Consider the following 72,089-nt stretch of genomic DNA (forward strand, 5'->3'; position numbering starts at 1 on the left):
CAATTGTATATCTTGATGAGTTATACAAACTTGGTATTCATGACTTTTCTAGTTGAGACCATCTAGGGTTTCGAAAACTGGTTTGGAGAGTTTATGAAGCTATACAAGAGACTTGTCAATTTAGAACTAAACTTTCCTAACACTTTCTCAAATGCAAAAATAACCTATATAACAATTGTATATCTTGATGAGTTATACAAACTTGGTATTCATGACTTTTCTAGTTGAGACCATCTAGGGTTTCGAAAACTGGTTTGGAGCAGTCAAAATTTAAAAATCCAAAATTTGAATCGTTCAAACTTTGTCAAATAAAAAGTTGACCAAAACAGCAAATGTAGATCTTGATGAGATTAACAAACTTGGTATTCATGACTTTTCTATTTGAAACCATTTAGAGTTTCAAAAACTGGTGTCAAAGTGTCATTTTTTAAAAAATTAAAATTTGACTTGGTCAAACTTTGTCAAACGAGACACTAAATGACCTCAGATGAAAAACTTTTGAATACAAAGGTGTTAGAACTCATCAATATCTACAATTGTTATATAGGTCATTTTTCCATTTGAGAAAGGGTTAGTAAACACTAGTCACAAAATCATGAATCTCACATAGAGTTTATGAAACTATACAAGAGACTTGTCAATTTAGAACTAAACTTTCCTAACACTTTCTCAAATGCAAAAATATCCTATCTAACAATTGTATATCTTGATGAGTTATACAAACTTGGTATTCATGACTTTTCTAGTTGAGACCATCTAGGGTTTCGAAAACTGGTTTGGAGCAGTCAAAATTTAAAAATCCAAAATTTGAATCGTTCAAACTTTGTCAAATGAAAAGTTGACCAAAACAACAAATGTAGATCTTGATGAGCTTAACAAACTTGGTACTCATGACTTTTCTATTTGAAACCATTTAGAGTTTCAAAAACTGGTGTCAAAGTGTCATTTTTTTAAAAATTAAAATTTGACTTGGTCAAACTTTGTCAAACGAGACACTAAATGACCTCAGATGAAAAACTTTTGAATACAAAGGTGTTAGAACTCATCAATATCTACAATTGTTATATAGGTCATTTTCCATTTGAGAAAGGGTTAGTAAACACTAGTCACAAAATCATGAATCTCACATAGAGTTTATGAAGCTATACAAGAGACTTGTCAATTTAGAACTAAACTTTCCTAACACTTTCTCAAATGCAAAAATAACCTATATAACAATTGTATATCTTGATGAGTTATACAAACTTGGTATTCATGACTTTTCTAGTTGAGACCATCTTGTGTTTCGAAAACTGGTTTGGAGAGTTTATGAAGCTATACAAGAGACTTGTCAATTTAGAACTAAACTTTCCTAACACTTTCTCAAATGCAAAAATAACCTATATAACAATTGTATATCTTGATGAGTTATACAAACTTGGTATTCATGACTTTTCTAGTTGAGACCATCTAGGGTTTCGAAAACTGGTTTGGAGAGTTTATGAAGCTATACAAGAGACTTGTCAATTTAGAACTAAACTTTCCTAACACTTTCTCAAATGCAAAAATAACCTATATAACAATTGTATATCTTGATGAGTTATACAAACTTGGTATTCATGACTTTTCTAGTTGAGACCATCTAGGGTTTCGAAAACTGGTTTGTAGCAGTCAAAATTTAAAAATCCAAAATTTGAATCGTTCAAACTTTGTCAAATAAAAAGTTGACCAAAACAGCAAATGTAGATCTTGATGAGATTAACAAACTTGGTATTCATGACTTTTCTATTTGAAACCATTTAGAGTTTCAAAAACTGGTGTCAAAGTGTCATTTTTTAAAAAATTAAAATTTGACTTGGTCAAACTTTGTGAAACGAGACACTAAATGACCTCAGATGAAAAACTTTTGAATACAAAGGTGTTAGAACTCATCAATATCTACAATTGTTATATAGGTCATTTTTCCATTTGAGAAAGGGTTAGTAAACACTAGTCACAAAATCATGAATCTCACATAGAGTTTATGAAACTATACAAGAGACTTGTCAATTTAGAACTAAACTTTCCTAACACTTTCTCAAATGCAAAAATATCCTATCTAACAATTGTATATCTTGATGAGTTATACAAACTTGGTATTCATGACTTTTCTAGTTGAGACCATCTAGGGTTTCGAAAACTGGTTTGGAGCAGTCAAAATTTAAAAATCCAAAATTTGAATCGTTCAAACTTTGTCAAATGAAAAGTTGACCAAAACAACAAATGTAGATCTTGATGAGCTTAACAAACTTGGTACTCATGACTTTTCTATTTGAAACCATTTAGAGTTTCAAAAACTGGTGTCAAAGTGTCATTTTTTTAAAAATTAAAATTTGACTTGGTCAAACTTTGTCAAACGAGACACTAAATGACCTCAGATGAAAAACTTTTGAATACAAAGGTGTTAGAACTCATCAATATCTACAATTGTTATATAGGTCATTTTCCATTTGAGAAAGGGTTAGTAAACACTAGTCACAAAATCATGAATCTCACATAGAGTTTATGAAGCTATACAAGAGACTTGTCAATTTAGAACTAAACTTTCCTAACACTTTCTCAAATGCAAAAATAACCTATATAACAATTGTATATCTTGATGAGTTATACAAACTTGGTATTCATGACTTTTCTAGTTGAGACCATCTAGGGTTTCGAAAACTGGTTTTTAACACTTTCTCAAATGCAAAAATAGACCTATATAACAATTGTATATCTTGATGAGTTATACAAACTTGGTATTCATGACTTTTCTAGTTGAGACCATCTAGGGTTTCGAAAACTGGTTTGGAGCAGTCAAAATTTAAAAATCCAAAATTTGAATCGTTCAAACTTTGTCAAATAAAAAGTTGACCAAAACAGCAAATGTAGATCTTGATGAGATTAACAAACTTGGTATTCATGACTTTTCTATTTGAAACCATTTAGAGTTTCAAAAACTGGTGTCAAAGTGTCATTTTTTAAAAAATTAAAATTTGACTTGGTCAAACTTTGTGAAACGAGACACTAAATGACCTCAGATGAGAAAACTTTTGAATACAAAGGTGTTAGAACTCATCAATATCTACAATTGTTATATAGGTCATTTTTCCATTTGAGAAAGGGTTAGTAAACACTAGTCACAAAATCATGAATCTCACATAGAGTTTATGAAACTATACAAGAGACTTGTCAATTTAGAACTAAACTTTCCTAACACTTTCTCAAATGCAAAAATAACCTATCTAACAATTGTATATCTTGATGAGTTATACAAACTTGGTATTCATGACTTTTCTAGTTGAGACCATCTAGGGTTTCGAAAACTGGTTTGGAGCAGTCAAAATTTAAAAATCCAAAATTTGAATCGTTCAAACTTTGTCAAATGAAAAGTTGACCAAAACAACAAATGTAGATCTTGATGAGCTTAACAAACTTGGTACTCATTACTTTTCTATTTGAAACCATTTAGAGTTTCAAAAACTGGTGTCAAAGTGTCATTTTTTTAAAAATTAAAATTTGACTTGGTCAAACTTTGTCAAACGAGACACTAAATGACCTCAGATGAAAAACTTTTGAATACAAAGGTGTTAGAACTCATCAATATCTACAATTGTTATATAGGTCATTTTCCATTTGAGAAAGGGTTAGTAAACACTAGTCACAAAATCATGAATCTCACATAGAGTTTATGAAGCTATACAAGAGACTTGTCAATTTAGAACTAAACTTTCCTAACACTTTCTCAAATGCAAAAATAACCTATATAACAATTGTATATCTTGATGAGTTATACAAACTTGGTATTCATGACTTTTCTAGTTGAGACCATCTAGGGTTTCGAAAACTGGTTTGGAGCAGTCAAAATTTAAAAATCCAAAATTTGAATCGTTCAAACTTTGTCAAATAAAAAGTTGACCAAAACAACAAATGTAGATCTTGATGAGATTAACAAACTTGGTATTCATGACTTTTCTATTTGAAACCATTTAGAGTTTCAAAAACTGGTGTCAAAGTGTCATTTTTTTAAAAATTAAAATTTGACTTGGTCAAACTTTGTCAAACGAGACACTAAATGACCTCAGATGAAAAACTTTTGAATACAAAGGTGTTAGAACTCATCAATATCTACAATTGTTATATAGGTCATTTTTCCATTTGAGAAAGGGTTAGTAAACACTAGTCACAAAATCATGAATCTCACATAGAGTTTATGAAACTATACAAGAGACTTGTCAATTTAGAACTAAACTTTCCTAACACTTTCTCAAATGCAAAAATAACCTATCTAACAATTGTATATCTTGATGAGTTATACAAACTTGGTATTCATGACTTTTCTAGTTGAGACCATCTAGGGTTTCGAAAACTGGTTTGGAGCAGTCAAAATTTAAAAATCCAAAATTTGAATCGTTCAAACTTTGTCAAATGAAAAGTTGACCAAAACAACAAATGTAGATCTTGATGAGCTTAACAAACTTGGTACTCATGACTTTTCTATTTGAAACCATTTAGAGTTTCAAAAACTGGTGTCAAAGTGTCATTTTTTTAAAAATTAAAATTTGACTTGGTCAAACTTTGTCAAACGAGACACTAAATGACCTCAGATGAAAAACTTTTGAATACAAAGGTGTTAGAACTCATCAATATCTACAATTGTTATATAGGTCATTTTCCATTTGAGAAAGGGTTAGTAAACACTAGTCACAAAATCATGAATCTCACATAGAGTTTATGAAGCTATACAAGAGACTTGTCAATTTAGAACTAAACTTTCCTAACACTTTCTCAAATGCAAAAATAACCTATATAACAATTGTATATCTTGATGAGTTATACAAACTTGGTATTCATGACTTTTCTAGTTGAGACCATCTAGGGTTTCGAAAACTGGTTTGGAGCAGTCAAAATTTAAAAATCCAAAATTTGAATCGTTCAAACTTTGTCAAATAAAAAGTTGACCAAAACAGCAAATGTAGATCTTGATGAGATTAACAAACTTGGTATTCATGACTTTTCTATTTGAAACCATTTAGAGTTTCAAAAACTGGTGTCAAAGTGTCATTTTTTAAAAAATTAAAATTTGACTTGGTCAAACTTTGTCGAAACGAGACACTAAATGACCTCAGATGAAAAACTTTTGAATACAAAGGTGTTAGAACTCATCAATATCTACAATTGTTATATAGGTCATTTTTCCATTTGAGAAAGGGTTAGTAAACACTAGTCACAAAATCATGAATCTCACATAGAGTTTATGAAACTATACAAGAGACTTGTCAATTTAGAACTAAACTTTCCTAACACTTTCTCAAATGCAAAAATATCCTATCTAACAATTGTATATCTTGATGAGTTATACAAACTTGGTATTCATGACTTTTCTAGTTGAGACCATCTAGGGTTTCGAAAACTGGTTTGGAGCAGTCAAAATTTAAAAATCCAAAATTTGAATCGTTCAAACTTTGTCAAATGAAAAGTTGACCAAAACAACAAATGTAGATCTTGATGAGCTTAACAAACTTGGTACTCATGACTTTTCTATTTGAAACCATTTAGAGTTTCAAAAACTGGTGTCAAAGTGTCATTTTTTTAAAAATTAAAATTTGACTTGGTCAAACTTTGTCAAACGAGACACTAAATGACCTCAGATGAAAAACTTTTGAATACAAAGGTGTTAGAACTCATCAATATCTACAATTGTTATATAGGTCATTTTTCCATTTGAGAAAGGGTTAGTAAACACTAGTCACAAAATCATGAATCTCACATAGAGTTTATGAAGCTATACAAGAGACTTGTCAATTTAGAACTAAACTTTCCTAACACTTTCTCAAATGCAAAAATAACCTATATAACAATTGTATATCTTGATGAGTTATACAAACTTGGTATTCATGACTTTTCTAGTTGAGACCATCTAGGGTTTCGAAAACTGGTTTGGAGCAGTCAAAATTTAAAAATCCAAAATTTGAATCGTTCAAACTTTGTCAAATAAAAAGTTGACCAAAACAGCAAATGTAGATCTTGATGAGATTAACAAACTTGGTATTCATGACTTTTCTATTTGAAACCATTTAGAGTTTCAAAAACTGGTGTCAAAGTGTCATTTTTTAAAAAATTAAAATTTGACTTGGTCAAACTTTGTGAAACGAGACACTAAATGACCTCAGATGAAAAACTTTTGAATACAAAGGTGTTAGAACTCATCAATATCTACAATTGTTATATAGGTCATTTTTCCATTTGAGAAAGGGTTAGTAAACACTAGTCACAAATCATGAATCTCACATAGAGTTTATGAAGCTATACAAGAGACTTGTCAATTTAGAACTAAACTTTCCTAACACTTTCTCAAATGCAAAAATAACCTATCTAACAATTGTATATCTTGATGAGTTATACAAACTTGGTATTCATGACTTTTCTAGTTGAGACCATCTAGGGTTTCGAAAACTGGTTTGGAGCAGTCAAAATTTAAAAATCCAAAATTTGAATCGTTCAAACTTTGTCAAATGAAAAGTTGACCAAAACAACAAATGTAGATCTTGATGAGCTTAACAAACTTGGTACTCATGACTTTTCTATTTGAAACCATTTAGAGTTTCAAAAACTGGTGTCAAAGTGTCATTTTTTTAAAAAATTAAAATTTGACTTGGTCAAACTTTGTCAAACGAGACACTAAATGACCTCAGATGAAAAACTTTTGAATACAAAGGTGTTAGAACTCATCAATATCTACAATTGTTATATAGGTCATTTTCCATTTGAGAAAGGGTTAGTAAACACTAGTCACAAAATCATGAATCTCACATAGAGTTTATGAAGCTATACAAGAGACTTGTCAATTTAGAACTAAACTTTCCTAACACTTTCTCAAATGCAAAAATAACCTATATAACAATTGTATATCTTGATGAGTTATACAAACTTGGTATTCATGACTTTTCTAGTTGAGACCATCTAGGGTTTCGAAAACTGGTTTGGAGCAGTCAAAATTTAAAAATCCAAAATTTGAATCGTTCAAACTTTGTCAAATAAAAAGTTGACCAAAACAACAAATGTAGATCTTGATGAGATTAACAAACTTGGTATTCATGACTTTTCTATTTGAAACCATTTAGAGTTTCAAAAACTAGGTGTCAAAGTGTCATTTTTTTAAAAATTAAAATTTGACTTGGTCAAACTTTGTCAAACGAGACACTAAATGACCTCAGATGAAAAACTTTTGAATACAAAGGTGTTAGAACTCATCAATATCTACAATTGTTATATAGGTCATTTTTCCATTTGAGAAAGGGTTAGTAAACACTAGTCACAAAATCATGAATCTCACATAGAGTTTATGAAACTATACAAGAGACTTGTCAATTTAGAACTAAACTTTCCTAACACTTTCTCAAATGCGAAAAATAATCCTATCTAACAATTGTATATCTTGATGAGTTATACAAACTTGGTATTCATGACTTTTCTAGTTGAGACCATCTAGGGTTTCGAAAACTGGTTTGGAGCAGTCAAAATTTAAAAATCCAAAATTTGAATCGTTCAAACTTTGTCAAATAAAAAGTTGACCAAAACAACAAATGTAGATCTTGATGAGCTTAACAAACTTGGTATTCATGACTTTTCTATTTGAAACCATTTAGAGTTTCAAAAACTAGTGTCAAAGTGTCATTTTTTTAAAAATTAAAATTTGACTTGGTCAAACTTTGTCAAACGAGACACTAAATGACCTCAGATGAAAAACTTTTGAATACAAAGGTGTTAGAACTCATCAATATCTACAATTGTTATATAGGTCATTTTTCCATTTGAGAAAGGGTTAGTAAACACTAGTCACAAAATCATGAATCTCACATAGAGTTTATGAAACTATACAAGAGACTTGTCAATTTAGAACTAAACTTTCCTAACACTTTCTCAAATGCAAAAATAACCTATATAACAATTGTATATCTTGATGAGTTATACAAACTTGGTATTCATGACTTTTCTAGTTGAGACCATCTAGGGTTTCGAAAACTGGTTTGGAGCAGTCAAAATTTAAAAATCCAAAATTTGAATCGTTCAAACTTTGTCAAATAAAAAGTTGACCAAAACAACAAATGTAGATCTTGATGAGCTTAACAAACTTGGTATTCATGACTTTTCTATTTGAAACCATTTAGAGTTTCAAAAACTGGTGTCAAAGTGTCATTTTTTTAAAATTAAAATTTGACTTGGTCAAACTTTGTCAAACGAGACACTAAATGACCTCAGATGAAAAACTTTTGAATACAAAGGTGTTAGAACTCATCAATATCTACAATTGTTATATAGGTCATTTTTCCATTTGAGAAAGGGTTAGTAAACACTAGTCACAAAATCATGAATCTCACATAGAGTTTATGAAACTATACAAGAGACTTGTCAATTTAGAACTAAACTTTCCTAACACTTTCTCAAATGCAAAAATACCCTATCTAACAATTGTATATCTTGATGAGTTATACAAACTTGGTATTCATGACTTTTCTAGTTGAGACCATCTAGGGTTTCGAAAACTGGTTTGGAGCAGTCAAAATTTAAAAATCCAAAATTTGAATCGTTCAAACTTTGTCAAATGAAAAGTTGACCAAAACAACAAATGTAGATCTTGATGAGCTTAACAAACTTGGTATTCATGACTTTTCTATTTGAAACCATTTAGAGTTTCAAAAACTGGTGTCAAAGTGTCATTTTTTTAAAAATTAAAATTTGACTTGGTCAAACTTTGTCAAACGAGACACTAAATGACCTCAGATGAAAAACTTTTGAATACAAAGGTGTTAGAACTCATCAATATCTACAATTGTTATATAGGTCATTTTTCCATTTGAGAAAGGGTTAGTAAACACTAGTCACAAAATCATGAATCTCACATAGAGTTTATGAAGCTATACAAGAGACTTGTCAATTTAGAACTAAACTTTCCTAACACTTTCTCAAATGCAAAAATATCCTATCTAACAATTGTATATCTTGATGAGTTATACAAACTTGGTATTCATGACTTTTCTAGTTGAGACCATCTAGGGTTTCGAAAACTGGTTTGGAGCAGTCAAAATTTAAAAATCCAAAATTTGAATCGTTCAAACTTTGTCAAATGAAAAGTTGACCAAAACAACAAATGTAGATCTTGATGAGATTAACAAACTTGGTACTCATGACTTTTCTATTTGAAACCATTTAGAGTTTCAAAAACTGGTGTCAAAGTGTCATTTTTTTAAAAATTAAAATTTGACTTGGTCAAACTTTGTCAAACGAGACACTAAATGACCTCAGATGAAAAACTTTTGAATACAAAGGTGTTAGAACTCATCAATATCTACAATTGTTATATAGGTCATTTTTCCATTTGAGAAAGGGTTAGTAAACACTAGTCACAAAATCATGAATCTCACATAGAGTTTATGAAGCTATACAAGAGACTTGTCAATTTAGAACTAAACTTTCCTAACACTTTCTCAAATGCAAAAATAACCTATATAACAATTGTATATCTTGATGAGTTATACAAACTTGGTATTCATGACTTTTCTAGTTGAGACCATCTAGGGTTTCGAAAACTGGTTTGGAGCAGTCAAAATTTAAAAATCCAAAATTTGAATCGTTCAAACTTTGTCAAATAAAAAGTTGACCAAAACAACAAATGTAGATCTTGATGAGATTAACAAACTTGGTATTCATGACTTTTCTATTTGAAACCATTTAGAGTTTCAAAAACTAGTGTCAAAGTGTCATTTTTTTAAAATTTAAAATTTGACTTGGTCAAACTTTGTCAAACGAGACACTAAATGACCTCAGATGAAAAACTTTTGAATACAAAGGTGTTAGAACTCATCAATATCTACAATTGTTATATAGGTCATTTTTCCATTTGAGAAAGGGTTAGTAAACACTAGTCACAAAATCATGAATCTCACATAGAGTTTATGAAACTATACAAGAGACTTGTCAATTTAGAACTAAACTTTCCTAACACTTTCTCAAATGCAAAAATAACCTATCTAACAATTGTATATCTTGATGAGTTATACAAACTTGGTATTCATGACTTTTCTAGTTGAGACCATCTAGGGTAAAAAATTAAAATTTGACTTGGTCAAACTTTGTCAAACGAGACACTAAATGACCTCAGATGAAAAACTTTTGAATACAAAGGTGTTAGAACTCATCAATATCTACAATTGTTATATAGGTCATTTTTCCATTTGAGAAAGGGTTAGTAAACACTAGTCACAAAATCATGAATCTCACATAGAGTTTATGAAACTATACAAGAGACTTGTCAATTTAGAACTAAACTTTCCTAACACTTTCTCAAATGCAAAAATAACCTATCTAACAATTGTATATCTTGATGAGTTATACAAACTTGGTATTCATGACTTTTCTAGTTGAGACCATCTAGGGTTTCGAAAACTGGTTTGGAGCAGTCAAAATTTAAAAATCCAAAATTTGAATCGTTCAAACTTTGTCAAATGAAAAGTTGACCAAAACAACAAATGTAGATCTTGATGAGCTTAACAAACTTGGTACTCATTACTTTTCTATTTGAAACCATTTAGAGTTTCAAAAACTAGTGTCAAAGTGTCATTTTTTTTAAAAATTAAAATTTGACTTGGTCAAACTTTGTCAAACGAGACACTAAATGACCTCAGATGAAAAACTTTTGAATACAAAGGTGTTAGAACTCATCAATATCTACAATTGTTATATAGGTCATTTTCCATTTGAGAAAGGGTTAGTAAACACTAGTCACAAAATCATGAATCTCACATAGAGTTTATGAAACTATACAAGAGACTTGTCAATTTAGAACTAAACTTTCCTAACACTTTCTCAAATGCAAAAATACCTATATAACAATTGTATATCTTGATGAGTTATACAAACTTGGTATTCATGACTTTTCTAGTTGAGACCATCTAGGGTTTCGAAAACTGGTTTGGAGCAGTCAAAATTTAAAAATCCAAAATTTGAATCGTTCAAACTTTGTCAAATGAAAAGTTGACCAAAACAACAAATGTAGATCTTGATGAGCTTAACAAACTTGGTATTCATGACTTTTCTTTTTGAAACCATTTAGAGTTTCAAAAACTGGTGTCAAAGTGTCATTTTTTTAAATTTAAAATTTGACTTGGTCAAACTTTGTCAAACGAGACACTAAATGACCTCAGATGAAAAACTTTTGAATACAAAGGTGTTAGAACTCATCAAGATCTACAATTATTATATAGGTCATTTTTCGATTTGAGAAAGTGTTAGTAAACAGTAGAGTTTCAAAGTGTCATTTGTGAACAATTGTTATATTGTTGACATATTTTTTATTTGAAATTTGTTATTATCCTATAATTTTTGTATTTACAACTTTTTCATTTGTATTCATTTGGTACTCAATATATTTATATAACATATCTGCTTTGAAAATAGAAAAATAAAAAACAAATGAATATTGGGCCACGTAGGGCTTTAGAATAAGCATTACATTTAGCCCAAACCCAACCCTCCCACGTGCTTGGCCATTAGATCAAAACGGACGGCCAAGATACATCAGGTCCCAAATAAAAACACTCCAGAAACCCTACCCATCCCTCCCCATATCCACTCCCTGCATCACGGAACCCTACTCCTGCGCTTCCACTTCCTCCGACTGTCCCCAATTAGCAAACCCTACCACACCTCGATCCCACATCCCACTAGCGCCGCCACCTGCATCTCATGGCTGCCTGCGAGCTACGCCGCCACGGCCCTGGTCCTCAGCATAACCCCCTCTCCTGTGAGCAGCCAAGGGCGGCATGGAGGAGGGCGCCCGGCCTCGATTTGGCCATCGGCTGTGTGGAGGAGGACGTTTGGCCTCGATCCGGTTATGGGTGGCACGGAGGAGCATGTGCGTGAGGTCCTGGGGAAGCCTCCCCACCGAGTAGCCCGGCCCCAACACCTGCTCCTCTTTCTCATCCTCACTGTGCAGGAGCAATGAGATCCATGGCGCGTGCGTCCTAGGAGCAGGAAGCGACAGCTGGTTTGCAGCAGCACCCCAGCGACCATCGATGTCCGCGCTCGCCCACGTCCTGCCGCAATCGGGTGGGGCGGACCCCTGTAGTCTTTCTGCTGCTCCACCCCTTCTGAGACGACGGCGTACGGGCGTATCTTCCTCGGCCGCTCCCAGGCGATGGAGTTCGGGCGCAACTTCCTCGGCAGCTCCGCCGCTGCCTTGCGGCGGTGACGGCTGCGCTGCACGGCGGCTGGCGGCTCTCCTGCCAGTCTCTGTTCCTCTCAGCCCTAGATCCTAGCGCCGGGGCCTTCCACACTTCCAGGTGCGTGCAGCTGTACTACAACCCTTTTCATTAATGTGCCGTGTCAATACCAATTCTATACAGGTTAGTAAAGCTCATTTGAAAAAGATCCTATACTTGGCTCCTGTAAATTAGAGTGATTCTGTTTAATTTCTTCAACATTCAGTGACGTGCGGAAGCAGTTTCTGATAACCATTGTTCATAAGATTCATACACAGAGATTCCTAGGATGATGCCTTCCACCTGACAGAGATTCATACACAGAGATTCCTGGGTACTTCCCTAATAGGTCATTTCCACATCACGGGGATATGCATCCTTAACTGAACACCATAATCTCATTGTTTCCCCTGCTCTGGCCTGAACCAAACTATAAACACCAGATGTGTCCATCCATTCTTCTCAGTCAAGTACCCCCATTGCACAGCTTTGATTTCAAAAAGACCTCGCCACAATTAATTAGTCCCTCACACAATGCTTGCTATATTTCAGGTTAATCTAAGGCATGCATAGGCTACATGGTCTATCCAGATAATTGTTCCATAATCCACAGCGACAGCGTGACTCCTCTTACAAGGTTATTTTGTTGACTCATGATTCGTTCATAATATCTTCCGCACCATTTATTAAAACAAGCCTCCATGCCTTGCCTTCTACAAATTCCCCTTTGCATTTTTAAACACCTTTTGCATAGTACACAACAGCCAATTGCTCTAGGTGAAATGTGGAGATATGTGTGAGGGAACGTACTTCTCACGTACACTGATGTTGACCAAAAATAAAGGTCTCTACAGATCCCGCTTTTGTATCATGCCTGTTACATAAGAAAAAATTTCCATCTGTTGCCGCTGTTGTATTATGCCTGCTAACTAAACACTTTGCATTTCCATGCTTGCCCACTATGTATTACGCCGCTGCATCTTTTAGTGGTTTATAACAGATTCATTGTCACCCTATTACGTTTGTGAATTATCCTAACCACCCTACTAAATGGCTCACTGCTTATATGATAACACTTCACTATGACAAAGCCTATTTTTGCTGCAATAGGTACACTAACTACTAAATGTTGATATAATGTTACATGCTACATACTTCAAAATCTTCCTTATATTGTCCTTCGATTTGCAAATATATGTATCCATCGATTTTTCATCAACTAAACTACATACTTCAAAATCTTCCTGCACAGTTCCAGCTCTTCAGTGATGTCTTCTTCCTCAACCTACTCATCAGTTTGATGGAACATATCGCTCGACAGGTGCACAACTTCGTCAAACATTGAAAGTTCTTTCACCCATGCTGAAATGAGTATCCATGTCCAACTGAGACAGCCCTGTACTATGCTAACATTATCCTACGACGGGCTCAAATGATGACCCATATATGTAACTAATGTTACTGATCTTTTTGTTTCATGTGTATAATATGATGTGCTATAATTCCGCCTTGCTGGCCCATGCGAAGCACGGGGGTACCTGCTAGTTTCTTTCATATTTAGTGAAGTAATTTTTCTAACCAATATAGGGAAACCATTTAGGTGAACTTTGCAAGGAACAATAGAAAGAAAGAAATGATTCTAGAATGAATCAAGCAAGTGGTGTCACCGTGACTTTCTATCTTTGCATTATTTAGTTGGGTGTAACTTTGCAGCTTCAAAGATTTCCCTACTGAGTACTTCTATTATGTCAATCACAATTGCCTACTGCTGTCCATTGTCCCTGTACTTGCATTTATCTTCATGTTTTAATATAAATTGTGTGGTTTTAACGGTTACTTTATGGATATAGTTATTTCCTCAAATTTCATTACATCTGTTATTTTACATTTTCTTTCATTTGTCTTGCTGCTTTACTACAAATTTGTGTGGTAATAGATGTGTATATTGATTCAGGTCTATTCCCAAATTCTATTATAGCTGGAATTAGCTCGTAAGTCACCAAGTCTGCTAAATTTGTGTGGTAACAGATGTCTAGTATCATGTTGAATATTGTTGGTTTTTTCTGCTTGTAGTGACAGGCTCTGCTTGTTATGTAGAAATGCAAATAAATTGATTGATAATACCATTGAAGGATATGCTGCTTTGGCCATGATAATTTGCCTCTTGCTCGAATGATGCAAAGAATTGTTTCTTTACAATATAATAGTATTGTGTGTTTCTGCAACTTATTGCTTAGCCAAATAGGATAAAAAGTCGTATGACATACCTGCATGTTTTGATCTGTCCTGTGATTTATTTAGTGAAATTTGCTAACCAATATTCACTTAATTTTTTTTATCTAGATCATTCAAACATAATTGAATATGCCAACAATTGGAAAGTGTGATTCTTTTAGTTAGCATTTGCATAGTACATTTTTCATCTTCATTGTTTCTTTTCAGATAACAGATAGGGTCATGGGCATTGTTTGCTGGGCTGTTGGCTGGAACTTGGCGCTAGCTGTTGGCTACTGGCTGGAACTTGTTTGGTGCAAGAACTTGGCTCTAGGTGCTGGCTGGAACTTGACGCTAGCTGCTAGAATTTGTTTAGTTGGCTGGATCATTTTGTGTTCATGTTTTTGTTGTAATTTTGTATGGAAACATGTATTCTAGAACATGCGCCTTTGTATGGTCGTTATGATATTATGGAATTGGTTATATGGTTTATTATTGTTTCAATTGGGTCAGCCCATAATATGGGCCTGGGCTGGAAATGTTGGGCTCACAATATTTGACGTTACCCTATTATCATAATAACCTGTCCTCCCATGTACCATTTGTGACGGTTCGTACATTATGTGATGCGTTGACTAAACAATATGTGACAGTTATAGTCGTCATAAAAGGTAACAATAGGTGACGATAGAACGTTACCGTCACAAAAGGTCTTGACATTTTGTGACGGTGGCCCATAAAATCGTCACAAGGTACATTATGTGACGGTCGTTATATGACGACTGGCGTGACGCTGCTTTTTCATCATAAAGTACTTTTTATGACAATTTCTGTACTTTACATGACAGTTCCGGTTTGTCATACAAGCTCCGATTTTTTGTAGTGTTAGTGTAGCTAGTTGTGAGAGCTTGCTTGCTTGCTTAGTGTGGCTCTTTAGTTAGCCTTTGAGAGCACACTAACATAGGGTAGTGTTATAGCTATTGAGTGAATAGATACTATCTAAACTAGAATTGTGGTAGGTGGCTTGCATTTTGAGTAGGCTAGTGCAACACTTGCTTCGCCTCATAATTGTCTAACCTTTTTGTTAAGTGTTGTTATAGAAATTTTTATTAGGTTATTCACCCCCCTCTAGCCATTAGGACCTTTCACTTGGAGAGCAGGAATGATCATCAATTTGCTACAGCAATCAAGACCTATGACCGCTTTGAGATGATAGACATCATGAGTTTTAGGTATGATTGGAATAGGGAGATTCTTGCTCAGTTTCATGCTACTTACTATTGGAACAAGGAAGTGGATGAGCTTCATTGGATGACTGATGGGCGACATTATCGAATTGATTTTGTCACCTTCTGTCGTATTCTTGGTTTTGGACACATCCACAGGGGATATGAGAGGATACATAATGAGCGTCGTTTTGAGCCAATGGAAGTAAGCTTCATGTCGGAGGATCAAAATCTTGCAGTTCCTGATTGGTCAAGAACAAAGCTCAAGAGCTTTTATTACATCATGAACAATCTCTTTAGGATCACTCTCAACCCTAAAGACAATGCAACAAATTGGAATGGCTATATCACTAATGTGTTGTCTAGGTTTCCCAGCAGTGAAAAGTTTAATGTTCCAAGATTCATTTGGTTTGAGCTAGCATATGCCATGGATGATGGGAGGAGATCTTTGCCCTATGCTCCTTACCTCATGTTTATGATTGAGAGAGTGACTGGCATGTGGTTTCCTAAGGATTGTGAGCACACTGTTTACAAGATCAAAAAGACCCATGGTGGTTTAGGGGGACTTGGCTCAGCTACTCAGCATACTAGTTCTGGAGAACTTGGAGATAGTGGGGCAGTAGGCTTTCACTCTTCTGGAGCTGAACACAGAGATATTCCTGAGCCGTCCAGGGCTAGGGAACAAAAGAAGAAGTCTAAGTGGGAAAAGATGAGTGCATGGATGAAGGCAATCTTTGCTCATTGTACATATGCTTCTCAGACTGCTTATGAGGATAGAATGGAGAATAGAGAAGCAGTGAGGCATGCTAGGGAGATGGCAGGGCTGCCACCACTTCCACCAGTGCAGCCACCACCTCAGTTTCCTAACTTGCCTCGCCTTTCTTCTTCTAATGAGGAGCAGGATCAGTCACATGAGCACCATGATGAACAGCCAGATGATCAGCAGCATGAGCACTCATATGAGCCATTCAGTCAGTACTACGGGTACCCATAGGAACAGCATTTTGAGGAGCCCCTAAGTCAGCAGGACCTTGGTGCAGAGATCCACCCTACAGAGACCGATCCATAGGTTCAGGCAGCTTTGTTTCGCATATATTCCAGGAGACCACGTCCTTCGACGGATCAGCCAGGGACTTCTACTTCAGCTGGGGCAGCACCTCCGCGATGTTCAGCACGCTTCACTTCACACACCCATGTCGCCGGACGTGCCCGCGTCGACTCCGACAGTGATGAGTGATCTCTCTACTTTTTCTTCTCTTTTTGGTACTTGATGTTAAAGGTGGAGAAAATTAGAGGGGTCAACAGTTTTTTGACGCCATATGTTCTTCGCTGCTGCGCTTGATGTTTAGATCTGATGAGAGTAGTTGTTAGGTTGTGAGTTTGAGAGTCGCTCAAAACTCTATTTTATGAAATTATGCTACTTTGTGACTTTATTTGCTTAGGATATGGACATGTATTCATGGTTACAGTTTTAGCTTGTCATATTCTGTGTTTAAATTGTTTTATATCCATATGATCTGCTGTAGAAATCTGATTGCTACCTGATTGACATAGTCAGGACGGCAGTGCCGCCCTCTGCTGTATCAGTCGGAATCGTGTGTGCTTGAACTGATAAAACCTGTCATATGCATCAAGTTTATTCCTGTGACACTTTGTTCAGCACCCCACAGTAGGCATGGATGTAGGGGGAGGTTCCCATCACACCTAAAATGTGAATCATGGTCTTTCATGCAAATTTGAGAATTTAAATCTTTATTCACATATTTAGGGGGAGGCTCCTACACCCATGGTTCGAAAATCTCAGTTTAGATTTCATATCATTTGTAAGCTCCAAGTAGATTGTCATCAATTACCAAAAAGGGGAAGATTGTAAGTGCAATCAAGCCCTATTGTGGGTTTTGGTATTGATGACTACCAAATTAGAGGACTAATAAGATTTATCGAGATGGCAAGCAGGGAATCAAAGAATGAGGATGATGTACAGTTTGCAGGTGTCCTAATTACAAAGGTGGCTAAACCTAGCTCAAAGGAGGTTTAAATTCTTTTATGTTTTGAATTTGAGTTTATGAAAAGCCGTACTATTAAAATGGATTTTAGGACAGTTGGTCAACTGTTGAATCAGATGCTCAAATTCACAGATCTACATCCTCCCACCTAGTTAAAATAGCTAGCCAAATTTGATATCATATTATCTGTTTTGGCTAGAGCCGCCCTGTTAAGAGCGGCAGTGCCGCCCTTAACTGACCGTTGGACTCGGGGGGTATTTATACCCTTCAGGCCCAGTCCACAACGGTCATCTTCTCCACTGAATCATTCAGCTCGAAACCAGACAGAACCAAAGCTCACATCTCTCCTCCATTGTTGCTCCTCCATCCCTCAAGCTAATCCTTGATTTCAACCATCAAAACTTGAGAGAAAAGGCAGCAAAACTCGATTGGAGAGAAGATTCACTGATTCCCAAAGTCTAAGAGCATTTGATTCACGTTTGACCGGCGGTTCTAGGGTTTGTTACTCTTGGAGCTTGCTCCTAGCCGTCTAGGCGTCGTTCTTATGCTTGCCAACTTGTGTGGCAGCCTTGGGAGTTTTGTAACCTCATTCAAAAGCTAAGAAATCACCCCTCACTTCAAGAGTTCACTCTCTTGATTTGAGATCGAGGGTAAGGCAAGCCTTGGTGGCAAGCTCAAGCCTTTTGTGGCTTCCTCAACAACGTGAACTTAGATAAACCTTAGTGGTGAGCTGAACCATGGGATAAATCTTGTGTCTCGCGTGTTTCATCTTTACTATACTGCTATTTACCTTGTTGATAGCCGTTGTTAGGGTTTAATTGCTCGATTCACTATTATGTGATGTTTCTGTGGTATCCAGTCTTCGAACTGGATCTTGGCTTAATATTGCAGGATTAAGCAACTAGTGGGGTCAGGTTTATATCTGTTAAACCTCAACTGTGTTAGATTATTTTTCATAGTGCGGCAGTACCGCCCTATAAGGCCGGCAGTGCCGCCCTCTGTTCTAACAGAGTTTTGAGTTGAATTTTTACAGGCCTATTCAGCCCCACTCTAGGCCTTCTTTATCTTTCTATAGATCCTACAGGAGGACGCGAGATAGATGGAAGGGCGCGCGACAGTGGGGAGCGGTGTACAGCGGCGGCGGCAGCAGTGAGGGCGGTGGCAGGCGGCGGCGAGCGTGGCGCGACGACTGTGCGTGGTGCGGCGGGCGGCGGCGTGTGTGGCCCGGTGAGCGGCAGCGTGTGTGGCACGGCGGGCGGCGATAGTCGCGGCGGCGTGCGTGGCGCGACAGTGAGGGCGGCGAGGGCGGTGGCAGTCGCGGCAGTGGCGCGGCGGCGAGGGCGGTGGCGGGCGCGCCAGCAGGCCGCGGGCGTGCGAGTGAGAGAGATAGAGAAAGGGAAGAGAGAGCCGCGTCGTGGGCCTTTACTGGGGCCTGCCGCGCCGTGCGCGATGGCGCGTCTCTGCCACGCCGTGATCTACGGCAGGCCCGCCGCGCCATGATCTGTGGCGCGGTAGAGCTGGGCCACGTCACCGGTCGCTGCTACTGTGGCAGCCTGGCCGCGTCGCTATGCATGGTGTGATAGATTGGTTTGGCCACGCTATGTCCGTAGGCGCGTCCAAAAGTGTTAGTTTTGGAGAGAGAAAAAACGGTGTCAGTTTTCAAAATATTAAAAATAAAAAAAATCTGGTGTCGACACGCGAAAGACATCATCGGGCGGAACCGCACCTACCAGCCAAAGCATGAGGACGTGACGAGCTGCTGGTAATTTACTTGCTTTCTTATAAGCAAAGATTTAATCTCGTTTTTAAAAAAAAGCTGCGGGTAATTTCGACAATGGAGTTGCTTCAAAACTCTTTACGATTTTCGTCCTATTCGATTAGCTTATAAACAGTATTTTTTTAGCTAATGAATGATATTTTTCTCTCATAACAAATCAGTTAACGGTACTTTCAGTTATAACTCATCAGCCAAACGAATAGGACATTTGTTGCACTCATCATTTTTTTTTTGCAAATGCAAAATGGGATGAAAGGCAGCAGATAGGCAGCTTCTACCCTTCTACTGCAAGCAAGGTATATCCGTATATGTCACCTGGAGTAGTATGTCACTTTTATACTGTTTTATATAAAAATATTGCTATATATATATATATGCATATCTACTAGTAGCTGGGAAGGAGGACTAATTTCAATCACAAACGAAGGTTATTATCATTGATTTCAATCTCTCGCTATAGCTGTTGTTACAGCTCGCTATATAGCCTGTTCGCTTGCTGGTAAATGATCGTAAATTTTTAGGCGGGAACAGTGTTTTTCTCTCACACCAAACCAGCCAGCAGTAAATAATCCACGATACGATACGGCCTTCCGAACAGGCTGATAGCCTTTTGAGGCGGATGTTACTATTTGTATTCATGTATAATTTAGCTAATATATCCCGCTATAGTTTGATACAGCTTCACAATTAACTGTTTTAGAGATATGCCGCTAAACACCTTAGCCCGCTATTCAAAACACTGGTTATTATCGTTGTTATACTTTTGTGAATATAACACGTGCAATGCTCAGGGCCCTGTTTGTTTCTCTTATAATCCATTTTTTCGACTTATTTTTTTTAGCCGGAACAGTATTTCTCTCACTACAAATTAGCCGAAATAGTGTTTTGGTTTCTTTTTTCAGCGAAGCGAACGGAGCCTAAGTTTTACGGTAAACTAGACTTGGATTTATTTAAAAATAAATAAAATATACCGGAGGTCCATTAACTTTCGTGGAAGTATCATTTAGGTCCATCAACTTTGAAACTATATTTTTAGGGCAGCGTATGCCATGGAAACCAAGGAGCTGTGCAAACTATGCAAACTCTAATATAGACCACTGGACTCTAATCCGATGGTTAGAGGTAAAGGTGGGTTATTTTAGCACTTAACCCCCCCCACTCATCCCATATAATCCAAGATTTTGCAAATCACCCCAGCCTGTACGGTTCCCTTCCGTCTCCTCGCGATCCCCGTACGGCGCGATACAGCGCCGCGACGATGCCCGCGTCGAGGCCTGGCCGCGCCGTTTCGTTTACGGCGATTGTTTACGGCGCCGCCGTCCCTCGCGTTAGTATACAGCGCGGTTGACTCGAGGAGCTCGACCCAGCAGCCACCGGCGCCAGCGCCGGAGGCCTCTGCGGACGGCAGCGGCCCGGCCTCAGCGAAGCGCACGGTGACGGCGACCCCCAGTACCTGCTTGTCTTTGGCTGTATATATTGATCGATCGATCAGCTGGCCGGATCGTCCACGACAGTACGTACATGTACGTACGTGAACACCAGATCTTTGGCTTAATTTGCTGCCTGCCTTTCTGACAGTATGTACGATCTAATCTAATAAGGTGTGCTGCACTAGTATTCGTTTACATGTAATCTAATAAGGTGTGCTGCACCAGGTGTGCCCGCTGCCGCCATGGAGACCGACCAGGGCGACGCAGGAGAAGGAGCAGGGCTTCCTGGCCCCCGTGCGCAACCTGTGGCGTTGGAGACCGCCGCAGCCGCTGCCACCAAGTCTCAGGTCGCCGTTGATCCCGTCATCGCCGTTGATCCCGTTGTCGCCGATGATCATGCCGTCATCACGATCGACGCGGTCGACGCCGGAGTTGGAGGCCACCTTGAACAGCCAAGCACACCTAAGCCGAAACCTTCTCCGAGTTTAGTAGTAAGTTGCATAGAACATATGGTTTTTTTGTTTGCAAAGAACTAGTTTGCCTGGTCTGTTGCTCATACAATTTTACACTTGTATAGGACACAAATTGCAAAGAACATTTGAAGCCTGTAGTTGGAATGATCTTTGATACTCTCACAGATGTGGAAACATTTTACAAATCGTATGCACACGAAGTTGGTTTCTCTGTTCGTGTTGGTCAGCACAAGAAGGAAAATGATGAAATATTATTCAAGCGGTATTGTTGTTCAAGGGAAGGGTACAGACAGGAGAGCGTAAAAAATGTTAGTGGTGAATCCGGAAAAAAAAAAGAAAGTCACCAAATGTGATGGAATCCAGATGTGGTTGTCAGGCACATATTGTTGTCAAGCTTGACAGTGACAAGAAGTATCGAATATATTCAATGGTTGAGGCGCACAGCCATTGTTTTGTGTCGCCAGATAAGAGACATTTGCTACGATCCAACCGAAATGTCAGTGAGAGAGCAAAGAGTACTTTGTTCAATTGTCATAAGGCTAGCATTGGCACATCACAAGCATATCGACTTCTCCATGTCAGAGAGGGTGGGTTTGAGAATGTTGGGTGCACAAAGAGGGATTTGCAAAACTATTTCAGTGACCTCAGAACAAAAATCAAGGATGCAGATGCACAAATGTTTGTGGCACAACTTGAGCGAAAGAAGGAAGTAAATCCTGCCTTCTTTTATGAGTTTATGGTGGATGAACAAAGACGACTTGTTCGTGTATTTTGGGCAGATGCTATATGCAGGAAAAACTATAGTGTTTTTGGTGATGTGATTTCGGTAGATGCAACATATACTACCAACCAGTATAACATGAAATTTGTGCCATTTACTGGAGTCAATCATCACTTGCAAAGTGTTTTCCTTGGGGCAGCATTCTTAGCAGATGAAAAGATCGATTCATATGTATGGTTGTTTATGACCTTTCTTAAGGCCATGGGTGGAGTAGCACCTCATCTAATCACAACAGATGAAGATGCGAGCATGATGGCTGCTATTGCTCAGATTCTACCAGATACAGCTCATAGATTTTGCATGTGGCATATCATGGAAAAGGTACCTGAGAAGGTCGGGCCGTCTATAAGAAATGATGAACAATTTTGGGAAAGACTAAACAAGTGTGTTTGGGGGACTGAGAATTTAGATGATTTTGTGTCACAATGGAATTCTATCATAACAGATTATGAACTCATGGAAAATGATTGGTTTTCCAATAGGTTTGCCATTCGCGAATCATGGATTCCGGTATACTTTTTGGACATACCTCTAGCAGGAATGCTTAGGACTACATCACGGTCGGAGAGTGCAAATTCTTTTTTTAACCGTTTCATTCATAGAAAGTTGACCTTTGTTGAGTTCTGGCTAAGGTTTGACACAGCTTTGGAGTGCCAGCGCCAAGAGGAGTTGAAAGCCGACAATGCAAGTCTTCACAGCACTCCTAAATTGATGACACCATGGGCCATGGAGAAGCAATGTAGAGGGATATATACACATGAAGTTTTTAGTAAATTTCAGGAACAACTCGTAGCTGCAAGAGACCATTGCATTATTCAAGGTATTTCAGAGTGTGAAGATATAAGATGTTTCACCATCAGTAGCCTAACTGGAAAAGATCGAGTTGTTCATATGAACAAGTCAAACATGCTTGGTAGGTGCTCCTGTAAATTATATGAGTCATATGGCATCCCGTGTCGTCATATCATACAAGTGCTTCGAGTCGAGAAACAAAATGAGATACCTTCAATTTATATTATGAAGAGATGGGAGACAAGATGTAAAAGGTGTGTACTGTACTTTTTTTTTCTATGCCTGTTTTGTTTCCTTCTGTATAGGCCAACAATCCTTCTGTTTCGTTTTACAGGGAACTATTCTTTGATGAGGAAGGTAACCTACTAGATGAAAAGCCTAAGGATCCCATGGAGGTGGCAATGCGGAAAAAGATTTCAGAATCACGCAACAAGTTTGAAGATCTTATCCAAATGGCCAAGAACTCAGAACAAGGGATAGACTTTTTATATTCTAGTTTATCCAACCTAGTAGAACCTCTCCAACAAATCACGCCTGCTATGAGAGTTGATAAACATGAGGAATATGAAACTTTCCTGGGTAATAAAATTCCAAATGAAGTCGATATACATCCACCAAATGATATCAAGTCAAAAGGGAGATGCAAAAGAATTAAGAAGGGCAAGGAGAAGAAGGCTGGAAGTGGAGGTCAGGGTAAAAATAAACGGAAATGTCGAAAATGTAATCAAGTTGCGGATCATGATGCACGCAATTGCCCAAACAATGTTGTTGGCTGATATTTTTTTACACTTGGAATGTTGTTGGCTGTCCGACAACACAGAGTTTGTTACCTTTAGTTTGTTTTTTTTTAATTCGGAAGAACCTATGTTTGATTGATCAGTACCATTGTCGAAGTAAATGTGCAATTCTGAGAATTATTTGCAGTTAATTATTGTCCATGTGCTATTGCTAGTTCATTTTGCAAGCTCGTGTGTGCAATTGTTGATCGCCGTGGACGTGCATGCTACTGTGTGCATGCTCCTGTTGTTTGGTTGCGGCACCAGGTGACTTGTGTTTGGCTTGCGTATATGCATGTCAGGTTGTCAGGATGGGGAGGAAAAATGCAGTCATGTCAAGTCTGAATTGTTATCTTACAGGCGCTGGGACTTCTGTATCGCGTCGTACGGGGATCGTGAGGAGACGGAAGGGAACCGTACAGGCGCTGAGGCTGGGGTGATTTGCAAAATCTTGGATTAATTAGATGGGATGAGTGGGGGTTTAAGTGCTAAAATAACCCACCTTTACCTCTAACCATCGGATTAGAGTCCAGTGGTCTAGATTAGAGTTTGCATAGTTTGCACAGCTCCTTAGTTTCCATAGCATACGCTGCCTATTTTTAGATCTATAAACCTTTAAAATAGTTTACGATAGATCCATACTCATTTATTTAATCTTAAATCCAAAATACATTTACAAAAAACCACGTATATTTTTTTATCTTCAACGCGCTCACCCCTCCTGCTCAACGCAGTTGAGCACTCTAAGAAACACAACCCGCGAATTCGCCGCCGCCAGCCCCAGTCCTACATGCTCTGCCTCTGCTATAAAATGCTTCCCATCGCCACGATTATCCTCGCGTAAACTCCTGACCAACACCTCCCGCCCGATGTGTCTCCCGCACCACGTCAGTGGGGCCGGCCTCCACGTCAAACAGCACTGACTACTGTTGCGGTATCTTCTGAAGGAGAGCTGCGCGCGCATGGCAGCGCCAGAGACAACATATACCGGTTGGGTAGTGGTGATGGCAGAGACGACATCTACTGGTTCGCGGCCTCCACAAGGGCAGTCTTGTCCTGGTGGATGAAGAAGGCGTAGAAGCCGCCGGCGATGGTGGCGAACGCCATCGCCCACACGAGGAGCGCCACCGGCGCCGGCATGATGGCCGCCACCTTCTGGGAGAACATGACGGTGAGCAGCGTGGTCAGCGCCCAGACGCAAGCCTTGAGCCACCCGCGGCGAGGCGAGTCCCGCGGCGTCATCTCGAACAGGCGGAGGCAGAGAAAGAGCAGCACCAGGTCCACGTACGACCCCGCCACGAACGCTATCGTCCCGAGGTCGCGGTCGGAGCGGTAGATGGCCATGCCCGAGTTGAAGGTCAGGAACCCGAACCCGAGCGCTGTCAGCCATGAGAATCCGCCGCCGTCTCCTCCGTTGTTCATACTCCTATTATTTCGGTTTCTCGATTCTTCGTCGTCCAAAAGCGGAAGCTTCTTTGGGGACGACATAATAACGTGGCACCGCCAGAATGTAATATCTGCACACGTTCAAGCCTTCTTCAGTAACACAGGGGACATGAACTGGAGCTGGAGCTGGTCTTGTAGAATCCTCAAGTCCTTGAAGATGCCATGAATACTATACGTAGAAATTTAAGAATTGAGTTACAGAGATTAAAAAAAATAACAAACTAGATTTCGAAGAAGAATTTCTATCTACATATGAAAAAAGATTATATATATATATATATATAGAGAGAGAGAGCGCTCTACTACTACCCTGTAGCTGGCCCTACAAAATAATTTATTCTGTAGCCATTTTGAGTTACAATAATTACTATGTTAATTTACGAGATTATAGTAACTCCTTACTAAGTGGTTTACTATAACGTTATGGTAAATATCCCTATGTATTATAATAACCCAACTATCGTAAATATGTATTGACATTATCGTAAATTAGTATATAAAATTATCATAAATGGAGGTGGCTACAGAATAACTATATATATATATATATAAGGCAATAATAAACCATTTCAACGAAAAGAAATCATTGACGAGATGTAGAGTCATGGATGCAGCAAGGCTCTCCTATATGCATGCATCTCCTCTAATGGGTTTAGATGCATGAAATTATTATGCTTTGTATATAAACAATTATATTCCAAGGCATGCAGAAACAAGGCCTTCACGGCAAGGTGGGCCGAACTCTGTGTCTCTCTCTGTTGTTGTTTCGGCCTGACCGTTTTAAGGCCGGCCTCTTAGGCTATCCCAGAATGGAAGGCTATAGTATAGTTAGTGCATGTTTAGTTCACGAATTTTAAGAATTTAGTTACTACAACACTTTTGTTTTTATTTAACAATTAATATTTAATTACAGACTAATTAAACTCAAAACGTTTGTCTCGTAATTTCTAACTAAACTGTGTAATTAGTTTTTTTATCTATATTTAATGCTCCATGCACGTATCGCAAATAAAGACACATGATGTTATAGTAAAAATAGCATACTGAGCATGAGTTTATATAGACAAAAGAAGAGGGTCCTCCACTGCTCCAGTAATACTCATACTAGTAAGTTTAGTAGATTTCACATCCTAAAGTATTTAGATACTAATTAAAAAAACTAAACATGAATCTAATTAGGTTTAAGAAATTCATCTAATAAATTAATCTCAATCTATACAATTAGTTTTGTAATTAGTCTACATTTAATAGATGTGATATGGACTAAATTTTAGTAGTAAATAAACATATGAATTGTTACGAGAGAAAAATACTATTATAGCCTAGATTTGTAACACTTGCTAGCTGTCTGATCTGCTCCCTCATTCCAACGCTCTGGCCTATCCTCGCCACACACAAAAAGGAAAAGAAAACAAAGAAATTAAACGTCACCATGGATTCAAGCACAAACTCCCACAGTCCATCCCGGCCGGCCGAGGCCGAGGAAAGCCGTAGAAATTGGAAGATATGAAACGAAAACTAAAATGGGCTATTGCTTCCTGCGCCTCCTGAGTAGGAGTAGCAGCTAGCGCTGCTACCTACCTCGACTCCTCGAGCCAACACACAATCACACAAACACGACCGTGACGGCCGGCTGTTTAGGAGGCGGGCGCAGATGGAGCGCAGCACCGAACGAATTCGATCAGAGAGGAGTTGGGCAGGGGACCGGCCTCCACCCAGTTCAGCTCTAGCTCACAAGTTACAGGACCGCAGCAGCAAGGGGACGCGGCGGAGCAGGCGGTTCTATATGTCACAGGCTCACACAGCTAGTAGCTATACTTAGCTAGCTAGCGTCCATGCATGGTGGGCACCGGCAGCGGGGGAGGGTGTGGCCACGTATGGTTGGGTAAAGGTAGCTGGGCTCATGCATGGAGGAAGATACGGGAGTTATTGAGTATATGTGACGGCAAAACGCATGGTGAAAGCAAGAGTGCCTTTGGCCGTTTGGCGTCCTCACCTTGAGCTGGTTGATGGCGTCCCTTCGCTAAGTGGAACGCCGTCGAGCGCGTTTGCTTGCCGGTGAGGGAGAAGAATGTGAAACTGGGCTGTGGCTGCGAATGCTCCAATGGACTGGACTGCGCGCGTCGTATCTTATATAGACGCAAAATCGACGACGAAGGAGAACGAGCGCGTAGCTCGGTGGCTAGCTTCTCCGGTGTGAGAGCGGCCCGCCCGACGTATTCTTCGAGACCAGGGCAGTCTCATAAATTTTATGGGCTGAACGGGACGATTAAAGTATATAATTTGTAGTGTATATTTAATTTTTTTTTGAAAATATAACAGTGCATCAAAGAAGATAAAAAATGACAAAATAACTATAATGGTTATCTCAAATAAAACTACGGTGCTTCAGTGCTTTTAAAAAAAGCATTTTTGGGTATTTCTTGATGCAAAATCTTCAATAACACATTCAAGATCAATTGTATCTAAAATATCCTTCTCAATGCTGCACATAGCTAAGCCATTTAATCTTTCTTGTAGCGTAGTTGACCTCAAACAATTTTTTAGTAGCTTCAATTTAGAGAAGCTTCTTTCAGCTGATGCTACTGTCACTGGAATAGTTAACAGAATCCAATATGTAATAGAGGCATTTGGATAGTAATCTGCAACTTTAACAAAGTGAAGAATATCAGATGCTGATATCAACTGATCTGGTAAAGTTACTTGCAACACTTTCAACTCAGAGAACAAATCATCTAACTCAATATCAGACTTGTTGTCATGAGAAAAAGTATTCACAAAAGTTGTGCAACGGTCTCGTAGATCACTATGATCAAGGACTTTAGATTTTCTGAATTGAATAAAAAACCAAATATTTTCTTAAATTTCTTTAGCTGATAGCATCTGCTATATAGTATATACATGGATACCCTCATGGGCCTCCAGCCTCATGGGCCTATGGGCATCGCAGAGGCTGCCCCCCGTAGGATGGGCCTGTTCAAGACCTGAGTGTACTATATGTTTATTTGTATATGAATGGATGGTGCTACAACTGTACTTAGATGAGAGACACTTTTATAGAGATACTATGCTGGATGAGAGAGACACTATGCTTTAAAATGATTTGCAGTTTAGTCTCCATAGGCACGTTCTAATAATTACTTTAGGTCAGTGACGCAGCCTGAGGTAAAATCAAGAGGACCATACTGAGATGGATAACTATAGTAAAAATGTTGAGTGGATGTGTGTGTATACGAACAGATGCTACAGCTATATCTAGATAAAAGACATTAAAAAAAATCAATGACGAAGAAGAAGCCGAACGCGTTTCCCGTGTCATTTTTATGGAGGCACTATGCTTTAGAATGATTAGCAGTTTAGTCTGAAGAAGCGAACGCGTTTGCCGTGTCATTTTTATGGAGGAAAAAGTCTACTTAACCCCCCACCTATTATACTCGGTCTACTTCATCCCAACTATGAAACCGTCTGTTTTACCCCCTGAACTATCTAAAACCGTCTGTTTTACCCCTGGGCGGTTTTTCAGCGGCGGGTTTGCTACAGTAACGTCGGGTTGCTACAGTACCGATGGTTTTGAAATTTTTTTATTTATTTATTTTTGGTTAATTTTTGAAAAATCATAGTAAATCATAAAATGAAAATTCTAATTTTATTGGACTCCACATGAGTAGATCTACACAGTGAATATATAATACGGTATGCTTTAGTACAAATTTTTTTTTGTAGCTTTAGATTAATTGAAAAATCCAATTTTGTTTGTAATTAATTAGAATTTATCTATAACTAAGTTATACATAGTCCAATGAGTACGAAATTTTTACTATAGTTTAAGCATACAATAATTAGCGTACCATAAAAATTTCACCATAATTGGACCATAGAAGCTGCAGCTATGAATTATTCCAATTAATTACAGACAAAATTAGATTTTTTAATTAATCTAAGGCTACAGTAAAAATTTTGTACTAAAGTATACCGTATTATATATTCACTATGTAGATCTACTCATGTGGAGTCCAATAAAATTAGATTTTTCATTTTATGATTTACTATGATTTTTTAAAAATTCACCGAAAATAAAAAAGGAAATCCAAACCCACTGTACTGTAGCAAACCCACCGTTACTGTAGCAACCCTCTTTTACTGTAGCAAAACCGCCGCTGAAAACCGGCCCAGGGGGTAAAACAGACGGTTTTAGATATTTTAAGGGGTAAAACAGACGGTTTCATAGTTGGGGGGTGAAGTAGACCAAGTATGATAGGTGGGGGGTTAAGTAGACTTTTTCCTTTTTTTTTATGGAGGCACTATGCTTTAGAATGATTAGCAGTTTAGTCTCCATATAGACACATTCTAATAATTACTTTGGGTCAGTGACGTAGCGTGAGGTAAAATCAAGAGGGCCATACTGAGATGGACAACTATGGTAAAAAATGGAGCATGCAATCCAAGCCAGTGTTCGGATGGACTAAGTGTTTGGATGGACTAAATTTTTTTTTGGATGTTTATGCTGAAAAATACTGTTTATACTAGAATGTTGTGAGAGAAAAATACTATTCCAACTAAAAAAACCAACCAGCCAGCCGAACACTGCCTCAAGGGTGCTAAGAGCTATACTTGGGCTTTTCAAGAGAAGATCGATGGGATAGAAGAGCTGGAGATTTAATAGATGGACACAGATATTAAAATTTCCTTTCAGGTCAAGGGGGCAGGAGCCCAGTATCGCCTCTACGAGGCTCCTGTCTCTACTTTGGGTTATTGAGTCGACCTAAAACTTACTCAGATTTATATAATAAGATAATAACATTTATAATATCAACTAATCCTCATTAGATTCTTCATTAATTATATTTTCAAAGTATATCTATTTGATGTTATAAATCTTTATATGTCTTTATAATTTTGGTCAAACTTCAGATGTGTTCTCCAAGACTTTTGGAATGACTTTAATTTGGAACCGAGGGAGTATGTCACAGGTTCTATTTGTATATTTGTAAGTGGTTGTCAAAGGGAGAGCGTATGGCTCGGCTCATCTAGTGCTTGGCTCAATTCATGGCTTGTTCCTAGCGATGGTTCAATGTTTGATTCCAAGAGTGACAGTAACCTGATCTCTATGCCCTTTGCGAACACATGGTTGATATGTGCCCATGTATGAGTGAAGAGAGATTGTCAAGGAGGTGATCAAAGCTTTGGTTAAGTGTGCGTGAGACTAACCAAGCCAGAGTGAATGTGTGCATGTCTCTTGGCTTATGACGATGTGCCGGTGTTGAGTGTGAGACGGTCAATGACAATGGAGAAGGTCAAACGAGGAGTCCATGCACGATAGGCTAGGAGTGGTGAAGGGCGGACGCGAAGGCTTGGACCAAGGGACCGAGGACTAGATGATGGCCCGTGGATGGCTAGCACTTGTAAACATCGACAAGCAAGTGTACGTGCGAGAATGTTGATGGAGACCGTGTTGATAAAAGTCAAGACGACGAGTAGACCAAGTCGAGGCGGACGCACAAGCACTTGGTGATCGGTTGATCGAGAACAAGTGAGACGCACGTCGATATCATGGAGAAGGCGTAGCGGCTATGTGATTTCAAGTGGATTTAGTGGTTTCAGCCTCAAAACCACGGGTGACGTGTTTGCTGGGTTTAGCCTTAAAACCCAGAGAAGATCTCAGGGCGGCATGTGGCATTATTGAAGATGTTGCATCGAGGTGAAGCGATTTCATGAATGGCCCGTGGCCATCTAATGCTTGGAAACAGGACCATTTTGCCCATGGTGGCTAAGGGGTTCATGTGTAAACCTAAGGGCACTCTAGAAATTGTGTAATAGACCTATAAATAAGGACAATATTTGCCAAGACAACCGTCTCTTCCACCCCCATTTCTTTAGGTGGCATTTTGGAAATGGGAAATGGGGGCTAAGATATGGAAGTGAGGGGTGGGATAGATTTGATGCCATGTTTGGATAATGGGAAATGAAGATAGGGATAAATTCATGCACTTTATGACCAATTTGCTTGCAACTAGTACAAAATCGATTATTGTTCTTCACAAAACTAGTCTTGTGAGGAACAAAGGCCGCTTTGTCTTTCTTAGGGGTATAGCCCAATCCCTCTTTGTAGAGAGAAGCTCTTTGGCTACCCAAGCACATAAGTAAGCGGTCCTCACCACCATAGGCCTTAGTCAAGGTGTGAGTGAGCTCATTGACCTCCTTCTTGAGGGTCTCATTCTCAACCATTAGTGAGGCATCACAAGTGAAACCATCACTATAAGATGAGGTGGAAGTAGAAGTGCTATGAGAAGGGTTAGTGGGAGCAACAATGATAGGCTTATACAAAGATTCATCAATTATATCACAATTTAAGCCTACATTACATATCTTAACATGTTTTTTCTTACTTTGCTCATCAAGCAAAGAGGAATGAGTTTTTTCAAGCTTCTTGTGAGCCTTGCCAAGCTTCTCATGGGCTTCCTCTAGCCTCTCATGAGATGCATTGAGCTCATCAAGGGCTTGCTTAAGGGTTTTTAGTTCCTTACGCAAGCTTTTGCATTTCATTCTCTTAATGTCAAAGTGTTCTTTAGCATCTTCTAGCATGCCAAATAGTTCATCCTTAGTTGGTTCATCATAACTATCACTTTTATTTTTATTTTTATTATCATGTTCCTCATCACTTCCATCATCACAAATTTGTACCTTAGTGGCCTTAGCCATGAAGCATGATGAAGTGTCGAAGAGAGAAGGCTTCTCATTTATAGTAATGCTTGCAAGTGCCTTCTTCTTAGTTGTCTTATCACCATCACTATCATCATCATCACTTGAGGAAGCATCACTATCCCAAGTGACCACAAATGAACCACCCTTCTTCTTCTTGAAGGTCATCTTGTCCTTCTCTTTCTTTTCCTTCTTGTCATTCTTCTTGTTCTTCTTGTCATCATCTTTATCACTATTGTATGGGCATTGAGCAAAAAGATGATCTTTGCTTCTATAATTGAAGCACCTTCTTGACTCTTCCTTGTTCTTAGATGAAGATTTCTTCCTTCTAGCATGGTAGCCTTTCTTATCCATGAACTTGCCAAATCTCTTGACAAAGAGAGCCATCTTCTCATCATCATCATCATCCCATGAACCATCATCTTCACTTGATGTATCTTGCTTTGCCTTGCCCTTGGATGATGTGGCCTTGAATGCCACACTCTTCTTCTTGTCATCCTTCTTCTCATCTTTCTTCTCCTTCTTTTCTTTCTTCTCATCATCATCTCTACATGTGTCATCGGTCATTATATCTTCCAATACTTGGTTTAGTGTCATGGTGTCCAAACCACTCCTTACTAGAATAATGACCAATGTGCCAAATCTTGAAGGCAAGCATCTCAAGAACTTATGGGAGAAGTCCTTGTCCTTCACCTCTTCTCCAAGTGCTTTGAGGTCATTGACAAGCACTTGAAGCCTATGGAACATCTCTGACACACCCTCATCCTCCTTCATCTTGAAGCTTGCAAACTTCTCCTTGAGAATGTATGCCTTTGCACCCTTCATGGCTTGAGTGCCCTCAAATGATCCTCCAACTTCTTCCATCCCTCATGAGCTCTCTCAATATTCTTGATTTTTTTGAATGTTCTCTTATCCAAAGCATCATGGATGACACTAAGAGCAATGTCATTATTTTGGAGAAGCATTTCTTCGGCGGTGATGGGAGCCTCTTCATCATCAATCTCAATCTTAGTCTCCACCACCTTCCAAACCTTCCTATTGATTGATCTGATATAAGTTGTCATCTTAGTCTTCCAATAGGGATAGTTTGAGCCATTAAATTGGAGTGGTTTCTTGGTGTTGTTGATTTGAGTCATTTTTATACTGAAGGTTGTTAAGCCTCAAATCATGGTGACCATGGCTCTGATACCACTTGAAAGGTCCTAATGGCTAGAGGGGGGGTGAATAGCTTATTAAAAACTTCTACAATAATACTTAGCAAACCGGTTAGACAATTATGAGATGAAGCAAGTGTTGCTCTAGCCTACTAAAATTGCAAGCCACCTACCACAATTCTAGTTTCTATAGTCTCTATCCACATAATGGCTATGTCACTACGCTAAGTTAGTATGCTCTCAAAGGCTAACTAAAGAGCTATACTAACCAAACTAACAAGCTCTCACAACTAGCTACACTAAAGAGCTTAACAACTAGTTTGCGGTAATATAGAGAGAGAGCAAGATGATTATACCGCCGAGTCAAAGAATGAACCAATCAATCATAATAATCAATATCAATGAAGACCAATCACCTCGGAATTAAATATTGACACAATGATTTTTTTACTGAGGTTCACTTGCTTGCCGGCAAGCTAGTCCTCGTTGTGGTGATTTACTCACTTGGAGGTTCACGCGCTAATTAGCATTACACGCCAAACCCTCAATAGGGTGCTGCACAACCAATATAAGATAAGGATCACATAAGCCACGAGCAATTTACTAGAGTACCTTTTGGCTCTCTGTCAAGGAAAGGTCAAGAACCCCTCACAATCACCATGATTGGAGCTAGAGAGAATCACCAACCTCTGCTCGATGATCCTCGCTGCTCTAAGCCATCTAGGTGGCGGCAACCACCAAGAGTAACAAGAGAATCCCACAGCGAAACACGAACATCAAGTGCCTCTAGATGCAAACACTCAAGCAATGCACTTGGATTCATTCTCAATCTCACAAAGATGTTGAATCAATGATGAAGATGAGTGAGAGGGCTTTGGCTAAGCTCACAAGGTTGCTATATCAATGCAAATGGCCAAGAGGTTGAGCTTGAACCGGCCATGGGGGTTAAATAGAGAGCCCCCACGAATAGAGTCATTGGCTCAATTATTTGGCAGAGTGCAGGATGACTGGACGCGCAGGTCGTGTGCACCGGACGCGTTCGATCACCTACGTTCGATTGCTGCCTGACCGCCACGTGTCCTATTTAAACAAAGTAGCCATTGCTGCCACGAGTACCACACTCAACTACGACCAGACGTGTCCGGTGTGGATGACCAGACGCAGGACGGGCAGCTTCTAGTCGAGTCCAGAGAGCTCCTAGAGCCGCTCTAGGCCGAGCGGACGCGTCCGGTCACACTGGAACAGACGCTCCTAGAGTTCGATCAATTTTAGCGCTGAAAACCCGAGACTCACTGGTTCACACTAGACGCGTCCGGTCGCTCTCTGCAATCTAGAACCGAGCCACATCACTTTGACCGAACGCTGAACAGTAACTCCTCAGCGTCCAGTCGCTCCACTGAGCCAGAGTCCGGTCATTAATACCGAACACGTCCGGTCGCCATACCGGACGTGTCCGGTCACTCTGTGACCAGCGCGATTAACTCCTTTTCAACTCTATCTTCTTTACCCTTGCTCAAATGTGCCAACCACCAAGTGTATCACCTTGTGCACATGTGTTAGCATATTTTCACAAATGTTTTCAAGGGTGTCAGCACTCCACTAGATGTAGATAGGTTGAGATTATCAATGTCAATCAATGGGGTGAGGATCATTTTTCTAAATTTAGTTCAATCTAGAATACTTGCCAAAGACATTTAACTCGGTTTGATCCAAGGGCAAGCTTCTTCACACCTCCAAATAAGGGTTATCATGTACCATGTTGAGGTAAACAAGCTCATTTTCTAGATCAAACACTAGGTTTACAAGCCCACAAACATGCCATATGCTACCGCTAGACCAAATCAAACATAGAAGCAATAGTGGTACCATACAATCATCAAATTCATTTGATTTTCATGAATGAGCCTATTAAATGTGAAAGGTGTCATGATGCACTAAACATGTCCTTAGTAAGGATGTATGCCATGCCAATCAACTTTTACCATGGATTGCTCGAAGGAGAGGCATGTCATTTAAGTGTGCAGGTGCATCAACACATATTTAAGAAATCTAATATATTCAACTTATTCCTTAGCTTGCAAAACCTTTTCTCATCTAATGGCTTGGTGAATATATCAGCAAATTGATCTTCGGTGCCTACACTCTCAATTCAAATGTCCCCTTTTTGTTGGTGATCTTTTATGAAATGATGGCAGACATCAATGTGCTTTGTTCTTGCATGTTGAACCGGATTGTTAGTCAACTTGATTGCACTCTCATTGTCACATAGTAATGGCACTTTCTTGAACTTGATTCTAAAGTCACTCAAAGTGGACTTCATCCAAAGTATTTGTGCACAACAACTACCGGCGGATATATATTTGGCTTCGGCGATTGATAATGCAACACTATTTTGCTTCTTTGGTGACCATAAAATAAGTGATCTTCCCAAAAATTGACATGTGCCCGAGGTGCTCTTCCTTTCAACCTTACATCCCGCATAATCCGAGTCGGAGCAACCAACTAGCTCAAATTTTGCACTTTTGGGATATCACAAACCAACATTTTGTGTATGCTTCAAGTACCTCAAAATTCTCTTTGTAGCCTTCAAATGACTCTCTCTTGGTGAGACTTGAAATCATGCACACATGCATACACTAAACATGACATTCGGCCTTGATGCGGTCACATAGAGTAGGCTTCCAATCATAGACCGATACAATTTTTGATCCATGATATTGCCACTTGCATCACTATCTAAGTTGCTATTTGTTTCCATTGGTGTACTAATGACTTTGCTATCACTCATGCCAAACTTATTGATCATGTCCTTGATATACTTGCCTTGACTCATAAATGTACCATTCTTCAATTGCTCGATTTGAAGATCAAGGAAGTAACTTAACTCTCCAATCATGGACATTTCAAACTCATTAGCCATCATCTTTCTAAACTCTTCACCAAAGTCTTGATTGGTTGATCCAAATATGATATCATCAACATAGATTTGCAACACAAATAAGTCTTTATCAACCTTCTTAATGAAAAGAGTGGTGTCAACCTTGCCCATCATGAACCCTTTAGAGAGTAGAAAGTCCCTTAATCTCTCATACCATGCTCTAGGCGCTTGCTTCAAGCCATACAATGCCTTCTTTAACTTGTACACATGGTTGGGCTTCTTGTCATCTTTAAAACCAGAACGTTGCTCAACATATACTTCTTTATTGATGTAACTATTGATAAATGCACTCTTGACATCCATTTGATAGAGTTTGATATTATGGGCACAAGCATAGGCTAGCAAGATTCTAATTGCTTCCAATCTAGCAACCGGGGCATATGTTTCTCCAAAGTCAAGACCTTCAACTTGTGTGTATCCTTGTGTTACCAATTTTGCTTTGTTCCTTACTACTATCCCATCTTGATCTTGCTTGTTTCTAAAGACCCATTTGGTTCCAATCACATTGTGTCCTTTTGGTCTCTCTACTAATTCCCATACTTGATTTTTTGTGAAGTTATTCAATTCTTCATGCATAGCATTCACCCAATCAATATCCTTCAATGCTTCATCTATCTTCTTTGGTTTAATGGATGACACAAATGAGAAATGCTCACAAAATGAAGCTAATCTTGATCTAGTTTGCACACGTCTTGAAATATCACCAATGACAGTGTCTAATGGATGATCCCTTGCAATATTGGTTGGTTGGAGGATTGGAACTTGATTGCTTGCACTTGCTTGATCATTGGGTAGAGATGATGTACTAGCCACTTGATTTTGTTCATTGTCATGAGAGCCACTTGTACTAACTTTATTTGTATCATCTTGCACATTTGAGTTAGAGAGCACTTGAACTTGATCATCTTCATTATCATTCACTTGCCTAGGCCTCAATTCACCAACATCCATATTCTTCATGGCATTTGAAAGTTGAATGCCTCTCATATCTTCCAAGTTCTCATTCTCTTCTTGTGAACCCTTGGTTTCATCAAATTCAACATCATGAACTTCCTCAAGAGTACCACTATCTAAATTCCAAATTCTATATGCTTTGCTAGTAGTTGAGTATCCAAGTAAGAATCATTCATCATATTTCTTATCAAATTTGCCTAATCTAGTTCCTTTCTTCAAGATATAGCATTTGCAACCAAAGACCCGAAAATATACAATGTTGGGCTTTCTACCATTCAAGAGCTCATAAGATATCTTCTCTTTCAATTGGTGACAATAGAGGCGGTTGCTACAATAGCAAGCCGTGTTGATAGCTTTGGCCCAAAAAGATTGACTCAATTATACTCACTAAGCATGGACCTTGTCATATCAATGAGTGTTCTATTCTTCCTCTCAACAAGGCCATTTGATTTGTGGAGTGTACTTGGTCGAGAATTGATGTTTAATTCCAAATTCATCACATAACTCATCAATTCTAGTGTTCTTGAACTTACTACCATTGTCACTTCTAACTCTCTTGATGGTTGTTTCAAACTCATTATGAATGCCCTTGACAAATGATTTGAATGTTGCAAAGACATCACTTTTGTCCACTAGAAAGAATACCCAAGTGTATCTAGTATAATCATCCACTATCACAAAGCCATATTTGTTACCATCGATGCTAGTGTATTGTGTTGGCCCTGATAAATCCATGTGCAATAACTCAAATGCTTTACTAGTGCTCATCATGCTTTTCTTAGGATGGGTGTTTCCAACTTGTTTGTCGTCTTGACAAGAGCTACAAAGATTATCCTTCTCAAACACAACATCTTTCAAGACTCTAACCAAGTCATGATTAACCAATCTATTCAATTGTTTCATTCCAACATGACCAAGCCTTCTATGTCATAATCAACCCATGCTAGACTTAGTGAACAAACATGTAGATAATTTAGCTTTAATAGCATTGAAATCAACCAAGTATAGGTTCTCATATCTAAAGCCTTTGAAGATCAAGTTAGAGCCATCTACACTTATGATCTCGACATCATCTACCCCAAATATGCATTTGAATCTAAGATCATACAATTGAGCCACGGATAACAAATTGAAGTTCAAGCTCTCTACTAGCAATACATTGAATATGTTCATGTTATTGGATATTGCAATCTTACCAAGCCCTATGACCTTGCCTTTGCCATTGTCACCAAATGTGATGCTATCATAACCATCATTTGCCATTGGTGTTGATTCAGTTGAACATTCTTATATCACCGATCATGTGTTGAGTGCACCCACTATCAAGAACCCAATGCCTTCCTCCAGCTTTATAATTGACCTACAAAAGAAGATCAATTTCTTTTAGGTATCGAAACTTTTTGGGTCCTTGAAGGTTAGTCACTAAGCTCTTTGGCACCCAAATGGCTTTCTTCTTTGAGCCCATCAATGGTGCACTAATGAACTTAGCCTTCACACCAGAATTAATCTTGATTGAGGATACATTGGCATTTTTGCTCTTGTTCTTGCACTCATGCTCTTTATGACCAACTTGCTTGCAACTAGTGCAAAACCGACCATTGTTCTTCACAAAACTAGTCTTATGAGGAGCAAAGGTCGCCTTGCCTTTCTTGGGGGTATAGCTCAATCTCTCTTTATAGAGAGAAGCTCTTTGGCTACCAAAGCACATAAGCAAGCGGTCCTCACCACCATAGGCCTTAGCCTAGGTGTGAGTGAGCTCATTGACCTCCCTCTTGAGGGTCTCATTCTCAACTATTAGTGAGGCATCATAAGTGAAACCATCACTATGAGATGAGGTGGAAGTAGAAGTGCTACGAGAAGGGTTAGTGGGAGGAACAATGATAGGCTTATACAAAGATTCATCAATTATATCACAAGTTAAGCCTACATTACATATCTCAACATGCTTCTTCTTACTTTGCTCATCAAGCAAAGAGGAATGAGCTTTTTCAAATTTCTTGTGAGCCTTGCCAAGCTTCTCATGGGCTTCCTCTAGCCTCTCATGAGATGCATTGAGCTCATCAAGGGATTGCTTAAGGGTTTTTAGTTCCTTACGTGAGCTTTTGCATTCCCTTCTCTTAATGTCAAAGTGTTCTTTAACATCTTCTAGCATGTCAAATAGTTCATCCTTAGTTAGTTCATCATCATCTCTATCACTTTCATTTTCATTTTCATTTTCATTATCAAGTTCCTCATCACTTCCATCATCACAAATTTGTACCTTCATGGCCTTAGCCATGAAGCATGATGGAGTGTCAAAGAGAGAAGGCTTCTCATTAATAGCAATGCTTGCAAGTGCCTTCTTCTTGGTTGTCTTGTCATCATCACTATCATCATCATCACTTGAGGAAGCATAACTATCCCAAGTGACCACATATGAACCACCCTTCTTCTTCTTGAAGGTCATCTTGTCCTTCTTCTCTTTCTTTTCCTTCTTGTCCTTCTTCTTGTTCTTCTTGTCATCATCTTTGTCACTATTGTATGGGCATTGAGCAACAAGATGATCTCTGCTTCCACAATTGAAGCACCTTCTTGACACTTCCTTGTTCTTGGATGAAGATTTCTTCCTTGTAGCACGATAACCTTTCTTCACCATGAACTTGCCAAATCTCTTAACAAAGAGAGCCATCTTCTCATCATCATCATCATCCCATGAACCATCATCTTCACTTAATGTATCTTGCTTTGCCTTGCCCTTGGATGATGTGGCCTTGAATGCCACACTCTTCTTCTTGTCATCCTTCTTCTCATCTTTCTTCCAATAGGGATAGTTTGAGCCATCAAATTAGCGTGGCTTCTTGGTGTTGTTGATTTGAGCTATTTTTACACTAAAGTTTGTTAAGCCTCAAATCATGGTAACCATGGCCTGATACGTTGCTCTAGCCTACTAAAATTATAAGCCACCTACCACAATTCTAGTTTCTATAGTCTCTATCCACACAATGGCTATGTCACTACACTAAGTTAGTGTGCTCTCAAAGGCTAACTAAAGAGCTACACTAACCAAACTAACAAGCTCTCACAACTAGCTATACTAAAGAGCTTGACAACTAGTTTACGGTAATGTAAAGAGAGAGAGCAAGATGATTATATAGCCGAGTCAAAAAATAAACCAATCAATCACAAGAATCAATATCAATGAAGACCAATCACCTCAGAATTAAATGTTGACATAATTATTTTTTTACCGAGGTTCACTTGCTTGCTGGCAAGCTAGTCCTTGTTGTGGCGATTCACTCACTTGGAGGTTCACGTGCTAATTGGCATTACACGCTAAACCCTCAATAGGGTGCTGCACAACCAACATAAGATGAGGACCACATAAGCCACGAGCAATTTACTAGAGTACCTTTTGGCTCTCCGCCAAGGAAAGGTCAAGAACCCCTCACAATCACCATGATCGGAGCTAGAGACAATCACCAACCTCCGCTCGATGATCCTCGCTGCTCCAAGCCATCTAGGTGGCGGCAACCACCAAGAGTAACAAGAGAATCCCATAGCGAAACATGAACACCAAGTGCCTCTATATGCAAACACTCAAGTAATGTACTTGGATTCACTCCTAATCTCATAAAGATGTTGAATCAATGATGGAGATGAGTGGGAGGGCTTTAGCTAAGCTCATAAGGTTGCTATATCAATGCAAATGGCCAAGAGGGTGAGCTTGAACCGCCACGGGGCTTAAATAGAGAGCCCCATGAATAGAGTCGTTGGCTCAATTATTGGGCTGACAGCAGGATGACCGGACGCGTAGGTCGTGTGCACCGAATGCATTCGGTCGCTGCTTGACCACCATGAGTCCCATTTAAATGAAGTAGTAGTTGCTGCCATGAGTACCACATTCAACTATGGCCGGATGTGTCCGGTGTGGACGACCGAACATAGGACGGGCAGCATCCGGTTGAGTCCAGAGAGCTCTCAGAGCCACAATGGGCTGATCAGACGCATCCAATCACACCAGACCAGACGCAGGAGACTCAGCGTCCGGTCGAGTCTAGAGAGCTCCTAGAGTCGCTCTAGGCCGACCGATGCTCCTTGTGGGGGGTACAACCCCAGATACCCATGGTAGACCACATGGGTTGCGCCCTTAGGGCGGCTTAGCCCATAAGACGAAGCCTTGTGGGGCACAACTCTGCTCGGCGCCTCCGACAAGACATCTGGAAGATATCCTGAAGATACTACGAGATCTGTTAGGATATGTATGATCCCAAGATTCCTATAATCAGTTATTACTTTCTGATTATCTCTCAGATCTAACCGACTTGTAACCCTACTCCCCGGACTATATAAGGCGGGCAGGGACCCCCTCCAAACTTATGCAATATCATATGATAGCTAATACAAACCAACAGACCACAGGAGTAGAGTATTATGTCATACTGACGGCCTGAACTTGTCTAACTCGTGTGTCTCTGTTGCCTTCTTGTTCTTGATCTCATGCTTCTCTACCGATCAATCTACCTTCGTGGGATACCCCTCAGAGAACTACCGACGATATTCTGTCGACACTCCCAGAGTCCAATCAATTTTAGCGCTAAAAACCCAAGACTCACTGGTTCACAGGTGACCGAACATGTTCGGTCGCACTCTGCAATCCAGTACCGAGCCACATCACTTGGATCGGATGCTAAACAGTAACTCCTCAGTGTCTGATCGCTCCACTGAGCCAGAGTCCAGTCATTAATACTGGACACATCCGGTCGCCATACTAGACGCGCTCGGTCACTCTGTGACCAGCGCGACTAACTCTTTTTCAACTCTATCTTCTTTGCCCTTGCTCAAATGTGCCAACCACCAAGTGTATCACCTTGTGCACATGTGTTAGCAAATTTTCACAAATGTTTTCAAGGGTGTTAGCACTCCAGTAGATCCTAAATGCATATGCAATGAGTTAGAGCATCAAGTGGTAGTTTGATAACTGTATTTCGATATGAGTTTCATCCCTCTTAATAGTACGGATATCAAGCCTAAATGTGATCACACTCGCTAAGTGTCTTGATCACCGAAACAAAATGGATCCTACCACTTATACCTTTGCCTTAAGCCTTTTGTTTTTTCTCTTTTTCTTTTCAAGTCCAAGCACTTAATCATCACCATGGCAGCACCATCATCATGTCATGATCTTCATTTGTTTCATCACTTGGAATGTGCTATCGATCTCATGATCACTTTGATAAACTAGGTTAGCACTTAGGGTTTCATCAATTCACCAAATTTAAACTAGAGCTTTCACCCGACCCCTGGGGCGTGGGCTCCGTCTCACCTGACCCCTTGGGCATAGGTCCCATCTGGCCCGACCCTAGGGGCGTGGGCTCCATCTTGCCTGATGAGAGCTCATGCCTCCTCCAACCACTATGGCTCAGAAGGTATGACCCCAAGGTCAAAACTTCTAACACCGAGCAAGAAGTAGGCACGTCTCAATGTGACCCATGGCCATGACAGGACACTCCTAGGGGTTCACATCACCAACATTGACGGAGCTGCCATGGGACGCCACGACTGGCTGATGACGCCAGGGCATGACACTAGTGGTGAATAGGAGCTCAGTGTGGAGCTATCCCCATCATTGTCTACAGCATCAGTGGGACCCATATAAAGGAGAAGAAGGACCCGACGGTCCTAGAGGCCTCCTCCTCCCTGGCTTTACTCCTTCTTTCTCTCTGTAACTGGCACCTTTCCCTTCACCTATAAAAGGTTAAGTAGGATGCCCCATAAGGGGTAGACGAATAGAGAGAGAGCGAACACACATCACAACAAGCACATAGCTGAACAAGCCTAGCAACACTCTACTCCATTCATTCTTTTTATCAGAGACTTGGGAACTTCTCCCTCTCTCGCTCGTTTGTAACCCCTACTACAAACTTTAAGTGCCAGTAACACGAGCAGCAGCAAACTAGATGTAGGGACATTCCACCTGAACCAGTATAAACCCTTGTGTCCTCTGAGCTCACCATCCGAGCTAGACTCACAATATAGAAATTTAGTAGTTGGTGACACAAAACACCGACAGTTGGTGCACTAGGTAGGGGCCTTTTGCGCGTCTCAATGTCCCCATCAGGCTTCGATGGCCAACCAGGTCCAAGGAGCATGTGTGCACTTTAGGAGCCTAGACTTCATCATCACGATGGAGGGAGAGCTGACGTGGGCTCCCACCACTGTCCAACCTCTCCATTCCGTCGGCCTTGACACGATCGATGAGGCATTTGAGGAGCAATAGCTACATGTGCCTGGGGCTCGAACCCTTAGGAATGACCAGCTCCGTGACTTCGACTATGGGAGGCTCAAGCACCAACTCGACACCTTCCTAGGGCCCGACCATCTCAGGAAGACATGTGTCGCCTCGTCTTCTCCTTCGCCAACATCGTGACCCAACTCACCGAAGGAGAGCCGCTCTCCCCAGGATACCTCTCCCAGGACTCCCCGATAGCATTTTCGTTTGGCCAGCGCAATGCCGCAGGGACCATAGGCCACCTCATGATGCAGCGCACACATCTACCCCTCACAAACAGCGAGTTCATGGGCATGGCGGACTACACCGTGGAATCATTCCATGACCTTCTCACGGGGGACTCAGAATCCTTCTCTGACTCCAACTCTGGTAGGGGAAGCCATCACCCCTCATGGGAATGCTTCATGGCCAAAACTCTTGAAGGGCGCATTGAGAGCGTCCATGAGGGAGGCGCGACGACGACAACGATGAAGGCGCATGGGCTTTTCTGCATATGCAGGAGGATCACCTGTGAGCATGACACCAGGAGCTCGAGGAGGCATGGCTCAGACTCGAGTAGGAATGCATGGGGCTCAAATAGAAGATCATGCGCCAAGGAGATGGCGAGCATCCGAGCCAGGGCCCACGAGGTGAACCAGAAGATCGTCGCAACATAGCGGCTATGGCAACCTTGCTCTGAGGGCTCCCTAAGCCTATGACACTTGAAGATCAAGAGGCCCATCGTGAGTTTCACACGCTACTTGAGTGTGCGGCGGCGCAGCAGGCTGAGAGCTCGCTGTCTCGATGACACAAGCTCGATGCCAACCAGTGTGCGCCCTCAGAGCATCCTGATAGGGACGTGTCAGTCCACTAGGCGTAGCACGGTAGTAGGCCACGCACCGTGGCCCCGGTGCATGAGTGTCTCAGCCTCCAACGTGATGCGTGTAACACCCTGGATGCCCGCAGGCGTGCCTATGGTGATAAGGAGGAGGCTAGCTATGGCTATCACCCACGTCATGGCGGACGCTATGATAGCGGCGAGGACCGAAGCCCGAGCCCCAACTTGTCGGGAGCTTAGGCCTTTGGCCGACACATCCTCAACATCGTCTTCCCACCATAGTACCGACCGCTGACCAACATCCTAAAATACTCTGAGGAAACAAACCTAGGGTTGTGGCTTCAGCACTATCAGCTTGCCTGACAGGCCAGTGGCGTAGATAGTGATAGTTTCATTATCCACAATCTCCCCCTGTTTCTCGCCGACTCGACGTGAACATGGCTAGAGCACCTCCCGCCCAATCGCATCCACAGTTGGGTGAACCTAAAGGACATCTTCGTGGGCAACTTCTAGGGCACCTACACACGCCCTGAGAACCCATGGAATCTCAAAAATTGTTGGCAGAAGTCTGAAGAAACTCTCCGCGAGTACATTCGGTGCTTCTCTTGGCAGTGCAACGAACTGCCTAATATCACCGACACTAATGTCATCAGAGCCTTCTTGTCCGAGACCATTTGTGAGTCCCTAGTCCACAAGTTGGGCCACAAGGGTTCGAGGACCACCAAGGAGCTATCTTCGACCACTCCAAGGGCAAGGGCAAGCGGGACAAGGACACTGGCGAGGGCACCGCCAGCCGCCCCAACAAAAAGAAGAGCAAGCGGTGACACGAGAGTTCACTGATGGCCGCCGTTGACCATAAGGGGGGTCTAAAGCCCACTGAGGGCACTCCGTCCACTTTGAAAAGCTGCTCAAAGTGCCATGCCTGAACCATGCCTTCCCCGTTAGGCATATGTACAATGATTGCGCTCTCATGAAGCAGTTCTTGTCTGGCGGCGCCAACAAAGGTGAGCCAAGAAGAGACCTCAAGCCAGTGGCGGACAACGCCGATGAGAAGGATGATGGCTTCCCGCCCCTCGACGGCTGCCTCATGATCTTTGGGGGGTCAGCGGCTTATGACTCCAAGCACTAGCAGAAGCTATTGTGCCATGAGGTCTACACGACCGAGCCTACCACACCTGCCTTCCTCCACTAGTCGAAGTCTTCCATCACCTTCGACCGGACTGACCACCTCGATAGCATCCCTCAGTCGGGGAGGTATACGCTCATCGTCGACTCGATCATCAACATGAAGCAGGTCACCAAGGTACTGATGGACGGAGGCAGTGGCCTCAACATCATGTATGCCAAAATGCTAGACGCCATTGGCATCAATCGGTCGCGTATTCGGTCGATCGGGGCGCATTTCCATAGCGTCATGCCTAGAAAGCAGGCCACACCACTAGGGCAGATTGATCTGCCTGTCACCTTTGGTACTCTGACCAACTACAAGATGGAGACCCTCACTTTTGAGGTGGTGGGGTTCTATGGAGCTTACCACGCCATCCTCGGATGGTCATGCTACGTGAAGTTCATGGACATCCCCAACTACACCTACCTAAAGCTAAAGATGCCAGGCCTGTGAGGAATCATCACCGTCAGCACTTCCTTCTAGCGTGCCTATGAGTACGTGGTGGAGTGTTGCGAGCACGCCATGGCAATCGTCGCCTCCGCCAAGCTCGCGGCCATCCAGGGGAAGACCACCGAGGAGGCACCAGGCTCCAAGCTATCGGCTAGGACCTTCGAGCCCATAGAAGGCGTCAAGGCGGTCCTCATGGACCCCGATAGCCCCGATGGCAAGATGCTCGGCATCAGCACCATGCTTTCCTCCAAATAGGAAAGCATGCTCATTGACTTCCTTCGCGCCAATAGAGATATCTTCGCATGGAAACCCTTGGACATGACAGGCATTCCGAGAGAAGTCACTGAGCACACCTTGAAGATCAGGCCGGGCTCCAAGCTAATGAAGCAACGCCTGCACCGCTTCGACAAGGAGAAGCGCAGGGCCATCGACGAGGAGATTATGAAGCTTTTGACGGCCAGATTCATCAAGGAAGTGTATCATCCAGAGTGGTTGGCCAATCCTATTCTTGTAAGAAAAAAGAGTAGGAAATAGAGAATGTGTGTTGACTATACGGGTCTCAAGAAAGCGTACCCAAAGGATCCGTTTCCTTTACCACGCATAGATCAAGTAGTTGACTCGACCTCAGGGTGTGAAACCCTTTGCTTCCTTCATGCATACTACGGGTACCATCAGATCGCGATGAAGGAGTCTGACTAGCTCGTGAATTCTTTCATCACCCCCTTTGGATCATACTGCTATGTCACGATGTCGTTTGGTCTAAAAAACATGGGGGGTACATATTAGCGTTGCATGCTCAGGTGTTTCAGTGACCTCATCGGGTAGACCATCGAGGCTTACATGGATGACATTGTAGTCAAATCCAAACACACCGACAAGCTTGTGACCGACCTTGGGCTGACCTTCATGAAGCGCCAAGTGAATGACATCAAACTCAACCCCAAAAAATATATCTTCAGGGTTCCGAGGGGTATGCTGCTTGGGTTCATCATTTCCGAGAACGGCATCGAAGCCAACCCAAGAAAAATCTCGGCCATCATGAGAATGGGCCTAATATAGAACATAAAGGGGGTACAGTAGATCACGAGGTGCCTCACCACACTCAGCCACTTCATCTCATGTCTCTATGAATGAGGCCTCCCCCTCTACTGACTTTTGAAGAAAGCCGACTGCTTCGAGTGGACAGCCGAGGCCCAGGAGGCACTTGAAAAGCTCAAGTAGCTCCTGACAAAAACTTTGATCCTAGTCCCTCCAACCGAGGCAGAACCGCTCTTGCTCTACATCGCAGCTACCACGTAGGTGGTCAGTGCCGCCCTGGTGGTTGAGCGAGAGGAAGAGGGGCACACCCTCAAAGTACAATGTCCTATGTACTTCATTAGTAAGGTCTTGTTCGACTCCAAGACATGCTACCCCTAGATCCAAAAGCTTCTCTACGCTATCCTCATCACTAAGAGGAAGTTGTGTCACTACTTTGAGTCTCACCCAGTAACGATCGTGACATCCTTCCCCCTAGGTGAAGTTGTTCAAAACCAAGACGCCACGAGGAGGATCACGAAATGGGAAATCGAGTTGATGGGTCAGGGCATTTCGTATGTCCCTCGGACGGCCATCAAGTCCTAGGTGTTAGCTAACTTTGTGGCAGAATGGACCAAGGTCCATATGCCCCCGGCGACCGTCAACTAGGAGTACTAGATGATGTACTTCGATAGATCGCTGATGAAGAAGGGCATCGGTGTGGGCCTAATTTTCGTCTCACCTCCCGGGGTGTGGTTGAAATACATGGTCCACCTTCACTTCCCCGCCTCAAACAATGTGGTAGAATATGAGGCCCTCGTCAATGGCCTACACATTACCATAGAGTTGGGCATCCAATGGCTTGACATCTAAGGTGACTCCTAGCTGGTCATCCACCAGGTCATGAAGGAGTCGAGCTGCCATGACCCAAAGATGGCTGCATATTGCCAAGAAGTCCGCAAGCTGGAGGATAAGTTCGACTGCCTTGAGCTCAACCATATCCCCCGATGGCTCAACGAGGCATCCAACGAGCTAGCAAAGATGGCATCTGGCCAGGAGCCAGTCCCAGTTGGCATCTTTGCCAGCGACCAATACAAGCCCTTGGTTCACTGCGAAGAGCCAGAGCAGGCCGACTATAGGCTATCGGTTTCACCCGACCCCTCCGCCAAGGTCTTGGCGGCTGGGCGACTGTCGGCTCCTTCTGACCATTTTGGTTTGGGCTCAGGGGCTAGGGCCGATGACATGCTCCCCACCCTAGGCTCAGGGGTTGACCCCCTGTTGGCTCCATCTAATCCTGAGGTCATGGAGGTCGATGATGACCCAATGGGGGAAAGCCACGAGGATCCAGCGGTAGGGTCCGACCCCTTGCCTGACTAGAGGATCCCTTACCTCGATTGCCTCATCTGTGAGGTGCTCTCGATAGATAAGACGGAGGTTTGACGGCTCGCGTGCCGCGCTAAGTCCTTCTTCATCATCGAGGGAGAGCTCTACCAAAAAAGCCACACCAAGGTCTTGCAGCGCTGCATCCCTACCGAGCAAGGGAGCCAGCTGCTGGAAGATATCCACGGTGGGACCTGTGGACATCACGTTGCGCCAAGATCTCTCATTAGAAATGTATTTCGACAAGGCTTCCACTAGCTGACCGCCGTGGCCGATGCCGAGAAAATTGTACGCGCCTACGAAGGGTGCCAGTACTATGCTCGGCAAACACATTTACCAGCCCAAGCGCTCCAGATGATCCCCATCACATGGCCATTCGTGGTCTGGGGGCTTGATCTGGTCGGGCCCCTCAAGAAGGCACTTAGGGGAAACACACATCTACTTGTCACCATCGACAAGTTCTCGAAGTGGATAGAAGCGTGGCCGATCATCGAGATCAGATCCGAGCAAGCCGTGCTCTTCTTCTGCGACATCATCCATCGATTTGGAGTGCCGAAATCAATCATCACCGACAATGGCACATAGTTTATCGGCAAAAAAAATTCCTCAGGTTCTACGATGAGTACCGCATTCATGTTGACTAGGCTGCTGTGGTGCACCCCCACATGAACGGGCAAGTCGAGAGCGCGAATGACATGGTTCTGCAGGGGATCAAGCCTAGAATTTTTGACAAACTCAACAAGTTTGGTGAGCGATGGGTCACAGTGAATAGCCTACTAAAAATTTCTACAACAACACTTAACAAACCAGTTAGACAATTATGAAGTGAAAGCAAGTGTTGTGCTAGCCTACTAAAATTGCAAGCCACCTACCACAATTCTAGTTTATATAGTTTCTATCCACACAATAGCTATGACACTACACTAAGTTAGTGTGCTCTCAAAAGCTAACTAAAGAGCTACACTAACCAAACTAACAAGCTCTCACAACTAGCTACACTAAAGAGCTTGACAACTAGTTTGCGGTAATGTAAAGAGAGTGAGCAATTTGTTTATACCACCGTGTCGAAGAAGGAGTCAAACAATCACAAGAATGAATACCAATGAAGACCAATCACCTCGGAATCAAATGATGAACACAATGATTTTTTACCGAGGTTCTCTTGCTTGCTGGCAAGCTACTCCTTGTTGTGGTGATTCACTAACTTGGAGGTTCACGCGCTAATTGGCATCACACGCCAAACCCTTAATAGTGTGCCATAGAACCAACACAAGATAAGGATCACACAAGCCACGAGCAATTCACTAGAGTACCTTTTGGCTCTCCGCTAGGAAAAGGTCAAGAACCCCTCACAATCACCACGATCGGAGCTGGAGACAATCACCAACCTCTGCTCGATGATCTTTGCTGCTCCAAGCTGTCTAGGTGGCGACAACCACCAAGAGTAACAAACGAATCCCGCAGCGAAACACGAACATCAAGTGCCTCTAGATGCACTTGGATTCTCTCCCAATCTCACAAAGATGATGAATCAATGATGGAGATGAGTGGGAGGGCTTTGGCTAAGCTCCATGGGACTTAAATAGAAGCCCCACGAAATAGAGCCGTTGTACCCCTTCACTAGGCACACGGGGTGACCAGACGCTCCGATCATATTGACCGGACGTTGGACCTCAGCGTCCGGTCACGTGATGCATGCCATGTGTCCCATCTCTTCAAAGGTTGATCGCTCGATCTCAACGGTCAAGTGACGACCGGACACTAGACCTCAGTGTCCGGTCGTTTCTAGAAAGCATCCAGAAACAATTTTTCATGACCAGACGCATCCGATCATGCTCGACTAGACTCACCCAGCGTTCGGTCACTTGGCGTTTCCCCTGTGCATGACCATGTCAGTGTGACCAGACATAGGCAGCTAGTGTCCGGTCATTTCAGCACCAGCATCCGGTCGACGACCGACGCTGCGCTTCTTTTGCTGCTACTGGCCGGATGCGCCGGTCCTTTAGAGACCAGCATTCGGTCACTTACAGTGACCATGTTCACCTGAGTTTAGGGCGCCGGTGGCACCATCGCACTGTCCGCACTCAACGGGCGGACACTCCATCGGTGAAGTTTCTAACCCTTGCTCAAATGTGCCAACCACCAAGTGTATCACCTTGTGCACATGTGTTAGCATATTTTCACAAACATTTTCAAGGGTGTTAGCACTCTACTGGATCCTAAATGCATATGCAATGAGTTAGAGCATCTAGTGGCACTTTGATAACCGCATTTCGTTACAAGTTTCACCCCTCTTAATAGACGGCTATTGAACCTAAATGTGATCACACTCTCTAAGTGTATTGATCACCAAAACAAAATAGCTCCTACCATTTATACCTTTGCCTTGAGCCTTTTGTTTTTCTCTTTCTTCTTTTCAAGTCCAAGCACTAGATCATCACCATGGAATCACCATCATCATGTCATGATCTTCATTTGCTTCACCACTTGGAATGTGCAACCTATCTCATGATCACTTGATAAACTAGGTTAGCACTTAGGGTTTCATCAATTCACCAAAACCAAACTAGAGCTTTCAATCTCCCCCTTTTTGGCAATTGATGACAACCCTTTCACAAAGATATGAATTGAAATTCAATTGAATTCATGTTGCTTGCCCAAGCATATTTACCATGTGAAAAAGGATATGGACAAGTTTCATGAACCCCAAATGGTAGCAATTGCTCCCCCTACATATATTAGTTAGTTGATCTTTGTTGCCCACACTCTTAATGCAAATGTCCCCTTTTTGTTGGTGGTCTCTTATGAAATAGTGGCGGACATCAATGTGTTTTGTTCTTGCATTATTGAACTGGATTGTTGGTCAACTTGATTGCACTCTCATTGTCACATAGCAATGGCACTTTCTTGAACTTGATTCCAAAGTCACTCAAAGTGGCCTTCATCCAAAGTACTTGTGCACAATAACTACCGGCGGATATGTATTCGGCTTCGGCGGTTGATAATACAACACTATTTTGCTTCTTTGATGACCATGAAACATGTGATCTTCCCAACAATTCACATATGCTCGAGGTGCTCTTTCTTTTAACTTTGCATCCCGCATAATCCGAGTCGGAGTATCCAACTAGTTCAAACTTTGCTCCTTTGGGATACCACAAACCAACATTTTATGTATGCTTCAAGTACCTCAATATTCTCTTTATAGCCTTTAAATGACTTTCTCTTGGTGAGGCTTAAAATCTTGCACACATGCATAAACTAAACATGATATCCGACCTTGATGCGGTCACATAGAGTAGGCTACCAATCATAGACCGATACAATTTTTGATCCACCATGTTTCTACTTGCATCACTATCCAAGTTGCCATTTGTTCCCATTGGTGTGCTAATGGCCTTGCTATCACACATGCCAAACTTCTTGATCATGTCCTTGATATACTTGCCTTGACTCACAAATGTACCATTCTTCAATTGCTTGATTTGAAGACCAAGGAAGTAACTTAACTCTCCAATCATGGACATCTCAAACTCATTAGCCATCATCTTTCCAAACTCATCAAAAAAGTCTTGATTTGTTGATCCAAATATGATGTCATCAACATAGATTTGCAACACAAATAAATCTTTTCCAATCTTCTTGATGAAAAGAGTGGTGTCAACCTTATCCATCATGAACCCTTTAGAGAGTAGGAAGTCCCTTAATCTCTCAAACCATGCTCTAGGTGCTTGCTTCAAGCCATACAATGCCTTCTTCAACTTGTACCCATGGTCGGGCTTCTTGTCATCTTCAAAACCGGGAGGTTGTTCAACATATACTTCTTCATTGATGTAACCATTGAGAAATGCACTCTTAACATCCATTTGGTAGAGCTTGATATTGTGGGCACAAGCATAGGCTAGCAAGTTTCTAATTGCTTCCAATCTATCAACCGGGGCGTATGTTTCTCCAAAGTCAAGACCTTTAACTTGTGTATAGCCTTATGCTACCAATCTTGCTTTGTTCCTTACTACTATCCCATCTTGATCTTGCTTGTTTCTAAAGACCCATTTGGTTCCAATCACATTATGTCCCTTTGGTCTCTCTACTAATTCCCATACTTGATTTCTTGTGAAGTTATTCAATTCTTCATGCATAGCATTCACCCAATCAACATCCTTCAATGCTTCATCTATCTTCTTTGGTTCAATGGATGACACAAATGAGAAATACTCACAAAATGAAGTCAATCTTGATCTTGTTTGCACACCTCTAGAGATATCACCAATTATAGTGTCCAATGGATGATCCCTTGCAATATTTGTTTGTTGGAACATTGGAACTTGATTGCTTGCACTTGCTTGATCATTGGGTTGAGATGATGTACTAGCCACTTGATCTTGTTCATTATCATGAGAGCCACTTGCACTAGCTTGATTTGTATCATCTTGCACATTTGAGTTAGAGAGCACTTGCACTTTATCATCTTCATCATCATTCACTTGCATAGGCCTCAATTCACTAACATCCATGTTCTTTATGGCATTTGAAAGTTGAATGCCTCTAACATCTTCCATGTTCTCATTCTCTACTTGTGAACCCTTGGTTTCATCAAATTCAACATCATGAACTTTCTCAAGAGTACCACTATCCAAATTCCAAACTCTATATTCTTTGCTTGTAGTGGAATAACCAAGTAGGAATCCTTCATCACATTTCTTGTCAAACTTGCCCAATCTAGTGCCTTTCTTTAAGATATAGCATTTGCAACCAAAGACCCAAAAATATGCAATGTTGGGCTTTCTACCATTCAAGAGCTCATATGGTGTCTTCTCTTTCAATGGATGACAATAAAGACTGTTGCTACAATAGCAAGCCGTGTTGATAGCTTCGGCCTAAAAAGATTGACTCACATTATACTCACTAAGCATAGACCTTGCCATATCAATGAGTGTTCTATTCTTCCTATCAACAAGGCCATTTGATTGTGGAATGTACTTGACCGAGAATTGATGTTTAATTCTAAATTCATCATACAACTCATCAATTCTAGTGTTCTTGAACTCACTACCATTGTCACTTCTAACTCTCTTGATGGTTGTTTCAAACTCATTGTGAATGCCCTTAACAAAAGATTTAAACATTGCAACCACATCACTCTTGTCCACTAGAAAGAATACCTATGTGTATCTAATGTAATCATCTACTATCACAAAGCCATATTTGTTACCACCAATGCTAGTGTATTGAGTTGGCCCAAACAAGTCCATGTGCAATAACTCAAATGCTTTACTAGTGCTCATCATGCTTTTCTTAGGATGGGTGTTTTCAACTTGTTTGCCGGCTTGACAAGAGCTACAAAGCTTATCCTTCTCAAACACAATATCTTTCAAGACTCTAACCAAGTCATGATTAACCAATCTATTCAATTGGTTCATTCCAACATGACCAAGCCTTCTATGTCATAATCAACCCATGCTAGACTTAGTGAACAGACATGTAGATAATTTAGCTTCACTAGCATTGAAATCAACCAAGTATAGGTTCTCATATCTAAAGCCTTTGAAGATCAAGTTAGAGCCGTCTACACTTATAATCTCTACATTATCTACCCCAAATATGCATTTGAATCCAAGATCACACAATTGAGCCACAGATAGCAAATTAAAATTCAAGCTCTCTACTAGCAACACATTGGATATGCTAAAGTCATTGGATATTGCAATCTTACTAAGCCCTTTGACCTTGCCTTTGCCATTATCACCAGATGTAATACTATCATAACCATCATTGTCATTGGTGTTGATTGAGTTGAACATTCTTGCATCACCGGTCATGTGTTGAGTGCACCCACTATCAAGAACCCAATACCTTCCTCTGGCTTTGTAATTGACCTATAAAAGAAGATCAATTCTTTTTAGGTACCCAAACTTGGTTGGGTCCTTGAAGGTTAGTTACTAAGCTCTTTGGTACCCAAATGACTTTCTTCTTTGAGCCCTTCCATGGTTTACCAATGAACTTAGCATTCATACTATCTATACCCTTAGTAAGCACATAGAAAGAATTAATCTTAATTGAGGATATATTAGCATTTTTGCTCTTGTTTTTGCATTCACGCTCTTTATGACCAACTTGCTTCTGGCACCTTCTTGACTCTTCCTTATTCTTGGATGAAGATTTGTTTCTTCTAGCACGGTACCCTTTCTTCATCATGAACTTGCCAAATTTCTTGACAAAGAGAGCCATCTTCTCATCATCATCATCATCCCATGAGCCATCATCTTCACTTCATGTTTCTTGCCTTGCCCTTGGATGATGTGGCTTTGAATGCCACACTCTTCTTCTTCTCATCTTTCTTCTCCATCTTTTCTTCCTTCTTATTATCATCTCTATATGTATCATCGGTCATTATATCTCCCAACACTAGGTTTGGTGTCATGGTGTCCAAACCACTCCTTACTAGAATAGTGACCAATGTGCCAAATCTTGAAGGTAAGCATCTTAAGAACTTGTGGGAGAAGTCCTTGACCTTTACCTCTTCTCCAAGTGCTTTGAGATCATTGACAAGCACTTAAAGCCTATGAAACATCTCCGGCACACTCTCATCCTCCTTCATCTTGAAGCTTGCAAACTTCTCTTTGAGAATATATGCTTTTGCACCCTTCATGGCTTGAGTGCCTTCAAATGATTCCTCCAATTTCTTCCACGCCTCATGAGCCATCTCAATATTCTTGATTTGCTCAAATGTTCTCTCATCAATTGCATCATGAATGGCACTTAGAGCAATGTCATTGTTTTGGAGAAGCACTTCTTTGGCCGCGGTGGGATTCTCTGGATCATCAATCTCAATTTTGGTTTCTATCACCTTCCACACTTTTCTATTGATTGACTTGATGTGTGTGGTCATCTTTGATTTCCAATACGGATAATTTGTGCCATCAAATTGGGGTGGCTTCTTGGTGTTGTTGATTTGAGTCATTTTTACACCGAAGGTTGTTAAGCCTCAAATCACGATGACCTCGGCTCCGATACCACTTGAAAGGTCCTAATGGCTAGAGGGGGGTGAATAGCCTATTAAAATTTTCTACAACAACACTTAACAAACCGGTTAGATAATTATGAAGCAAAAACAAGTGTTGTGCTAGCCTACTAAAAATGCAAGACACCTACCATAATTCTAGTTTATATAGTTTCTATCCACACAATAGCTATGACACTACACTAAGTTAGTGTGCTCTCAAAAGCTAACTAAAGAGCTACACTAACCAAACTAACAAGCTCTCACAACTAGCTACACTAAAGAGCTTGACAACTAGTTTGCGGTAATGTAAAGAGAGTGAGCAATTGTTTTATACCATCGTGTCAAAGAAGGAGCCAAACAATCACAAGAATGAATACCAATGAAGACCAATCACCTCAGAATCAAATGATGAACACAATGATTTTTTACCGAGGTTCACTTCTTGCCAGCAAGCTACTCCTCGTTGTGGCGATTCACTCACTTGAAGGTTCATGCGCTAATTGGCATCACACGCCAAACCCTCAATAGGGTGCCACACAATCAACACAAGATGAGGATCACACAAGCCATAAGTAATTCACTAGAGTATCTTTTGGCTCTCCGCCAGGAAAAAGTCAAGAACCCCTCACAATCACCACGATCAGAGCCGGAGACAATCACCATCCTCCGCTCGACGATCTTCGCTGCTCCAAGCCGTCTAGGTGGCGACAACCACCAAGAGTAACAAACGAATCCCGCAGTGAAACATGAACATCAAGTGCCTCTAAATGCAAACACTCAAGCAATGCACTTGGATTCTCTCCCAATCTCACAAAGATGATGAATCAATGATGGAGATGAGTGGGAGGGCTTTGGCTAAGCTCACAAGGTTGCTATATCAATACAAATGGCCAAGCTAGTGAGCTTGAGCCGGCCATGGGGCTTGAATAGAACCCCCACGAAATAGAGCCGTTGTACCCCTTCACTGGGCACAACACGGGGTGACCGGACGCTCCGGTCATATTGACCGGACGCTGGACCTCAGCGTTCGGTCACGTGATGCATGCCACGTGTCCCCTCTCTTCAAATGTTGATCACCTGATCTCAACTTTCAAGTGACGATCGGACGCAGCAGCTCAAAGTGACCGGACGCTGGACCTCAGCGTCCGGTCGTTTCTAGTAAGCATCCAGAAATGATTTTTCACGACCGGACGTGTCCAGTCATGCTCGACCAGACTCACCCAGTGTTCGGTCACTTGGCGTTTCCCCTATGCATGACCATGTTAGTGTGACCGAACGCAGCCAGCCAGCGTCCGATCATTTCAGCGCCAGCGTCTGGTCGATGACCGACGCTGCGCTTCTTCTACTGCTACTGACCAGACGCGCCGGTCCTTCAGAGACCAGCGTCTGGTCACTTATAGTGACCACGTTCACCATAGTTTAGGGCGCTAGTGAAGTTTCTAACTCTTGCTCAAATGTGCCAACCACCAAGTGTATCACCTTGTGCACATGTGTTAGCATATTTTCACAAACATTTTCAAGGGTGTTAGCACTCTACTAGATCCTAAATGCATATGCAATGAGTTAGAGCATCTAGTGGCACTTAAATAACCGCATTTTGATATGAGTTTCACCCCTCTTAATAGTACGACTATTGAACCTAAATGTGATCACACTCTCTAAGTGTCTTGATCACCAAAATAAAATAGCTCCTACCATTTATACCTTTGCCTTAAGCCTTTTGTTTTTCTCTTTCGTCTTTTCAAGTCCAAGCACTAGATCATCACCATGGAATCACCGTCATCATGTCATGATCTTCATTTGCTTCACCACTTGGAATGTGCTACCTATCTCATGATCACTTGATAAACTAGGTTAGCACTTAGGGTTTCATTAATTCACTAAAATCAAACTATAGCTTTCAGGAGCCTAAGGATAACCCCCAGCTGGGCGATCGACTACACGCCTTTCTTCATGGTTTATGGTGCCGAGGCGATCCTTCTGAGTGATCTCGACTATGGGGCGCCAAGGGTCATGATGTACAAGGAGCTGGAGGCCAAGGAGTTCCTCGAGGATGCCTTGGATCAGCTCAATGAAGCATGTGATGTTGCCCTCCTTCGCTCAGCCAAGTACCAGCAAGCGTTGCACCAATATCACAGCCGCCGAGTATGGGGCCGAGCCTTCAACTTCGGGGATCTAGTGCTCCGCCTCATCTAAAGCAACAAGGAACACCACAAGTTATCTCCGCCATGGGATGGGTCATACGTCATCGCAGAAGTACTCCGATCGGGCACCTACAAGCTCAAAACCATCGGCGGCCAAGTCTTCACCAATGCGTGGAACATTGAGCAACTACATCACTTTTAACCTTATCTCTTTTCCAAGTCATTAACATACTTATGTAAAATCATGTTTTTGAAATAAAAAGCACTTTCCCTTATCAGTTTCATTATCGCTTCCTCGGTTCTTAGTGACACCCGACCCCAAAAATGGCCAGGGGCTGAGCCTCACTCGGGGGCTGATATGGGAATACTCTTACTCAGAAACACCCTCTGCATCCGACCCTTTCCTACATTAAGGTTTAAAAAATAAAAGTTGTGAAAACTAAGTTTGAGTAAAACTGGGCGGACTGCTAAAAGACCTACGCCCCGATGGCTACGACGCTTTTGCTCTCTAGCGTGATCACAGTTTTTTCACCCGTGGCTTGAGCCAAGCAGACTCAACGTTGGAAGGGATTGGGTCGCATCAACTCGCTTTACATTTGAAATAAAAACTTGTTCATCACAAGTTCGCATCACACTCCTTTTCTACCATTAAAAAGGGACGAATGTTTAAAACAACAAAAAAATACTTGTTCATTACAAGTTGATGGCTCTATGGCCCAAATCCATCTAACTAACTAACCCCTTTGGGGGAGGACTATGTATTCTATTCTATTTGCTAGGTCTCGAGAAAGGGGAGCCACCACCGTCTCCATCTCCTCCAACTCCTGGTCTTCATAACTGGGTGCATTGCCATGGCTCATCGCCTGCAGATCAATGTTGTCCCCATAATGGGAACGAGCTATCGTAAAGGACTGGTTGATGCTAGCACAAAGAGCATCCCTCTCGAGCTGGCGCGCCCGTTCTATGATCTAGGTGACGCACGCCACGAATGAGCTGGTCTCCTCCGCCTTTGTCACGTCAAGGTCGTCGTAGACCACCATGATGGCAGTAGTCAGCATATTGAGCTCACCACCCACTGCCTAGAGATTCGTCTTCACTTTGGCGAGCTCCTTTTGTAGGCTCTGCACCATCGCATTGGCTTGGGCTAGGTCCATAGCGAGCCCGACAGAGATGTTCTCGGCCTCCAGCCTACCGTCCCACTCCCTTCTGAGCTCGGCCTAGACGGAGCCGACCTTCTGCTGCGCATCATCGCACTCTCGACAGGCCTGGTCATGCTCTTGGAAAGCCTAGTCATGCTCCTCACGAGCTACACCACACTCCAAGTGGAGCCTCTCTGTGGTCTGGGACAGACCGTCCCGCTCCTTGCGCAGCTGCTCGACTGTTGTGGCACCTTGGCTTGCCTTCATCTCTAGGGTCGTGAACCTCTCCTTGGCCTTCTGCTTCAGATCCCCTTCCCTATCAACCTCGCCCAAGAGGTCGAGGATCCGTTGGTGGGTTTCGGCGTCCTTCTAGAGCATCTCATCCCGCTCCTTCTTAACCCTTGTGGCTTCTTCGTCATCCTCGCACGACCTCACCGATAGATCCACAAATGCCTTCTTAGCCTCGTCGGCATCCCGATGGGCCTCTACCACCCGCGTTCGAAGATTGGCCGCCTCCTCGGCGAGGGGAGTCAGCTCAACCACCATCTGTTGGGTGGCAGCAAGCTGTCCTATCACCTCCCCGCATAGCCACGCGTCCTCAACAAGGTGATCCCAAGCTTCCTTCTATTGGTGAAGGAACTAGGATTTCCCCCGTCTGCGAGCTATAAGGGACTGTAGGGAGACGATGGTCTAGATATAGGAAAAAATAGAGGAAGAGAAGGGTGAGAAGCAAGACTGAGCAATACTCGGCCAGAGGGAACAACGACGTCGCACAGTGCGCCCGTGGCGTTATTCGGGGCCTCGAGCATGGATGTGACCCCTATGTTGAGGCTCTCTCGCTCTAAGCTCTCTACAGTGTCATCGAGGGTGAAGAGCATCGATGCCTGGTCCTACAGATCCATCCACCAGAGAAGGGGCATGCCCCGCGCTGGTGAGCCACCGCTCACCGAGGTCAGGGTGAAGGATGACTCCTCGCTGGCCCCAAGCGCCGCTGATCCCTCTCTCCATGATGCCTCCACCAGGATGCCTCCTCCGACGATAGAAGGGGTCAGTGGTGTGGACGCGAGCCCCTCCCCCAGCACCATGACTTCTGGGGACCCCTTGGCCACATCCCCCTCCATCCGATCCATGTCGAGCCCCATCGCTTGGGCCACCGATGGCACGGGTCGCGCTGATACCTCAGGCGACGCTGCGGTCATGCCCGGCTGTGACCCATCTGTCATGAGTGCCGCCACCTCCACCTGCGTTGGTGGGGTCACGACTAGCTGTGTCACCCCTGCCATGGTCGGTGCCACAAGCATGGTCGGTAGCTCCATCCGCCCCGTTGTCGACAACGGTATCATGGCCGTGCTCGGCCGCTCCATGACCATCGAGGGCGCTCCTTGTGTGCCCATGTCCGCCTATCCTACCAAGGGCAATGGCTTCGCCATGGGCGACACCTGACTGGCCAGCGACATGGCCACACCGGCGCCGCTCCCGCCCGATCTGGGCGTGACGCCAGCCGACGGTCACCGCCCCGATTGGAGGGCGATGTTCTTCTTTGGCACCAGCGCCAAAGGAGTCTGATGCCTGCCGGCGCTGCAAGGGGCAAAAACATAAGTCACAATGAAGTTCGATTAAAATAGGAAAAACAGAGGAGTTGATAGCTCACCTTAGCGCCACTAGGCGATAGATGCATTTGGGGGAGGAATCTCCCAACCCCTGCTCCATCTCGTTAGTACGAGGCAATTTCAAGCCTGCCCTTTGCTCCTGGAAAGAAGGGCTCGCCCCTGATGGCTCCTGGGGCGCATCAGTAGAGACACCCGCCTCTATTGGTTCCTAGAGGGCATCATCGGAATGGCTAGCCCCCAATGGCTCCACAGACGTGCCCTCACCTTCGAGGAACAGGAAAGGTCCCGATGCCTACAAGGACGAACCGATACCTGTCAGCACATCCTCGTTCTCTAGGTTGTCCCACTCGATATCGTTGGCTACCATTTCTCCTTCTCCATCCCCTCATCATTGTTGTCATCGTCATCGTCATCATTGTCATCAGTGTCCTCCCCTCATTCCCACGCCCATAGCTTCCGCTCCTCCTCTCTCTTCCTGTCCTCCTTCGTGTTCTTTAGACACTCGCTCTTAGTGCGATTCGCCTCCCTCATGGCTGGGTCCCTTGGCAGCGATGTCGGGTGATCCGTGAGGATGAGGTCCCTCGGCTGGCCCCGCCCCTCTCAAAGTCAGTCTCATAGTGTCGACAAATCAATTGAGGAAGGAGAGGCAGGAGAAAGGAAAACTTACGAATACAATGTAGCCTAGTTTTGACCGCATCGAGGGATGCCCCAGCACTGGGTCGACGAAGTCAAGGGTAGCACCCGCGTTGTCTCACAAGGGCTCCATTGCCTCCTTGATGCGTTGCGTGATCTCAGAGTTGGGGAGCGCCCCCTCGACGAGCGTCGTTCCATCGAACGACGCCTCGAGCGCCATCACATATAGTGGGAGCGCGCGCATCATCAATGGTGCCACCCTCCTTGCGTGGTAAGCCCTGATGACGCCTGACCCTTTCAGGCCATTCTCCTTTAGGATCCAGATGGTGGCGATGTGGTCTCGGATCCTCTTCTTATCCTTGTCCAGGACGCCCCACTTTCTTTATGGCTCCGGGGCCTCTTAGATCAGGCGCCCGGTGAACTTCGATAGAGGGGCAGCGACATTGTTCTTGAGGTAGAACCACTGCGAGTGCCACCCCTTGTTGGACATCGAGAGCCACATGGACAGGTACTCGCTGGCTTAGTTGTTTTGAAATTAGATGCTGGCGCACCCTATCAGCATATGTAGCTTCTACTTGTCGCCCCTCTCCCTCTTCTTCTGGAGGTTGACAGCAAAGAAGTACCCCCACAAGTAGAAGTGAGCCCTGATCCCCAGGAGTCCTTCGCACAGCACGACGAACGCCGTCATGTGCTAGATCCCGTTGGGATTGAGATGTTGTAGCTCAATCTTGAAGAAATGTAACAGCCCCCGGAGGAATTTATGGGTGGGGGTCGTGAGCCCACGCTCATGGAAGTAGGCGAACGACACCACATAGCCGTCGGGCGGGCCATGACGATTCCTCCTCGCTGGGCAGCAACCACTCCACGGCCACGGTCCACGCATAGAGGAGGCTGCCATGGATGAGGCCCTCCATGCATATAAAGGAGATGTTAGAGCAGCACCATGGATCCATTGGAGGCGGGGGGCGGATGACTGCGAGCTCAATAGAGGTGAGGATGCGGAGGTAGGAAACCCTAGCATTGGCGGTGGTGGCATAGCTATGGAGCGACGACAGGTGTGCGGAAACCAACCGCCCTCCTAGATCTTCACGTTCGCCGCATCCTGTCACCACGTCTCATCACGGGGCGTGCGCACGCAACCTCTGGCCACCCCCTCGAAGGACGTGTTGGATTTTTTGCCTTCCTAAACAGACCACGACCCGTTATAGGTAAGTGGGATACGAAGCTGAAAACGCTCCTATGGCCCATCCAGGCCCAAGAGTTTGAAGGTTAGCCCATTAACAGGTTCGACAACCACTCAGAGCAACCAAAGAGTGAGAGGTGGAAAGGGATGGGCCCGCTAGCGGCCAATACCTAGGCACACAAGCGCCAGGGGCGTCCTGGGCCACGTTCGAGTCTCGACTGTGTGCTGCCCATGGTTTCTCCTCGAAGAGAGGCAATGAGCCCCTGGGACCGGCTGAACGGGCCCGGGAACTATATGGGCTGACCACCGGGAGTTAGGAGTCGGTCACCAGCTGACGCATGCTGGGTCCTCATGAATGGAAACTAGGGCTCCACTCGAATTAACTCGGTAATAGCTCACTGAGCACCATGGTTCGCCCAACGAGGGAAAACATGGCACGGCTTGACCCCTCCGTTTTCTCGAGAAAACACGTGAGGGAAAATGAACACACAGGCGAGCTGACCCCTCGATCGGAACCCCGCTACGCGTGGGGGCTCAGGGGCTCGGCCTTGCAAAGAGACCCTATGCGCGGTCGCATATGAACCTTAAGTCAATCACCAGGGGAAACCTCACGTGTTGCAACAAGCAAGGGCGCCTGCTAGAGTCCATCCACGCAAGAAAGCCTAAAAAGGAGTATCCAACTCCTCCGCAGGCTCAGGGCTACTGTCGGGTACCAATATTATGGTACCCGAAGAGGAAAGGCTAATGATTATCAACACTAATTTGCCCGAGCAACCAAGTGCATGACTACGGCTTCAACTGGCCCTAGTGGGTAGGTCCCGCTTCGTCCGACAGCTAAGGCGCAGGTCTCACCTCGACCGACCCCAAGGGCGTGGCCTCCGTGCCGCCCGACTCCAAGGTCAAAACTTCTAACACCGGGCTAGAAGCAGGCACGTCTTGACATGACCATGGCCATGACAGGCCACTCTCGGGGATTCACATCGCCAACAGTGATAAATGTGTGGTCACTGTGCTGTCTACTCCCCGTACGGCCGCTGACCGGCATGTTGGTTCATCACATCGTCCGCTAGGACAGGATGGGACGCCACGACCGGCTGTTGACGCCAAGGCATGACACCAGTGGTGAACTAGAGCCCGGTGTGGAGCCGTCCCCATCACCGTCTACAGCATCGGCAGGACCCGCATAAAGAAGAAGGACCCAGTGGTCCTAGAGACCACCTTCTCCCTGGCTTTGCTCCTTCTTTCTCTCTGTAATCGGCGCCTTCCCTTCACCTATAAAAGGGGAAGTAGGACGCCCCATGAGGGGTAGACGAATAGAGAGAGCGAACACACAGCATAAGGAGCACACAGCTGAACAAGCCCAGCAACACTCCATTTTATTCGTTCTTTTCATCAGAGACTTGGGAACTTCTCTCTCTCTTGCCCGTTTGTAACCCCTACTATAAACTTTAAGTGCCGATAACACGAGCAGCAGCAAACTGGACGTAGGGACGTTTCATTTGAACCAGTATAAACCTTTGTGTCCTCTGAACACACCATTCGAGCCAGACGCCCAATCTAGAAATTTACTACTTGATGACTCGAAACACCGACAGTACTTTTTCAGCGAACGAACAATATTTTTCTCTCACAACAAATCAGCCAACAATACTTTCAGCCCTAGCTTATCAGCCAAGCGAACAGGGCATTGATTGTTTATTCGGGAAGAGTCGACTCCGAAACGTGAATTGATTTTTCTCTCTCTTCTCCGTGAGTCTCCTGCTCTAGTGGTTGAGTCGACTCATTCAGCCTCCATGTCACGCGATGAGTCGCTTTTTTCTCCCCACTAGAGAAGCCCTAAGAAAACGACCGGCGCGACCGTTATGAACGTGCGCTGCAAACTCAGAAATGTATTCTTAAAGCTTATAAACGTAAGTTACATTTCTTGACAAATTTAATAGCCACTCATACATTTAACTTAATAAAAATACCTTTTTATCTATCCTATACATTATTATACTCCATTCATAGTCTATTCGTCCCAAAATAAATATGTATACTTGTAATGATTTATCCCATAACAAATGTGTTTTTTTCATGAACCATCTAGTTTTACTATTCTTTTAAATCGTAATTATTATATGTTCAACTAATTTTTTATACAAATAATTTCACAGCAGTAATGCATGTTGACCTTTCCAAAATACTTATTTTAAAATGGTGATTACTATGAGTACTCCCTCATTTCCAATAAGAGAAGTGTCATTTTAGAACTGGGTACATGTTTAAGGACAAGTGGAAAAAGATCTTCATGCCCCTATATTGTAATCATTACTCTCTGGTCCCCACATGGCTCGAATTTTTTATATTTTAGCTCTTTTTCTGAAAGTTTCTCATAAATAGACCCCTGGTGGAAAGATTTCAGAATATGGACCCTTAGCTCGGCGCCATTGGTGCCGGCGCCAAGCTAACATGTCTCGGCGCCAGCGTCCCTGGCGCCGAGATCTTGGGCTCGACGTTGATGTGGCGCTGATTTGGTAGGCAGCTCGGCGCCATAAACGCTAGCGCGGAGCTCGGCGCCGTAGCTCCTAGCACTGAGCTCGGCGCCGTGGGCACTGGCGTCAAGCCTCCTTTCCACTCCCTCCCTCGCTATGCTGGTACTTTATTGCACGTAGCTTTTTCGGCAATAGGATGGCCGGACGACGGGTGGAAGAGTACTGTGCAGAAGTTGGAGCAGTTATCATGGCTCGTGGGATGGGTATGTACGTGCGATTACTACGTCCCTGCGTGTTTAGATTTTTTATTATCTGTACAGGTTGCGTCATGTCAATGCCACTCTACCCACTCCGTCCTGCGTGAGCGGTGCTCGACTGCCCACACCACGCGACAAGACCGCTGCTATAGTGGACGGGAGGAGGGAGGGGGGACGTGTGATGAGACAGAGCGAGACTATGAGGGCCCCACTTGGCGCCAGGCATGCTATCGTTACTGCTGCCATTTACTGTTGGACGGTGAAATAGTTGTTCGCTATAGTGGACGGTGAAATAGTTGTTCGCTATAGTGGACGGTGAAATAGTTGTTCGCTATAGTGGACGGTGAAATAGTTGTTCGCTCTCGTTGACATTACTGCTACCCTTTCCTGTTGGTGCTAGTCTCTCCTGCTTGGCGCCAGGCATGCTATCGTTCTACGTTTTGCGTGTACCTCTGCTATAAGCTTGTCCCTGTACCCCTTCCACGGTTCCACCTTTTACGTGTGTTTTGCCTCTTTCCCCTCTTGCTTTCTCTTGCCTCTTGTAAGTTGTTCGTCATTTGTGCTTACGCGTATGTTATCGTACTATGTTTAGGCCGACGTAAACCTTACCTAGTACTAATTAGCAAGTTACACAAAGCCTAATATACTGTATTTTAGAATAGGACTCTGTCATGCTACGTTTAGGCTGACGCAAACCAACCTAATATTAACTAGCAAGTTACACGAAACCTAATATACTGTAGTTTAGAATAGGACTTTGTGCCATCGTTATTAGACATAAGTTATTCTAACTCATATGAACATGTGTGATAATCCACATCAAATACGAGATACGGAGAACGCGATGACAGTTCAAAAAGTAAAAGAAGAGTAAAATAATTTGTCCTGTTCGCTTGGCTGATAAGTCATGACTGAAAGTACTGTTGGTTGATTTGTTGAGAGAAAAATACTGTTCGTTGGCTAAAAAAATACAGCTTATAAGCCAAGCGAACATGATGATTATTCTGTCTGTCTGTTTTTCCTTTCTACAATGCTCTTGCGCCCCTTTCTGTCTTATACGTGACACGGACTCACAACCTTGCTCTTATAAGTTAGAACCATACTCATATACGTATTGAAATAGATAATCCAACCATTACGTAAATCTCTGAGCTATAAGTTGTTAGGTTAATCGAGCGATAAGGTGTTCCGTTGCAACGTGCCAACATGTTTGCTATTATATACGTATGCTCGCTAGTGGTCTTCTTCAATTCACCTCAATCATTCTATACAGGTGGAATCATTATTACAGTGACTTACCCATGGATTTAGAAATCTACCCAGCTTTTAGCTATAATTCTAAGAACCACTACATACTCTACCTCCGTCCAAAAAAACTTGATGTTCTATGATTTTAGGATAGATTAGTGCTCAACGAAAATACCAATATACCCCTATTTATTGAAAGTGAAATATGCTAATTAAGGAATAAATCCCTTACTTAAGATTTGTCCAAATGTATTGTCTAAGAAAAAATATCAAGTTTTTTAGGATAATTTTTAAATCCCAGAGTTTTTTGGGCAAAGGAAGTACAACGCAACAACGACTTTCTCTCGCTAGCAATCAGACTTTCTTTATCAAGTTTTTTTGGACGAAGGAAGTACAACGCAACAACTATTGCTGTCCACTATAGCGGCGATCTCGCAGTCTCGCACTGTCCCATCACACGTCCCCCCTCCCTCCTCCCGACCACTATAGCGGCGGTCTTGTCGCGTGGTGTGGGTAGTCGAGCACCGCTCGCGCAGGATGGAGTGGGTAGAGTGACATTGACATGACGCGACCTGTACAGACAATAAAAAATCCAAACACGCAGGCACGTAATCGTACGTACATACCCATCCCACGAGCCACGACAACTGCTCCAACTTCTATACAGTACTCTTCCACCCGCCGTCTGGCCATCCTGTTGCCGAAAAAACTACGCGCAATAAAGTACCAGCATAGGGAGAGAGGGAGAGGAAAGGAGGCTCGGCGCTGAGCTCGGCGTCTGCGTTTATGGCGCCGAGCTGCCTGCCAAATCAGCGCCACGTCAACGTCGAGCCCAAGATCTCGGCGCCAGGGACGCTGGCGCCGAGACGTGTTAGCTCGGCACCAGCACCAATGACGCCGAGCTAAGAGTCCATATTCTTAAATCTTTCCTCCAGGGATCTATTTGTGAGAAACTTTTAAAAAATAGCTAAAATGTAAAAAATTCGATCGCATGGCGCATTCTCTCTCTTGCTCCTCCCCTCGTTCCTGATCCAGAACAAGATCGTTGGCGCGGGCCACGCCTAGGCGAGCACGCCTTCTCTCCGCCGCATGGGTTTGGGGACGGAGGAGGGGCGTCAGTGGAGGAGAGAAAAGGGTGGGTGCCAGATCTCGACGAAGGAGACACTACAAGAGATATAACCTTATGTGACGTTCCAATTATGTCGTAGAAAGTGAAAATTATACCGTATTTCACAATTTATGATGAATGCACGACGAAAATGCATTCGTCGCTTATTCTCCGTAGCTAAAGGTGTTATGCGACAAAACTAATATTATCGTCGTGATTTTACGACGATCATAGGTTTAGATTCCAATTAGAAGGATTAAACATGTGATAAATATAAAACTAATAGCATAAGTTGTGGCTAATTCGACATGAGCTGACAATAGATTAATTAGGTTTAATAGATTCGTCTTACGATTGAGTCACAACTTATGTAATTAGATTTATAATTATCTCATATTTAATCTTTCTAATTAGCATGTAAATATTCGATTCGATGAGGACTAAAGTTTAGTTGTGAGATCAAATGTCCTCTTAATTTACCGTTTCCCTAAAATTTGAGTGATGCTGGTGTTTACGCTGATATGTTATAAGCGGAAAACACGGATCACTGAAGAGTAGTAGCAGTGAAAAACGGGGCGAAAGCACATGGATGATCCTGTCCGTTGGGCGGAAGATACGAAGAAATCCGACCCCGCCACACCCACCGGTGACCTCTGTGGTTCGGGCTGTGGGCGGTGAGCTTATCGGGCCGCGGATAAGGATGAGATGCCTGACTCGTCCCGCGCACACTTCCTTATACGCTACTCAAATCTCGCCACGTGTGTAGTGGTCGCCTTTCGCTGCACGCTGGGTGGAGTAGTTCCGCTGCTTGGTGTTGGACGCCCCGTAGCGACGCACCGTGCGTAAGCGCTTACGTCATTAGCAATATTATACTCCCAGAAAAGTCGTACCAGTTGTTTGATAAAGACAGGCATCGAGCGTGACGTGCGGACAACTGCCACCACCTTGCGTGTGGAAAGAAAAGAAAGGGACGGCGGCCTTTGATGGCACCAAAGGACCAGATCCGGTCGGCGCCTTGTCACGGACCGAGACAGCTCAGTAGCTGTGTTTGGTTTTGTTTACTCCGTCCTTTTTTCTTTCCTCGTCACGCTGTATCTGACACTTCTGGGTGGGGCCTGCGAGCCAGCGACGCTGGTCATTGGTGCTTGCCGTGAGAGTGTGGTTTGGTTGGGACTCTCCGCCTCTCCCGCGTCCGGCCCTGGACTGGAATGAACGCTGCTGAGGGCTGGAGGGAGGGAGCCTGGCATGATGTAACCCGAGCGGCGAGCGGACCACAACCCGAACCCGACCAGCTCGCCCGATATTCTGAACTTCTTTTGCTACCCCTGATACGCAAGATATATACAACTTTGTTTTTTTCCTGAGCCTGGAGTAAGAGTTTTCCACTCCTTTTCGGTTGTCACTGTAAAAACTACTAATTACTGTAATCGTTCATCATTAAAACAAGTTTGGCCAAGTTTGTTAAACTTGGTCAAACAATCTGATGGACAAACTTGACGCAGAATTTCTGGAAGGTTTCGTTCGGTGTACCGCCCTGGAGAAAAAAATGACACGTTCGGTGCTTTACTTTTGTCATGCGGCTTACCGATCGACATTTGGAAATTCCGTAGGCTCTTTTCGTCACGGTAGGTCTGCGGTGTGCCGTCTTAATTAAAGTCATATAGCATTTCGTCACAATTTCCCTTCAAATGACACAATGGAGAGAACATGGGGTAGGCCACTTTTCTATAAATATAATCAGATTTAATAAAAAATTCGAGCGGCACGAACTCTATAGTGGTACTTTTTTTTTGAACGGAGCACCTACCTGCCCTACACATGCATTGTTTTGGTCCGTAGGTGGGGTACTACTGGGTGGGTCGTCGGAGACGCGCACTTTTTCATTTGGGTTTATTTCACTTCTAAGTTTATTTTTTATTAATAAATAATATTTTTTTCGTACTAAATCAATTAACGATATTTTTTTAATGATGATTTATCAGCCAGAGAAGCTCAAACGTGCTGTTGTCTCCATGGGCGCTAGTGGGCGTGAGGCCAGCTGGCAGCACAGGAGGGCCCACACGATGCAACGTGCATTGTCGACTTGTCGTCGATCAGACGATCGCGATCCGCACACCGCACCGAAGACTGTCGACAACAAACGAGTGGTTGTTTCGCCTGGTTCGGTAGCGACAAGAAATACAAAACCGAAACGAGCGCCAGATCTGTCCAATCAGTAGAGATGGTGGTAACAGGAAAACGGAGTCCACGAGGTCTTCTTTATTCATGAAAAGAAGAAAAAAAATGAAAACTCTGACAACTGACTACTCCAGTATACGTAAAAGGTACACCGGCGGACCAACTACGCTCTTCAAATGCGAAAAGTGGGCCGGCCCAATTGACTTGGTCATTGACGCGCATTCTCATACAAAAGTCACCGGTCGAGTTTGCACTCTGTTCAGAGCAAAGAACATCCAGCTTTTGAATGCTCACAGGTTGAATCTGAAAATAGACCAAGACCATGTTTAGTTCCACCAAATTCTCAACTTTGACACTATGTAAAAAGAAGATTTCCCATCACATCAAACTTACGGTATATGCATGGAGTACTAAATATTGACGAAATAAAAAACTAATTGCACAGTTTGGTTGTACTTTACGAGACGAACGATTTGAGCCTAATTAGTCAGCGATTGGATAACTAATTGCACAGCTACAGTGCGTTTCCGGCGGAACTAAACGTGGCCCAAGAAAGGGATAAACTTTCATTTTCCATCTAGACCAAATCCTGCATCCCGATACTGCAGGTGAGACCATTCTTATACAGCAGCAGGTAAGCACTTAATATGTTTCGTAATCTGACTTGGACTCTTAGTATATCGTTTTTAAGACTGTTGTTTAAAGATTACTGGTAGTAGAACGACTTCAATTTTCTCCCCGCCTATATATATAACTCAAAGCGGTATGTTTTCTTTTTGGTTTTTGCCTATTTACCCAATAATATGCCCTCACTCTTTAATGTCGCGCTTTTACAACAAAAAAAATGTTTCCCCAAGAGTATTCTGTACAGTATATTGTGCCGGTGCCGGGCACGACCAAGGCTGCTGCCTGCTTCTCAGTTCTTTCCTTGTTATCGGAGGGTGATGGACGTGTGCAGCTCAGCAGCTCTCATGTTCTTTCTCCTTAAGGAATGCACTAATTGACACCACTCCAAAATATTGAAATACACGGCATTTGTTTTCAGAACAAGCAAAGTAAATTTTCTTTTCTGGGAAACACAACGATTACATTTTAGCAACAAAAACAAGTCACCTACTCCTACATACTAGGCTAGCGTTAGCAAAGCCCTTTTACATGACTCGCTGAATCCTAAACAGCAACAACTATTCCCACACCATTTGTGTATTGTGATTCAGTACAGATACTAGACAGAGCAATGTGCAACAATTTGTATCATTGGCTAACGGCAACACGATAAACTTTCTGGTCCAACCACTCCAAGGTGAGTAGCGGAATGTGAAAAATGAGGAGGTAATATATATAATTACGCAAATAGACACTCATCATACTTAAGTTTGAATATATCTATGTAAACACTATTGATGTAGTAGCAAGGTTTCAGAATTGTAGTCCCTCGTTGCAAAGGACGAATATTACCACATTTAACACGTCAATTATACCAAAGAAGCATCACATGCCGATCATGCAAAATGTTCAGAGACTTCAAGCAGCTCATATCTTTGTTTTCTACAATTATTTCAGGAACCTCATGAGTAAACCCACTGCAAACAAGATATGTAGGTTCTGTCATTACATGCTCGAGACAGCAAGGCGCATTTTTTCAATATCATTACATGTGGAAGGGCAGGAAATTTTGCCTCTTACATTTATCCTTGTTCATCTGCCTTACTTTCATTTTCTTTACACTAATACCTTTGAGTTTGAGTAAGCATTATGTCCCAAAGTGAGGTTCCAGGAGGCATCAAACAGCTTCTGCATATCCCAGATTCAAGATGTTCCCCTGCTCTGTTACCCTCTCTCAGCATGATATCCAATAGAAAAGAATAAACGATCCATATCATCATTAGACAATACCTGGTTTGATATCGCAGATTCAAGATGCTCCCCCCGCACTTCAGTTTCCCTCTCTTGGCATGATATCCGATAGAAAAGAATGAACAATCCATATCATCACCATACAATACCTGATTTGATCATGAATTTGAATACAATTGTTCCCTAGTTTTGTCTGGAAGTTCACTGCAGACAAATGTGCATGCCAGATTGCCAGTTGTGTCAAGATGAAGGGTGCTGCTCAACATGGTTCGCGCCTCACCGGATTTGCAGAAACATCGCAACCATAATGGCAAATATCGCAGCTCCAAATGTTGCTGATGCAGTCCAATCTAGTATAGTTGTGGCAGCAGCAAGGCTAGTACTGGTTGGATCTGGCTTGATAGTGAGCAAAGTGAGAACAAACCCAGACATAAATGCTGATATCAGTAAGATGATGCAAGCCTTCAGATATTGTATCTTGTCATGGCCATGAAGGAAACCTCCAAAGATACTGATAATTGCCATAAATGACCACATGGTGACTTTGGTCCCCTTATCAGCCTTCCAATTAAACTGCTCCATCAGGTACTCATTGGAATTATTGTTTCTGTGTACACGGACACTGTGCTCAGGGAACAGGTAGATAGCAGAAGCAAAAGCCAAAGGCAGGAATGCAGCAAAGGTCCAGAACTCAACTATAGCAAAAACTTCTGCAAGGGCTGCACCAGCCAGCAATAAAAGCATAAATATAATTATGAACCACATTGCTTTAATGATGGATCCCCGAAGTCTTGAGTTGTTGATCTCTAGTACCTTCGTCCGGATCTCCATTGAGAGAAGGCCCAAGATGCCAGTAGTAAACAAGATGAAGATGGCAGCGAGGACGGCACCCTTAGTGCTTCCTGAATAACCTGTGATGTTGTAGTTAACCACCAAGGCAACCAAACCACCAAACGCAGAGTTGCTGATGGCTGAAATAAACTTGAAGGTTGCCTCTAATTACTCCTTGTGCTCATTGTCCACTTGTTCGCCGCTGCCCTCAACGTCGCGTCCAATGTACCATCGCAGCAAAGCAAGCGGTGTCATCACCAAACCAAGAATGATGAGGCCAATGTACCTATAGACCTTATACCCCGAAAGCACCAAGGAGCTAAGCAAAGTTAGCACAGGTAATATGCTGCACAACAAGGAAAGCCATTTGGAGGCCACAAGTTGGACATCAACAACAAGGTCTT

At 42.6% G+C, this 72,089-nt stretch overlaps 1 protein-coding gene and 2 pseudogenes across 3 annotated transcripts; 1 reads left to right on the forward strand and 2 right to left on the reverse strand.

Annotated features, from left to right (window-relative positions):
- Positions 1 to 21,152: 21,152 nt before the first annotated feature.
- LOC136524240 (protein FAR1-RELATED SEQUENCE 5-like) lies at positions 21,153 to 24,205 on the forward strand (annotated as a pseudogene).
- A 148-nt stretch (positions 24,206 to 24,353) lies between these two features.
- Positions 24,354 to 27,416, reverse strand: LOC136520099 (uncharacterized). Of its 3 annotated transcripts, none has more exons than XM_066513500.1 (2): positions 27,175 to 27,416; positions 24,354 to 25,249 (listed from the first exon to the last, which is right to left on the reverse strand). In XM_066513500.1, the coding sequence occupies exon 2, from the start codon at positions 25,218 to 25,220 to the stop codon at positions 24,753 to 24,755; it is 468 nt and encodes a 155-aa protein (XP_066369597.1). In that variant the 5' UTR covers positions 25,221 to 25,249; positions 27,175 to 27,416; the 3' UTR covers positions 24,354 to 24,752. The 3 variants fall into 3 exon arrangements, with proteins under 3 accessions (XP_066369597.1, XP_066369595.1, XP_066369596.1); XM_066513498.1 differs by having other exon boundaries at positions 24,354 to 25,347; positions 27,175 to 27,323; XM_066513499.1 differs by lacking the exon at positions 27,175 to 27,416 and adding an exon at positions 26,760 to 27,158 and having other exon boundaries at positions 24,354 to 25,347.
- A 42,642-nt stretch (positions 27,417 to 70,058) lies between these two features.
- Positions 70,059 to 72,089, reverse strand: part of LOC136520832 (uncharacterized) — a 6,066-nt pseudogene continuing 4,035 nt past the window's right edge.

The sequence above is a fragment of the Miscanthus floridulus genome, chromosome 18, assembly GCF_019320115.1.
Source record: "Miscanthus floridulus cultivar M001 chromosome 18, ASM1932011v1, whole genome shotgun sequence".
Lineage (NCBI taxonomy): Eukaryota > Viridiplantae > Streptophyta > Magnoliopsida > Poales > Poaceae > Miscanthus > Miscanthus floridulus.

Coding starts and splice junctions, on each gene's coding strand:
- LOC136520099 (XM_066513500.1), bottom strand. CDS start 25,220: ATGTCGTCCCCAAAGAAGCTTCCGCTTTTGGACGACGAAGAATCGAGA.